We start from the raw sequence: 71,677 nt of genomic DNA, 5'->3' as shown, positions 1-71,677 counted from the left end.
ACATTGGTATATTGTTACATAACAGCCACAGGACAGTATATGGTAAAATCTGGAAAACAGTGGTTGTAGTTGAGGGGTTAGCATTGCCCAATAATTGATAAAGGTATATGTCCTGTACATGTTAGGCATATAGAATTAAAAAAAAGAAACTTCAGACTATGGGAGGGTTTGTAAATCTGTAAGATATTGTATAAAAGAACACGACAGTTCAAAAAATTTACTTGTGTCCCCATGTAGCGTAAATTTAATTTAACTAATTAAAAAAAAACAATGTCTTTCAACCAAACAGATACAAAGGGGGGGTTGTGGTGATTTCCAATAAAGTAAAATTCTACTTCTAGCCAGTAGAGTGGTAAAAGCCACAGCATTTGTCTGGGTGTTGCTATGGACGTGTACGGGCGGAACACCAAACAAAGCTGTAATTGGGCATGGTTCCAGAGTGACTCCAGATTGAATGATAGAAGACCCCGATAAATATGGGAGAAGAGTGACTTCTAGTTGGGTCGGAAATTAAAGAGGTTCTCCCATGGCTGCTTAGAGGGTTTGGTGGGGAAGCCATGAAATGTTTTGAAGGCGCAGTTCCTACATTGTAAGTATCTGAATAAGTGTGTCTTTGGCAATTTATGTGAAGCAGATAGTTCTGTAAAACTACCAAAGACTCTGCATACCGTTTCTCTCCCACAACTGTAATGCAACAGCTTCAAAAGAGGGTGGGAAAAGGTGATTATGGGTTATTGGCATAAGCGCTGAGGAAGAGAATAACTTAAAATTGTACCTGAATTGGTACCAGATTTTCAAAGAGTTACAGACAATTTGGTTGTCTGTGTAACGAGAGGGAGATGTCGGAAGTGATGAGAATAGGAGAGCCGGGAGAGAGGAAGACACACATGACCTCAACTCGAGTTGGTACCACAGGAGTTGGGGGTTAAGTACCCAAAACAGTAATTTACTAATATTTGCTGCCCAGTAATACACAAAATTTGGCAGAGACAGTCCTCCACTAAGTGAACACTGCTGGAGGAGAGACTTCCTGATCCTAGGGGGCTTTCCACTCCATATAAAAGAAATTATGGCTTGATCAATGGATTTAAAGTATGATTTTGGCAAAAACAGAGGAATGCATTGAAAAAGATAGGAATTTTGGTAGAATGTTCATCTTAACTGCATTAATTTTACCAAGCACTGACAGGGGAAGATTACACCATTTCTGAAAGGCAGACCTTATATAGCTGAGTAGAGGGGTAAAATTGGCATTTAATAAAGCAGACAATGTACGAGTAACAGTTATTCCCAGGTATTTGATGCTATAAGTATTCAGTTGGAACGGTAGATCAGACTGAGAGAGCAGAAGAACCTTTGAGTTAATGGGGAGACATTCACTTTTTTGTAGATTAAGTTTGTACCCAGAAAAGGAACTGAAGTTTTGTAATAATGACAGAATGTTAGGTAATTGAGAGAGAGGGTCAGTCATGTACAAAAGCAAATCATCTGCATACAGTGCAAGTCTGTGTTCAACACCTCCGCGAGTTATCCCCAAAAATGAGGGTGAATTCCTAATAGCTACAGCGAGGGGTTCTATAGCAATGGCAAAAAGCACGGGGGAGAGTGGACAACCCTGACGAGTTGTAACAACTCAACCCCGAACGAATCGTTGTTAACACGCACAAGGGGTACTTTATGGGGATGATAGCAAGTTCTTAAATAAGGATGTGTAAGAAATAATACCAAACAAACACCACCTGCTTTACGTGCTCTAGACGCAGTGTATTAGAGAACATAGGAACAACAACAAAAACAAACTTAATAAACAACACGCCCCTTTTCCCAGAATAAAGTTATAATCCCTCAAAATTAATTGTTCAACATCAGTTTACGCATCCACCGCTGCGCGCCCCGCTGTCCACGCTCAGACGCGAGTGATGATCGCGTCACTGGATGGTTCAGTCAGAGGGGGGAAACGAAAACCAAAAAAAACCTTGTAATCCTCAAAAATGGCAAACTGAAAACCCCCTGTCCCGGCCGGGAACACAAGAGTCACTATCAAAAAACAAAAAAGGTTCGGTCTCACCGGAGAGGGAGATGCGCCCGCTGCCTGGTAGGATTCGAACATCCAATGCGTTGACAGCTCCGACGGGACCGTTTCCTCCGTCTCACGTTGTAAGGATCAATTTTCGTTGGGGAATCCAGTTATTTTACCACCTACACAGGTGTCTCTACTCGGGTACTGGACCACTTCCTTCTTTCCTTTTTTTTCCCTCTCCCTCTCACCTGGGAGACTCGCTTATATGGCCTCTGGTTCACGCCTCCCTAGCAGGTGCGACTATTTCCCAGGCCATTAGTCCATCATTGATCATTACAATGGAATCTTTAGTCCGTTATGTGCTGTCTGACATCCTTAGCAAGAAAATATGTATTACACCATACCTTTATCGCACCTTTTACCCCACTTTAATTGTTCCATATATTCAATATCACATTAATGTGACGGTGTCACAGATCCCCCCCCCCAGCCGGAGGCACAGGAGGCTGAACCCCAAAGTAGGGTTTCAGGTTCACCACATTAATAGTGTCTATTTTTTCTTGTGGTCACTCCACTGTATTCGATAATTGATGGGCCCTAATTTCTTCATCACAGTAGCTGGTCCCTACCACTTGGGCGCAAGCTTTGATGAAAAGTGTTCAGTTGCGGTCGAGAGTGGGTGAGCGCAGACCCAGACCAGTTCTCCCGGCAGGAGCTGCGCACCTCTCCTGTGGGTATTATAATACCTGGCTTGTCTGGATTGACACACTTCAACTCTCTTCTTGACATGATTAATCAGTTCGTTTTGCCTCTCTAGTAGGGAATACGGAGGTTCATGGGGTGACGGTGGTGCGATGACCCTTTCCAGTGGTCCTTTCAGAGATCTTCCCAATAGTAACACGGCAGGCGGTTGTCCAGTGGTCTCCTGGTAGGCCGTGTTGATGGCAAAACAGAATTCTCTGATCCATTGATCCCAGTTCCTGTGGTTGTCCCCAACATAGGAGGCAATCATCGTCTTAATGGTCCGGTTTGATCGTTCTGTGAAGTTAGCTTGGGGGTGATAGCTGGTGGTGAACTTTTGGGTCACTCCCCAAGCCCTGCAGAGGTTTTCCATCTCGTTACTCGTGAACTGTGGCCCCCGATCTGAGACCACCTCACGTGGAACACCAAATCGAGTGAAGATCTCATCCTTCAAGATGGTGACAAGGCGATGTGTTTTGCTGTCCTTTAAAGGAAACATCTCCACCCATTTTGTAAAATAATCCACAATCACGAATAAAAAGACTCCTCCTTTCTTGCTTCGGGGAAATGGCCCCATCAAATCCATCCCCAGCTTCTCCCAGGGAGCCTCAACGGGAGTAGCCTGCATGAAACCCGCTGGTCGCTGGTTGTCAGGTTTGTAGGCTTGGCAGATGTTACATTCCTTCACATGCCTCCATACATCTTTACGAACAGACGGCCACCAGGCCACTTCAAGGACTTTCAAAAGGATTTTCAGTCGACCCAGGTGTCCACTTAACGGATGGTCATGGAAGTATTTAAGAAAAGTACTTACAAGATCTTTGGGGACCACAAGTTGGTACTTGTTCCCCCCGTTTGCAGGTGACCGCCGGTATAGCAACCCCTGCAAAACGGTGAATCCCACTCGGTTTGGCCTGGATCCCGAATCGCTGGAAATGGCCTCTTTGGCCCATTCACTGACCTCTGCATCCTTTTCCTGCATATCTCCTATCTCATACAAAGAAATGGGCAGATCGGCAGAACACTGAGACATGTTCAGGGCAACATACACTGCTGTCAAGGAGGTTGGAGGAACACTTCTGGAAAGAGCATCAGGCACGATGTTATGCAAACCTTTGCGATAGTGGACTTTAAAAGAGAATTGCTGAAGTCGGAGTATCCAGCGGGTCAACCGGGAAGATGTCTTAGGACAATTGAATGCCCAGGTTAAAGCTGCGTGGTCAGTATGTACCGAGAATTCACCCCCCTCAAGGTAGTGTCTCCATCTTTCAACTGCCCACACAACTGCAAGACACTCCTTTTCCGAAGTGGAGTAATTACATTCAGCCTTTTTTAAACCCCTGGAGGCATAGGCAATGACCTTCTCTTCTTCATTAGTCCTTTGAATGAGCACAGCTCCTAAACCTAGATCGCTTGCATCGGTGTGGACTTCGAAGGGAACAGCATGATCAGGTTGGGCCAGGACAGGAGCATTAACAAGCGCCGATTTTAGTTGGTCGAAACTCCGCTGACAGACTTCATCCCATATCCATGGTACATCCTTCCTCTTCAGGCGGATTAAAGGGGCTGCCAAATCGGCAAAATGGTCAATGAATTTGTGGTACCACCCAACAAGACCAAGGAACCGCTGCAAAGACTTAACGCTGGTGGGGTCGGATAACCGGTCACAGCCCTGGTCTTCTCAGGGTCTATATGCACCCCTTCCTCCGAGACCACATGACCCAAGAAAGTCAGTTCACGCTGGAAAAAGAGACATTTCTTTAAATTGAGTGTCAAATTTGCGGCATGTAGCTTCTTCATAACAGCATTGAGATCTATAATATGTTGTTGAGCGGTGGCTGAGTACACGATAACATCGTCAATATATACACAACAAATGTGACCCCTTAACTCGCCTAAGACCTTCTCCATTAGTCTTTGAAATGTGGCCCCAGCATTTTTGAGACCAAACGGCATGGTTTTGAATTGGTAAAGGCCCATAGGTGTGATTACCGCTGTCTTGGCCCTACTTTCTGGTGACATGGCCACCTGCCAATAACCCGATTTTAGGTCCAGTGTGCTGAAGAAGGCTGCTCCATGCATGGACTCCAACAGTTCGTGAATAAGGGGCATCGGGTAAGCATCTGAGTGCGTTTTCGTATTCAGGCGACGGTAATCCACACAGAATCTCAAAGACCCATCAGGTTTGGTTACTAGCACGACTGGAGCACCCCAACCCGACTGAGAAGGTTCAATAATGCCATCCTTGAGCATCTGCTCAATATGCTCAGCAATAATTTGCCGTTTGTATGGAGAAACACGGTATGCTTTGCAGCGGACAGGGACTTCGTCCGTGGTGAAGATCTTGTGCTCTTCCACTGTTGTCCTTCCGAGTTTCCCTGAACACACCTTCGGCCAGGACTGCAGCAGTACACCAATCTCAGGAGGATATTCAAAATCTGTAAAAGCAGTTGATTCAGATGGGGGGATAGACACTGAAGGCAGGTTAGCTGGAACAGCTACGTAAAGACTTGCATTGCGGTGCGTTACTTGGTCGTGCTCTAAAGAGGGTGGTAGAAATGGATGGAAATCATAACCACTGGCCCCCTTGACCCCATATGTCTGGTCTCCCATATTGATGATAGTGGAGGTCTTGGCGAGAAAGTCCAAACCCAGGACGATGGAGAAGGCGAGATGGTCTTCAGCCATGATGTAGGTATCCAAGGACCACAAAGTATCATGCCAGCAGAACAATAACTGCACCTTGCCTAAGGCCCTATAAAGTCGTCCATCAGCAAGGGCAAAGTGCTGATTTTCACTCGGCACCAGTTGCTCACCTTCACGTGCCACTTCCAGCCATCTGTCTCGACGCATTAGAGAAAATGTGCACCCGGTGTCAAACACGGCCTGGAACAGCTTCCCTCTGACCTCTATGGGGACGTGCAAAAGAGTTAATGGAGCTTTCTTTACCTGGTGAACCATAGATACCTCGGCATGCTTTTTCTGAACACTTTTCTCACCCGGTTTTCTCATTTTCGCTTTCTGTTGATCCACCTTCCCCCAGTATTCCTTGGAAGAACTGCAATCTTTCTCTACCAAGGTACCAATGTGAACAAGCTGGTCCACATTAGTGACAGTACCTCTAAGGCAGCCAGCTATTCTGGGGTTACAGTTATTCAGTGTTTTGCGCACCAGCTCTGCTTCTGTAATATCAGGTTTCCACCGGAGACAAAGTGCCCGATAATCATATGCAAAATCTCTTAAACTCTGCTCCGGTAGCTGCACCATGTTTCTCAGCTTTTGTTCCACTTCAGAGAGATAATCAGGGGGAAGGAAGGCAGCTTTGAAAGACTCTTTGAACTCTGTCCAGGTACGTACGTTGTTCTTTGCCACAGTCCACCAGCTATGCGCGGGCCCTTTAAGGACACCGGAAAGAGCGCCCATTAGTTCTTTGTCTGGTAATGGATGCACAGCAAGGTAAGTTTCGCAGCGGTCCACAAAGTGGAGAGGGAAAAAAAAGGAAAGAAGGAAGTGGTCCAGTACCCGAGTAGAGACACCTGTGTAGGTGGTAAAATAACTGGATTCCCCAACGAAAATTGATCCTTACAACGTGAGACGGAGGAAACGGTCCCGTCGGAGCTGTCAACGCATTGGATGTTCGAATCCTACCAGGCAGCGGGCGCATCTCCCTCTCCGGTGAGACTGAACCTTTTTTGTTTTTTGTTTTTTTATAGTGACTCTTGTGTCCCCGTACGGGCCACCATCTGTAACAACTCAACCCCGAACGAATCGTTGTTAACACGCACAAGGGGTACTTTATGGGGATGATAGCAAGTTCTTAAATAAGGATGTGTAAGAAATAATACCAAACAAACACCACCTGCTTTACGTGCTCTAGACGCAGTGTATTAGAGAACATAGGAACAACAACAAAAACAAACTTAATAAACAACACGCCCCTTTTCCCAGAATATAGTTATAATCCCTCAAAATTAATTGTTCAACATCAGTTTACGCATCCACCGCTGCGCGCCCCGCTGTCCACGCTCAGACACGAGTGATGATCGCGTCACTGGATGGTTCAGTCAGAGGGGGGAAACGAATACCAAAAAAAACCTTGTAATCCTCAAAAATGGCAAACTGAAAACCCCCTGTCCCGGCCGGGAACACAAGAGTCACTATAAAAAAACAAAAAACAAAAAAGGTTCGGTCTCACCGGAGAGGGAGATGCGCCCGCTGCCTGGTAGGATTCGAACATCCAATGCGTTGACAGCTCCGACGGGACCGTTTCCTCCGTCTCACGTTGTAAGGATCAATTTTCGTTGGGGAATCCAGTTATTTTACCACCTACACAGGTGTCTCTACTCGGGTACTGGACCACTTCCTTCTTTCCTTTTTTTTCCCTCTCCCTCTCACCTGGGAGACTCGCTTATATGGCCTCTGGTTCACGCCTCCCTAGCAGGTGCGACTATTTCCCAGGCCATTAGTCCATCATTGATCATTACAATGGAATCTTAGTCCGTTATGTGCTGTCTGACATCCTTAGCAAGACAATATGTATTACACCATACCTTTATCGCACCTTTTACCCCACTTTAATTGTTCCATATATTCAATATCACATTAATGTGACGGTGTCACAGAGTGCCACGAGATAAACTGAAATATTCAGACTTAATATTGTTGGTGTTGACAGAGGCCAGGGGTGAAGTGTATAGGAGGCGTATCCAAGATATTAATATGTTCCCAAAACCAAACATTTTCAGAACAGTGAAAAGGTATCCCCACTCAACTCTGTCAAAAGCCTTTTCAGCATCCAAGGAGATTATTATTTCAGGGGTTTCAGTCGTGTCTTTGCTGTAGATAGCACTCAACAGTGTTCTGATACTGAAAAAGGAATGTCTGCCTCTTATGAAACCAGTCTGCTCTTGAGATACAATGTAGGGAAGAACCTTTTCGATGCGTGTAGCTAGCAGCTTAGCTAAAATCTTAATGTCAGTATTGACAAGACTGATAGGCCTATAAGAGCTACAAAGATCAGGGTCTTTCCCTTCTTTTAACAGAAGAGACATTGAAGCTTGTCTTAGTGTGTGGGGGAGTGAACCTTGTTTCATTTATTCCTCAAATACAGAAAGAAGCAATGAAGCTAAATGAATATAAAATTTCTTATAAAATTCAGGGGGAAAACCATCTGGACCAGGGGTTTTGCCTGATTGCATTGACATAATAGAGCATACAACCTCATCCAATTTTATAGGTGCTTCAAGTTGGACAGAGAGGATAGGGTCTATATTGGGGATATCCAAGTTATTAAGGAATTGCATCATATTATCAGAGTTGGGTGGGAACTCAGGAATAAACAGAAGAGTAGTACGATTTAAAAATATTGTTTATATCAACAGGATCAGTTGTTAATGTACTGGATGGTCCTTTAATCTGTAGAATAGTGCGCCCTGCTGCAGAAGACAACTGGCTTTGTCACCATATTCATAGTAAGAACCACAAGATTTTAGCAGTAACCTTTCTGCTACCCCTGTTGACATGAGGTCAAACTCTGTCTGAAGGTTAAGACGTTGTTTGTAAAGCTCAGGCGATGGGTTCAGTGCATACTGACGGTCAATATTGAGAATGGCATTGGAAAGGTCTAGCTGTTTAGTTTTCCTGATTTTATTTTGGTAAGAAACATACGATATAATGACTCCTCTGAGGTAAGCTTTGAGGGTGTCCCATAGTATAGAGTAAGATATGTCAGGAGTTTTATTTATTTTGAGAAAAGTATCAATGGATGAAGACAGTAGTTCACAGAAAGGGGATAAAAGTAAAAGTAAGGATAAAAGTAAGGAGTTGAGTCTCCATGGAGGCCGGTCTGCACGATGGGAATTCAAATTAATATCAAGGAACAAGGGTGCATGATCAGAAATTACAATAGGTAGGTAATTTGTGTTTGAAACTTTTCGGAGTAGAGACCCGTCAACAAAGAAATAGTCTATACGAGAAAATGTGTGATGAACGTGGGAAAAAAAGGAATATTCCCTTGCTTGAGGGTTGTTACGTCTCCAAGGATCAATGTATATATGCTGCAACATGAATTCACAAAACGTCTTGGACATAGCTTAGGGAGCTATGGTTCGAGAGCTGGATCGGTCCAGGACAGGGTTGACAACACAGATCAGGTCTCCACCAAATATTAATAAATGAGTGTCCAAGTTTGGAATCTGCATTAAGAGATTCTTAGCAAATTCCACATTATCATAATTAGGGGCATATATATTCACCAAAATAATAGGCATATGGTTAATAGCGCACACCATGATTAAATATCTGCCATTCTTATCAGCTAAAACCTTAATATGAGAAAAGTGTACATGTTTGTTGATTAAGATGGCAACTCCTCTGGCCCTGGAGTCAAAATGAGAATGAAAAGGAAAATTAGCCCAAGAGGGTTTTACTCTAAGTTGGTCCTTAGTAGGTGAGTCTCCTGAAGAAAAGCTACATCTACCTTCAATTGTTTTCAGTGAGAGAACACTCTAGCTCGCTTCACAGGACTATTCATTCCTTTCACATTCCAACTCAGGAATCTCAAGGATAAATCATCTTTAACATAATCACCCATACCATACATCGAGAAGAGTAAAGAAGAACCATTGTAATGATAAACAGAAATACAGCCTGCAGTATATGCTTACATTAAAAACAAAAACAAAAGGGCCACAGCTAACCGTGATAACCTTTGAGCAACCACCATGTAATCAGATAGCTTGAACATTAACCAATTTAAATCAAAACCGATAAATAGGAAAATAAACATTTAAAAAAAGCAAAACAAAATCAAACATTCACATAAATATCCACCCCTCCCTCCGCTTCCCCAGTCCCTAAATCTCCCTCCCCAATCGAGGGAAAGTGCGGGAAAAGTCATTTTCTGAGCTCTGGTGCAAGAAGCAAAAAAGAAAAATCTCATCTGTGGTAAGAGGCTCCCAGATGAACATTACACATGATCCAGTGTTTTTAACTAAGTCTTATCAAACACAACACACTCGCCATAGGTCAGCAATGCGTTAGCCAAACATAAAACTTACACAACAGCGCTCAGTCACCTCTGTAACCCTTGTTCTCATTAAACAAAGTCGTTGGCAGCCAGCAAAATGTCGCAAATGTATTTAAAAAAACACCACAAATGACCAAACCAGGGATCACACACCATGGTTAAGTGAAGAACAAAAATTTTAGTCCCATAGAAAAACAAAAGCAGGAGGTCATTCAGTTCTAGAAACTAGTTTGCAGGCTTTCTCCTTAAGACACCGCCTCACATTGGTGAAAGCAGCCCTCTTCTTGGCAACGCTGGCGTTGAAGTCCAGGAAAATGTGAACCTGAGGGGGCAGAAGGAGCTGACCCAGTAGCATATACAGGTATGTCCAACTTTTTCGTGGATGTTTTTGGGACAGATGTATTCCAGTCGCCACCGCTCCTGGACCTTGGTCATTGTATTGGCCCTAAACCACCGAACCCCAACGCCGAAAGGCTCGAGCCGAGGGTTTTCATCGTTCGGTTCCATTACCATCATGACAAGGAACGAGCCTGGCGCTGGGGGATCGTCAACCAGAAGCAGCTCATTCAAGACGGGCGAAATGTTTACATTTTCTCAGTTTCCTTGTTTTAACAGAGCAGTTTTGTGTTTTCTGTTGACAAATGTCATGATGATGGCTCGTTTGTCGCTGTCATCTCTCCGGGGCAGAGGGTGGCAGGCCTCGATGCTGCTAGGGTCCATTTCTATCCCTTTGGACTGAAAGCAGCCACCTGTTGCTCTACGGAGCTGACCTCCTGCTCACTGGGCTCTCCCCCGCTGTCATCGGTCACCGCCAGGGCGTATGACCAGGGTTTAACCTGGTGCCCAGTCACCATCACATGGTTGATCCTGGTGTACGGCTCCAGCTCCGCCACACGGCTCTCCAGGTGCGCCAGACGCCGGTCCTTTTCAGCGTTCTGGATCCGGAGCGCCTTCACCTCCTCCACCAGGTTCAGAATGGTCTTCTGCTGCTGTAGGACGACAGAAATCTCTTCGGACAGGAAGTCCAGAGACTTCCTAATGTCGTCGCCCTCCTCAGCTGTCAGTGCCTTCTTTGGGCCCCATGTTGCTAGGTGACGAGCTAGCATCTACCTTAGCCGTCCTTTCAGTCTGTTTCCACAAATCAGCGTAGTTAAACCAGGCAGCGGTCGGGCCAGTGTTGTCAACAGATAGTCAATGTCCGTGTAACAGACCCCGGCTTGAGGCCCGTTATCAGATTAAATGTGTTCTGTCAGAAACAAGAAATCACACCACAGGTAACAGTGACTTGTTTAATCCTCTCATCTCCGTGCTGAACTGAAGACATATTTTCATGTAACTTCCATTTTGTTAACAGTTTATAACAACCAGCATAGCAACACAAGTCCACTGGCAGATTAAATAAAATCATACAACACATTTTAAATAACATTATGAAATGAACAAACATAAATAGAGTCCAAGACTAACTGAAATACACTAAATAATGATACATGCTTAGCACACAGGCTTAACAAGCTAGCTGCGTTATGGTAGCATAACTTTCCTATCGAAGGGATTAAACTATTTGACAAATGATGCTCAAAAGAAACAAAATAAACCTCTTGACGGTCAACGCACAATATTTTCTATATGCATCGTTTCCTGACCTAAAACATGACATTTCACTCGTTACTGACCTGTTAGAAACAAGTAATCACACCACAGGTAACGGTGAGTTGTTGAATCCTCTCGTCTCCGTGATGAACTGAAGACGAGAGCTCAACACCTGCACTGTCACCCCTCCCCCTAGTGGCGAACACAGGGACTCATTGTCAATGAATCATACATGAATTCAATTGAAGGGGTTCCCCTCTTACAATACACATATAAAACTGAAACAAGTCAATCACAGAATGTGGTGATATTTTTACAGGTGTCGCATCCGTAATAACCCATCATAATCCAAATACACAGATATAGTCCTGAAACTAAGCAACACAACACCGAAACACGCCATTCCCAAACTGTTTCCCAACAGGAAACTCTCTGTAATGGTGGAAAGTCGTCCCGACTTGCGGCGTATTGTTTCACGCTGGGGTGATTGGAGACGGTGCAGCAGCTGAGCCCCGAGAGTTTAGTCCTGATCGGATGTGCTCTAGTCCAGGTGTTGGTTTTAACATCATAGTACTCAAGACAATCGATGTCACTGGGGGAGCAGCCCCCCATGGCAAACACCTTGTTGTTCATCACTGCAGTGCCAAAGACACTGCGGCCGTTCAACATGGGGGGTATTTCATTCCACTGATCCGTCTCTGGGTCGTAGGCCTCAACACTACTTAAATAGTTGTAGCCATCCCAGCCACCGAGCTGTGAGAACAAAATAAAATAGTCAGGTGTTTGGGTTCAAATCAAATTAACACATTGTGCAGCGTGTTCAACCTTCAGATTGTGAACACAGCATGTGTGACACCAACTGGACACCAACCAGAGGACATTGTCATTCTGTCAGCTCTACTAGATAGAACCAGGTGCTGGCCTCAGTCCAGGTTAGTTCTTCATTTACTCACCGCAAAGATACGGTTATTGTACAAGATGACACCTAATCCACCGCGTCTGGTGCTCATGTCGGTGAAGCGTGTCCACTGGTTGGTCTCTGGACTATAAAATTCACAACTTTGAAGGAAATGAAACCTATCATCTTTATACTGACCACCACAGACGTAAATCTGGACAAACAAGCAGGAACAAAGGAATGCAGTCAACAAATATCACTGTTCTTGGCAGAAGCCCCAGGTAAGGTACTTTTTCTCTTATTTCTCATCTTCTACTCTTTTGTTTTATAACATTGAAGAGTTCTTATTTGTACAAATATTGAATAACCTCCAGCTTATAGTCTAGTCCACAGATATTTAAATGAACAGCTAACAATGTTTCCTGTCAGCGTTAGAACAACTCCAGAACTATTTCCCACTGCTCTGGACCTTCACTCACCTTCTTATTGAACGCTGCACAACCAGCAGCAGTTCTGACATCATTCATGGGTTGAATTAGACTCCATTGGTTCGTCTCAGGTCTGTAGCGCTCTGCAGTGTTCAGTGCTTGTCTTCCATCATGACCACCTAATGCATAAATATATCCATCCAAAATAGCAACACTCACAAGAGAGCGGCGCTGGTTCATGGGTGCTGCTTCAAGGCAAACACGTCTGTTCACATTAAACTTGCGCACGCTCTTGCAACACTCCATCCCGTCATGCCCACCAATGCAGTAGATGAACCCATCATGGTAGACAATGCCATGATAGTAACGAATCTTTTCCAGATTGTCTCTCATGGTCAACCAGCGATTAGCACGGATATCGTAAACCTGGTTGATGCTGGTTGCATGATTGATGCTCCGGCCCCCAAAAGCAAAAAGGATAGCGTTAGGTAAACGAGGACGAGCAGCGAGGTCAGAGAGAAATCTCCTGGGCGGTGTGGCATCGGACATCTGACGTTTGAGGCACAAGACGTCATGTAGAATCTGCAGACACTGAGTGTTGTTGGTCAAATATGGGTCAGACATTAGAGTCTTAATGTCGTCTACACTGCTTAAGGCCAGACGAGCCTGCAGAGGAAACAACAGAATTTAAATGGAACAGATGAAATTGTGATATTACAAATTTATGTTACAGACAGCAACAATAAAAAACAGCAGTTTCAGTTTATATCACTTTTAACTTGAGAAATGTTTTAGTAAAGGTACAAATAATAATATTAATAATAACTAGGACTGTCACTTTAATGCATTAATTAGATTAATTATGCTGCAAATTAATGTGCTATAAAAATTAACGCAATTAATTGTGAGTGGGAAGTCAATCCACAAGCATTTTAAATTTGGCCCATTGAGGGACCCGTAGGCTGCAGTGACGTCACTTCCTACCTGCCCCACTAGTCAAAAGCAGAGTGACGACAACAGAGATGGATGCGACACAGGAGAGCGAGGCAAGACCACTGGGACCTTTGGGAGGAAAGTTTATTTCTAAAAAGAACAAAGACGGACTATCAACAAAAATGCAGTGATTCTGCCCCGTAGACCCTCCATCAGTCTGCCCCAGGGCAGATGTGGCTACACACGTAGTTACCCCACCAGGTATGAAGGAGGAGTGAATAAATAATGGATCCAATGGAAAGAGTCTTTGAGTGTCCAGAAAAGTGTTATAGAAATCTAATCCATTATTATTATTGTTATTATTATTATTATTGTTATTATTATTGTTATTATTATTGTTATTATTATTGTTATTGTTATTGTTATTATTATTATTTGTACCTTTTGTAACAGAGAATCTTCGTATCACTGAAGCAGCTCCAGACTAACCTATCATTTAAATGCAAAACATGTGAAGGACACAAGTTGAACGTTATCTGACCCTTTAGAGGAAAAGCCTGTTGACATCTTACTATTTAGTTTCCTTATTTAGAGACATGTTCTACTATTCATGGTGAATTGCCGTATTGAGTCAGCTTTAGTATTCATTTGATTGAGAATCTGGTGATGTGCCTATTTTAGACTCAGCCTTTTATTTTATCTCTGAATTTTATTTATTTTATTTAACTGTATTTGTATTACAGTTTTCAGAAATGCATCTGGCCTAGTTGGTTTGCTGATGTGCTTGATCTTTTTTCTTTTGAATTTCATTTATAAAGCACACTTAACCAATAAAAATGCGGATTTCAAATCTTCTCTTCTCGGTGTATTCTATTGATTAGTCGTGCACTACAATTTTGTAATGTCCTAGAATTCATATTCTTTATTTGGGGGCCTTTAGCAGGTATGAGATTTAATGTAGCCGCAAGAAGACACAAGCCAGAATCTTATTGTGCCAGTCCCAAGCCCGGATAAATACAGAGGGTTGCGTCAGGAAGAGCATCCGGCGTAAAACTTTTGCCAAATCAAAGATGCGAATCAAACCTATGACTTCCATACCTGATCGGTCGAGGCCCGGGTTAACAACGACTGCCATTGGTGCTGTTGACCTACAGGGCGCCGGTGGAAATTGGATTACTGTTGGTCAAAGAAGGAGAGGAGGAAAGTGCGTTCGCTCGAAGAAAGAGAAGAAGAACACCATGAGTATAGGACTAAAAGTAGGGACGTTGAATGTTGGAACTATGACAGGAAAAGGTAGAGAGTTGGTTGACATGATGCAGAGGAGGAAAGTAGACATACTGTGTGTACAGGAGACCAGGTGGAAAGGTAGTAAGGCTAGATGTTTAGGAGCAGGGTTCAAGTTGTTCTATCATGGTGTAGATAGGAAGAGAAATGGAGGAGGAGTTATCTTGAAGGAGGAGTTTGTTAGGAATGTCCTGGAGGTAAAAAGAGTGTCAGATAGAGTGATGAGTCTGAAGCTAGAAACAGAAGGTGTGATGTTCAATGTTGTTAGTGGGTATGCTCCACAGGTAGGATGTGAGCTGGAGGAGAAGGAGAAATTCTGGTTGGACTTTGATGAAGTGATGCAGAGCATACCTAGAAGTGAGAGAGTTGTCATTGGAGCAGACTTCAATGGACATGTTGGTGCAGGAAACAGAGGTGATGAGGAGGTGATGGGCAGGTTTGGTATCCAGGAGAGGAACGCAGAAGGACAGATGGTAGTTGACTTTGCAAAAAGGATGGAAATGGCTGTAGTGAATACTTTCTTCCAGAAGAGGCAGGAACATAGGGTGACCTATAAGAGTGGAGGTAGGAGCACACAGGTAGACTACATCTGGTGTAGACGGTGTAACCTGAAAGAGATCAGTGACTGTAAAGTAGTGGTAGGTGAGAGTGTAGCCAAACAGCATAGGATGGTGGTGTGTAGGATGACTCTGGTGGTGAGGAAGATGAAGAGGGCAAAGGCAGAGCAGAAGACGAAATGGTGGAAGCTGAAAAAGGAAGAGTGTTGCATGACTTTTAGGAAGGAGTTAAGACAGGCTCTGGGTGGTCAGGAGGTGCTTCCAGATGACTGGACAACTACAGCTAATGTGATCAGGGAGACAGGTAGGAGAGTACTTGGTGTGGATAAGTTGGAAAGTAGATAAGGAGACTTGGTGGTGGAATGAGGAGGTACAGGAGTGTATACAGAGAAAGAGGTTAGCTAAGAAGAAGTGGGACACTGAGAGGACTGAGGAGAGTAGACAGGAGTACAGGGAGATGCAGCGTAAGGTGAAGGTAGAGGTAAGCAAAGGCCAAACAAGAAGCTTATGATGACTTGTATGCTAGGTTGGACAGTAAGGAGGGAGAGACTGATCTATACCGGTTGGCAAGACAGAGAGACAGAGATGGGAAGGACGTGCAGCAGGTTAGGGTGATAAAGGATAGGGATGGAAGTCTATTGACAGGTGCCAGTAGTGTGATGGGAAGATGGAAAGAGTACTTTGAAGAGTTGATGAACGTGGAAAATGAGAGAGAACAAAGACTAGAAGAGGTGACTGTTGTGGACCAGGATGTAGCAAAGATTAGTCAGGATGAGGTGAGGAGGGCACTGAAGAGGATGAAGAGTGGAAAGGCAGTCGGTCCTGATGATATACCTGTAGAGGTATGGAAGTGTCTAGGAGAGGTGGCAGTAGAGTTTCTGACTGGGTTGTTCAACAGGATCTTAGATAGTGAGAAGATGCCTGAGGAATGGAGGAGAATTGTGCTGGTGCCCATTTTTAAGAACAAGGGAGATGTGCAGAGTTGTGGCAACTACAGAGGAATAAAGCTGATGAGACATACAATGAAGTTATGGGAGAGAGTAGTGGAAGCTAGACTAAGGGCAGAAGTGAACATTTGTGAGCAGCAGTATGGTTTCATGCCAAAAAAGAGTACTACAGATGCAGTATTTGCTTTGAGGATGTTGATAGAGGAGTATAGAGAAGGCCAGAGGGAGCTGCATTGTGTTTTTGTAGATCTGGAGAAAGCTGATGACAGGGTGTCCAGAGAGGAACTGTGGTATTGTATGAGGAAGTCTGGAGTGGCAGAGAAGTATGTTAGAGCGGTGCAGGACATGTATGAAGACTGTAAGACAGTGGTGAGGTGTGTGTAGGTGTGACAGAGGAGTTCAAGGTGGAGGTGGGACTGCATCAGGGATCAGCTCTGAGCCCCTTCTTGTTGCTATGGTGATGGACAGGCTGACAGACGAGGTTAGACAGGAATCTCCATGGACTATGATGTTTGCAGATGACATTGTGATCTGCAGTGAGAGCAGGGAACAGGTGGAGGAGAAGCTAGAGAGGTGGAGGTTTGTCCTGGAAAGGAGAGGAATGAAGGTTAGCCGCAGTAAGACAGAGTACATGTGTGTGAATGAGAGGGACCCAAGTGGAAGAGTGAGGTTACAGGGAGAAGAGATCAAGAAGGTGGAGGATTTTAAGTACTTAGGGTCAACAGTCCAGAGCAATGGAGAGTGTGGAAAAGAGGTGAAGAAGCGGGTCCAGGCAGGATGGAACGGGTGGAGGAAAGTGTCAGGTGTGATGTGTGATAGAAGAGTTTCAGCTAAAATGAAAGGAAAGGTGTACAAAACTGGTGAGACCAGCGATGTTGTTTGGTCTAGAGACAGTGTCACTGAGGAAAAGACAGGAGACAGAGCTGGAGGTAGCAGAGATGAAGATGCTGAGGTTCTCTCTGGGAGTGACCAGGATGGATAGGATCAGGAATGAGTACATCAGAGGGACAGCACATGTTAGAGGTTCTGGAGATAAAGTCAGAGAGGCCAGACTGAGATGGTTTGGACATGTCTAGAGGAGAGATAGTGAATATATTGGTAGAAGGATGCTGAGTTCTGAAGGAGGCCTAGAGGAAGACCAAAGAGGAGGTTTATGGATGTAATGAGGGAAGACATGAAGGTAGTTGGTGTGAGAGAAGAGGATTCAAAGGACAAGTCTAGATCGAGGACATTGATTCACTGTGGCGACCCCTGAAGGGAAAAGCCGAAAGGAAAAGAAGAAGAAGAAGCAGGTATGAGATTAAAATGTGATTAATCAGATTAATTAAAGGGACAGTAAAGTTAATTTAAGTGACATGTTATTCATCATTATGAAAAATAGAAGAAAATTTTAGATAGCTTAGCAGCCATTGCGATTGGCTGCTAAGTTCTGTTGGGTGGCAGATAGATAGATAGATAGATAGATAGATAGATAGATAGATAGATAGATAGATAGATAGATAGATAGATAGATAGATAGATAGATAGATAGATAGATAGATAGATAGATAGATAGATAGATAGATAGATAGATAGATAGATAGATAGATAGATAGATAGATAGATAGATAGATAGATAGATAGATAGATAGATAGATACTTTATTAATCCCGGAGGAAATTGCATATATCCACTGCTCAGGCATTACCTAACAAATAATACTGGATAAACACCAGGAGAAAAGGAAACATTGACATCACAGGACATACCACAAGACAGACACTACACTAACAGACAGGCACATGCAGCACTAACAGGACTTATATACTAAACTATAACTAAAATATAAACAGTATAAAATTTAAAAATATTACAGTATTAAAATATAAACAGTATAAAATAAAATTTAAACAGTATAAAATTGAATTAAAATATAAAACAGTATAAAAAATAAATAAATAAATTTTATATATATATATATATATATACACAACAGTATAAAATTAAATTTAAATTAAATTAAATTAAATCCATATTCAACCCCGTGCTGACCTCGCCACCTCCCCCCCGCTCCTCCTGAGAGAGTCATTGTACCCCCTGATGGCACGGGGCACGAAGGAGGACCTCAGCCTCTCTGTGGAGGCGCTGTGTGACAGCAGTCTGCCACTGAAGGTGCTTCTCTGCTGGGAGAAGGTGGTGTGTAGGGGGTGCCTGGTGTTGTTCATGATGGCCTTAATTTTAGACATGGTCCTGCTCTCCAGAAGTGTCTCCACAGAGTCCAGGCTCAGCCCGACCACTGAGCCCGCTCTGCGGATGAGTCTGTTCAGACGGTCCATATCTCTTTTCCTGGCCCCCCCACCCCAACACACAATGGCGTATGACAGCACACTGGAGACTACGGACTGATAGAACATGAGAAGGAGCTTAGGACAGATGTTGAAGGAGGCCAGCCTCCTTAGGAAGTACATCCTGCTCTGCCCCTTCTTGTACACACAGTTGGAGTTGAGTGACCAGTCCAGTCTGCTGTCTAGCTGCAGTCCCAGGTACTTATAGTTTTCTACCACCTCCACCTCACTGCCTTTGATGATCACCGGCTGTGGAGAGGGAGGTGCCCGCCGGAAATCCAGAACCATCTCCTTTGTCTTGGAGACGTTGAGCTGGAGCTGGTTCTGTTGGCACCACTCCACGAAGTCAGCCACCAATGCCCTGTACCCCCCCTCATCACCCTCCCGGATACATGTCACTATCGCGGTGTCATCGGAGTACTTCTGTATGTGGCATGTATCCGAGTTGTGCTTGATGTCTGATGTGTAGAGGGTGAAGAGAATGGGGGATAGAACGGTCCCCTGTGGCGCCCCCGTGCTGCTGGTCACCATAGAAGACAAACAGTCCCCCATACGGACGTACTGGGGTCTGTCCGTTAGGTAGTCCGTGATCCAGCTCACGAGGTAGGGGTCCACAGCCATGGAGGTCAGTTTATCCTGCAGGAGCTGGGGCTGGATGGTGTTGAAGGCACTCGAAAAGTCGAAGAAGAGCACTCTGACGGCACAGCCCCCGGCGTCCAGGTAGGAGAGTGTGCGGTGGAGGAGGTACATGACAGCATCGTCAACCCCAACCTTGGCCTGATAGGCAAACTGGAGAGGGTCCATAGCACCCTGCACCTGTGGACGCATGAGCTCCAGGACCAGTCGCTCTAGGGTCTTCATTACGTGGGAGGTAAGAGCGACCGGTTGGTGGTCGTTGAGCTCAGTAGGGCGTCCTTTCTTGGGTACAGGGACAATGCAGGAGGTCTTCCACAGTGACGGGACCCTCCCCAGCCGCAGACTAAGGTTGAACAATTGTTGCAGGGGGTCCCCTAGTTCCGAAGCACAGGCTCGGAGGAGTCTTGGGGAGACCTTATCTGGTCCAGCCGCCTTGTAGGGACGGAGCCTCCTCAGCGTTGTCGTCACCAGGTCTGCAGTGATGATGGTCTCGGTCGTGGTGGGAGCAGGAGGTTGTGGCGAGGTTGGAAGTCCAGTGGTTGAGGTGGGGCCGTTGAGCTTCGCAGTTCTTGGAGTGGGCTCAGGAGAAGTGGCAGGGGTGGAAGGAGAGGAAGCCCAGGAGGAGGGAGCATCAGTGGAGCGGTCTGTAGGGCCAGGAGAGGCCTGTAGGCCAGGAGAGGTCTGTAGGCCAGGAGAGGCCTGGGACGAGGAGCCGGGAGTGGTGGGGGAGCTGAACCGATTGAAAAAGCTGTTAAGTTCATTCGCTCATTCAATATTCCCCTCCACAGTGCTGCGCCCTTTCCCGTGTCCGGTGATGGTTCTCATCCCATTCCAGACCTCCCGCACTTGGTTGCGCCCCAGCTGCTTCTCCAGCTTCCTCCTATACGCCTCCTTGACTTCCCTCAGGCAGAGTCTCACTTCCTTCTGGGCCTTCCTCATCTCCTCCTCGTTCTTGCTCCTGAACGCCCGCTTCTTCCTGTTCAGGACAGCCTTGACTTCCTTGGTTACCCATGGTTTGTTGTTGGGGTAACACCTGATTGTCCTGACAGGGGCCACGGTGTCCACACAGAAGTTCATGTAGTCTGTAAAACACTGAGCTGCCCCCTCAATGTCTTCCCCATGTCAGCCCACAATAACATCCCAGTCGGTGGTCTGGAAGCAGTTCCTCAGCATCTCCTCTGCTTCCGGGGACCACCTCCTGACCTGTCGTGTTGTTGCTGGCAGCCGTTTCACCAGCGGGATGTAGGTGGGCTGTAGGTACACTAGGTTATGGTCTGATTTACCTAGTGGGGGGAGGGGGGTGGCGGTGTATGCCTCCTTAGCATTAGTGTAGAACAGATCGATGGTTCTGTTCTTCCGTGTGGGACAGTCTACACACTGGACCATTGTGGGGAGAGATGAGTCCAAGGTGACGTGGTTAAAGTCACCTGTGATGATGACGAGCGACTCCGGGTGCCGGGTCTGAAGAGCAGAGGTGGTCCCACAGATGGTCTCTCGTGCAGTCTCTGGGTCCGCCCGTGGAGGGATGTAGACGGTGAGGACAATGACGTGTGAGAATTCACGCGCCAGGTAGTAGGGTCTGATGCTAACAGCTGTTAGCTCCAGATCGCGGTTACACAGTGTTGATTTCACCGTCACATGTCCCGGATGGCACCATCTATCGTTGGTATAGATGATTAATCCACCTCCTTTCTTTTTACCGGCGGTGTTCGTGTCCCGGTCCGCTCGTACGGAGGAGAAGCCGGTTAGTCGGACGTTAGCTTCCGGCACGTCGCCAGTTAGCCACGTCTCAGAGAACACCAACAAGCTGGTCTCCCGGTAGCGCTGTTCAGTCCTGCACAGCGCCGTCAGTTCGTCCAACTTGTTGGGTAGAGAGTTCACGTTCCCCATGATGACGGAGGGGACGGAGGGCTTGACTCTCCTCTGGTTAGCGGCTCTAGCCGTTAGTCTAGTCCTTTCAACTCGACCCGCTCGGCATCCGCGATATCTCCGTCGGAGCTCAGCGGGGATGAGATCGCGTGTTGCGGGGTCTCCTTTGACCCTCATGGATATCAACTCCTCTCTGGAGTACACTAGCATATCACTATACATTATCTAAATTTACGCTAGAAAAATACACGCAGAAACATAGAAAAAAAACGCAAATTTATGCAAACAAACTCGCTCTGAGCAGAGGAAACTGCAGCCTGCTCGCGCATGCGCAGAAGATACATCAGTGACGTAAGACGCCCACTGAATGCGGAAGCTGCTGCGGCGCGGATTTTAAGCTTTCTTGACCAAATGGATGACGCGACACACATAAAATTTATTTTTTCTTCTATTTTTCATGATGATGAATAACATATATGTCACTTAAAATTAACTTTACTGTCCCTTTAATTACAAATCCTGTAATGAATTATTCATTCTTTAAATCACCTGACAGCACTAATAATAATAATAATAATAATAATAATAATAATAATAATAATAATAATAATAATAATAATAATAATGGATTAGATTTATATGGCGCTTTCTCAAAGACGCGTAACATCAGATCCATTATTCATCCACTCCTCCTTCATACTTGGTGGTGGTAACTACGTGTGTAGCCACAGCTGCCCTGGGGCAGACTGATGGAGGGTCTACGGGGCAGAATCACTGTGTTTTTGTTAATAGTCCGTCTTTGTTCTTTTTAGAAATAAACTTTCCTCCCAAAGGTCCAGTGGTCTTGTGTCGCTCTCCTGTGTCGCGTCCATCTCTGTTGTCAGTCACTCTGCTTTTGACTAGTGGGGCAGGTAGGAAGTGACGTCACTGCAGTCTACGGGTCCCTCAATGGGCCAAATTTAAAATGCTTGTGGATTGACTCCCCACTCACAATTAATTGCGTTAATTTTTATAGCGCGTTAATTTGCAGCATAATTAATTTAATGCTTTAAACTGACATCCAACAATTCCTTAAAGTTACGCCTTACAATCCTAATATGATTAATATTCATATTAATATTGGTTAAAAACATGATCGCTGAAAAAAAGCCGGCAGTCTGGCTGGCAGTAATGCCGTAATACGCCACCAGGGGGCACCCTCACAAGGCACTCGGGCCTATGCCCCCTAATAACGGTAGTCAAGGGGCGTCACCCAAGTGCCGCTCTCACTGAGCTGCTGTCTGACGTCAGAACAGCCTGCTGAGAGCCCCGGTGACCGGCTACGTTAACGTAGAAAAACAAAGAACTTTCAACAACTCTGTTAATCAAGTTTTACTGACTGACTGATCTCATTATTTCACAACCACTGTGGCGCCGGAAATAACCCACTTTAAAGTTAATTGGTCTAAAAAAATTCTATTGTCGAGTGTCAGTGCTGTAATCTGGACTCTAGTGACGGTCCAATCTGTTAATCTGTGCAAACCAGGACTTTGAACCAGAACCTTTTGCCAAACGGTTCGTTCCGAACAGAAACGGAATTATAATGTTTCCGGTTTTGTGTTTCACCCATAAACTGACGTTCCTGAACCGGTTAGAACAAAAACATAAACTTCCTGAACCGGTTAATAACGTCCCTTGTAAATATAAATATGTAGGTTCCGTATTTTGCACACCACTAGACGCGATTGAAAGCCTTAAAATTTCTCAAAAATCCACGCTGCTCCTTCTAACATGAAGCGTCTTCTGTGTTCACTGAGTTCAGAAATGTGCAGAAATGTTTTTGTGTGACGTCAGTCAGCGATCTTCCAGATCGACCATTGTCCACCGACATAGGACGGATTACGTCACTACGTACGCCGGCAGCGATGGACCAATCAGAGAACATGACGCGAGGCTCCGTCCGGCACTCCTCCAGTAGGTACCGGTATAGGGGAGATACCGGGACTGGACCTCAGGTATGCTGGTAACCACATCTGATTGGCTGAAGACCCCCGATGATGACGTCAGCGAAGAGACACGCTTACGACACAAAATGAAACTCCAGGCTATCAGTTCCGGTTGTTCCGGTTCACGTAAGGAGACTCTTGATCTGTTACGCCATGCTCCAATATTTAATTAATAAACAAAGATGACGTCAGAGCTTAAATATCTGCTTCGAACTTGAAATCAGGAAATAAACCGCTCTGTTGGTACTGAGTGGTCCACTGTAATGAGTTTAACCAGTTTTAATGTCAGGTTTTTAATATGGCGTATTTTGCCAGACAGAGAGGTAAATACACCACTTTGTCTGGCTCTTACCTCCGTGAACCTCACCACACGTCACTGACAGCTGTAGAAACAAAATCAAATTCGACTGTTTATAGATAATTTTATACTGCAGTATTTTGTAGTACTTTCATCAGTAAATCTCAGCAGCAAAGGAAAACACCCAAACGTGTTGACTTCTTTCTAAGATGGCAAAGTGATCAAGTGATCAGGTTTCCTTGATGAGGCTCAGAATGGCTTATTGAAATAACAATAGGGTCCTTCACAGCTGATTGAAGGTACTCAGTCATGAATGCTCCATCTAGCGGACGGATAGCGTAACTACAGCCACTAGTTTTTTAAATCTATTTCAATTGTATTTATTATATACGCCTTATAATCCGGTGCGCCTTATACAGGACATAAATTATAAAGTAAACAATTCCTTAAAGGTGCGCCTTATAATCCAGTGCGCCTTATAGTGCAGAAAATACTGTAAATTAAACATCGTGACAGAACGTGGTCTTACCTTTAACAAGAGTGCAGGTAAATGTGAGGTTCTTTGCTCAGGTTCATGGTTGATCCACCTAACGGCGGCCTCGTACACGGTTTTCTCCTCGTCCACATTGAGCTCATCACTATCAAGGATGTCAGAGAGTTCCTGCAAACTGAGCTCCAGGAACTTCTGGCTGGAAACAACCTCCTCAAACCTGTTCATTAACAGGAAGTGAGCCTGGTGCTGCACTTGAGGACCTGAGAAGGTGAGCTGACGAACACCAATGCAGTTCTCTGGAGTGAGGTTCTCTAACAGGAAGTTGTTGCTTGACTCTACAATGTCATCTATAAGCAAATAGTCAGCTGCTACAAGCAGATCTTGAACGTTGTCCTCTGTCACAGAGACAGAACCAGAGTATGTAAAGTCAATGATGACCTCCATCAACTCTGTAGACACGTCTGGGATGGTGAAATGTGTTCTATCACCTGCGTGTCGGAGGAAAAGGGCCCTGTGAGTAAAGAAAAGTCATGAACCCTAATTACACTATGAACACACCCCCGCGTTCAGATCACATGATGTCTGTAAATCTTTCGTAACAAAGAAAGTCTGTCACGTGGATAGCTGTGTGCATGTTTACGTGACAGTGTAGATGTGTCTTCCAGTTTTTATTTGGAGATTGACCCTGGAAAAGCAGAGATATGATTGTTTATATTTGATCTAAGACAAGCAGTTCAAACGGCTTCTCTTATTGGTCAAATCAGATGCAGGCGCCGTGTTTCTGTCCACGTAGTCGCCATCGTACATGCAGGGATCCATATATTCACGTGATGCAAACATCTTGGATTTGTGTATTTCACGCGGCCCCGTGTCTGATTTAACAAAAAACTCCTTTGAAGAGTGGCACCTAAGTGACACAAACTGTATAAAGTTCTGTTAGAAGCCTGTGGAAAACTTTTTTGAGTTCAAAATTGATTCGATGAACATGTTTTTGGTTTTCATGTGCAATGAAATATAATTTTTCCATTTCGAAATTTGACTGTGTCTATTTTGCCTCAATATGTCACTATAGTAAGTTATAGGGAAATAATAACTATCTCTTCATGTAGCTGAAGTTGTGCTGAAGATTAACATACCCAGCATGGGTATGTTAAATCATTTTTAATGTGGCGTAGAGAGACAAATATCAAAGGTACCAAGAAACGGCCAAGATAGGTCAGGGGTCTAGAAGTTGAGTAACTGTAATACCACATCATGTGACTAAACTGTAAACAAACAAACAAACAAAGCTAAATCATGTGGCGTCATGTGGGCAATGACATCATAACCTGGAGGACTGTGATTGGCAGGAACAGCCTGATCAGAACCCAATGTTCAGATGTTGGACTTCTGTGCTGGCCACAGCTTGTCCATAACCAACACCGTGTTTGAGCATCAGGGTCTCTAGAACTCTTGGTACCAGTGAACCCTGGGTCACAGGTAAATGAATCACCTGGTAGTCGTGTCAACTGATCTACAGCCAGATGTTCTTGACAGGAGCTCAGCTCAGCTCCTGTCAAGATGCTGAGCTGAGGAGGACCAGAGCTGTCAGCTGATCTCCACCTGGTGGTGAGTGTGATCAGGGTGTGTGAGAAGATCAACTAGAACTATCAGTTTACATTGATAATCAATAAGTTACTCACTCAAAGTATGGACAGCAGTTAACCATGATGTTCCTGTGAACACTGAAACCAATACCCCCAGCACAGATGACTGCGTCACATGAAGGGTCCTCAGCTCGTCTCAAACTTGACATTTTTGAATTTGTTTCCTTCACAATACCAACAGCTGCCTGTTTAAACTGTCAATGGGTTTATGTAGAGAGATTAGAGATCACAGAGGAGATTTTAGACATTAGAGATTTAAAACATTAGAGAGATTAGAGACATTAGAGAGATTAAAGACATTAGAAAGATTAAAGACATTGTGGTAGAATGATCAGATTTGAACGTTAACGTTTTAATGTTTAAAATTAAATGATATGTCTTCTCCTTCTCCTTTGGGCTTTTCCCTTCAGGGGTCTCCACAACCAATCAGTGTCCTCCATCTAACCCTGTCTTCTTCATCCTCTTCTCTCACACCAACTACCTTCATGTCCTCTTTCACTACATCCATAAACCTCCTCTTTGGTCTTCCTCTAGGCCTCCTGCCTGGCAGTTCAACACTCAGCATCCTTCTACCAATATATTCACTATCTCTCCTCTGGACATGTCCAAACCATCTCAGTCTGGCCTCTCTGACTTTATCTCCAGAACCTCTAACATGTGCTGTCCCTCTGATGTACTCATTCCTGATCCTATCCATCCTGGTCACTCCCAGAGAGAACCTCAGCATCTTCATCTCTGCTACCTCCAGCTCTGTCTCCTGTCTTTTCCTCAGGGACACTGTCTCTAGACCAAACAACATCGCTGGTCTCACCAGTTTTGTACACCTTTCCTTTCATTTTAGCTGAAACTCTTCTATCACACATCACACCTGACACTTTCCTCCACCCGTTCCATCCTGCCTGGACCCGCTTCTTCACCTCTTTTCCACACTCTCCATTGCTCTGGACTGTTGACCCTAAGTACTTAAAATCCTCCACCTTCTTGATCTCTTCTCCCTGTAACCTCACTCTTCCACTTGGGTCCCTCTCATTCACACACATGTACTCTGTCTTACTGCGGCTAACCTTCATTCCTCTCCTTTCCAGGACAAACCTCCACCTCTCTAGCTTCTCCTCCACCTGTTCCCTGCTCTCACTGCAGATCACAATGTCATCTGCAAACATCATAGTCCATGGAGATTCCTGTCTAACCTCGTCTGTCAGCCTGTCCATCACCATAGCAACAAGAAGAGGCTCAGAGCTGATCCCTGATGCAGTCCCACCTCCACCTTGAACTCCTCTGTCACACCTACACACCCCTCACCTCTGTCTTACAGTCCTCATACATGTCCTGCACCGCTCTAACATACTTCTCTGCCACTCCAGACTTCCTCATACAATACCACAGTTCCTCTCTGGACACCCTGTCATCAGCTTTCTCCAGATCTACAAAAACACAATGCAGCTCCCTCTGGCCTTCTCTGTACTTCTCTATGAGCATCCTCAAAGCAAATACTGCATCTGTAGTACTCTTTTTTGGCATGAAACCATACTGCTGCTCACAAATGTTCACTTCTGCCCTTAGTCTAGCTTCCACTACTCCCATAACGTCATCGTATGGCTCATCAGCTTTATTCCTCTGTAGTTGCCACAACTCTGCACATCTCCCTTGTTCTCAAAAATGGGCACCAGCACACTTCTCCTCCATTCCTCAGCCATCTCACTATCTAAGATCCTGTTGAACAACCCAGTCAGAAACTCTACTGCCACCTCTCCTAGACACTTCCAAACTTCTACAGGTATATCATCAGGACCAACTGCCTTTCCACTCTTCATCCTCTTCAGTTCCCTCCTCACTTCATCCTGACTAATCTTTGCTACATCCTGGTCCACAACAGTCACCTCTTCTAGTCTTTGTTCTCTGTCATTTTCCACGTTCATCAACTCTTCAAAGTACTCTTTCCATCTTCCCATCACACTACTGGCACCTGTCAATAGACTTCCATCTCTATCCTTAATCACCCTAACCTGCTGCACGTCCTTCCACCTCTGTCTCTCTGTCTTGCCAACCGGTATAGATCAGTCTCTCCCTCCTTACTGTCCAACCTAGCATACAAGTCATCATAAGCTTCTTGTTTGGCCTTTGCTACCTCTACCTTCACCTTACGCTGCATCTCCCTGTACTCCTGTCTACTCTCCTCAGTCCTCTCAGTGTCCCACTTCCTCTTAGCTAACCTCTTTCTCTGTATGCACTCCTGTACCTCCTCATTCCACCACCAAGTCTCCTTATCTACTTTCCTTCCAGATGACACACCAAGTACTCTCCTACCTGTCTCCCTGATCACATTAGCTGTAGTTGTCCAGTCATCTGGAAGCACCTCCTGACCACCCAGAGCCTGTCGTAACTCCCTCCTAAAAGTCATGCAACACTCTTCCTTTGTCAGCTTCCACCATTTTGTCTTCTGCTCTGCCTTTGCCCTCTTCATCTTCCTCACCACCAGAGTCATCCTACACACCACCATCCTATGCTGTTTGGCTACACTCTCAGCTACCACTACTTTACAGTCACTGATCTCCTTCAGGTTACACCGTCTACACCAGATGTAGTCTACCTGTGTGCTCCTACCGCCACTTTTATAGGTCACCCTAAGTTCCTGCCTCTTCTGGAAGAAAGTATTCACTACAGCCATTTCCATCCTTTTTGCAAAGTCAACTACCATCTGTCCTTCTGCGTTCCTCTCCTGGATACCAAACCTGCCCATCACCTCCTCATCACCTCTGTTTCCTGCACCAACATGTCCATTGAAGTCTGCTCCAATGACAACTCTCTCACTTCTAGGTATGCTCTGCATCACTTCATCAAAGTCCAGCCAGAATTTATCCTTCTCCCCCAGCTCACATCCTACCTGTGGAGCATACCCACTAACAACATTGAACATCACACCTTCTATTTCTAGCTTCAGACTCATCACTCTATCTGACACTCTTTTTACCTCCAGGACATTCCTAACAAACTCCTCCTTCAAGATAACTCCTACTCCATTTCTCTTCCCATCTATACCATGATAGAACAACTCCTAAACTTCTAGCCTTGCTACCTTTCCACCTGGTCTCCTGGACACACAGTATGTCTACCTTCCTCCTCTGCATCATGTCAACCAACTCTCTACCTTTTCCTGTCATAGTTCCAACATTCAACGTCCCTACTCTCAGTCCTATACTCTTGGTGTTCCTCTTCTCTCTTCCTACGAACACACTTTCCTCCTCTCCTTCTTCGACTGGTCTTGCTAAATACAGTTAAGTAATAGAGGTGCAAGTTAAATTTGCATTTACATAGTTAAGACAGTGTAATGAAATATTGTTTTATGTAAGAAAAGCAGAAGAAACATTATTTGACTTCCAATAACAGATTTCTAGAACTGCCTTTTCCCATCTCTGCAATATTGCTAAATCGGGCATATTTTGATACAGAAAAGTTAATCCATGCTTTTATCACATCTAGCATCTGAACTAGACTATTGCAACTCACTTTTTGCCCAAAAAAGCGTTTGAAGAACCTTCATAGCAGAACGCTGACCAGGACCAGTACCAGACATCGTATTTCTCCTGTGTTGGCTTCTCTGCACTGGCTCTCTTGCCTCACAGCAAGAAGGCTCTGGGTTGATTTCTTTATGTGTGGAGTTCGCAAATTCTCCCCATGTCTGCAAGGGTTCTCTCCAGGTTCTCAGGCTTCTCCCACCTCTGAAGAACATCTGAAATACACATCCCAAATTGTCTGTAGGTGTGAATATGAGCACAAGTGGGTGGATGATTGTGCGTCCCTGCTATGAAGTGGCATCTAATCCACCGATAGTCAACTGTCCCAGGCTCCAGCAGACCAATGACCCTTAGGTGAAATAAGTTGCTTGAAGGTGAGAGGATTGCAATTGTCATATTCAAGAAGATGAATGAATAATACGGATGTGTGAATCCCACTGTGTGGCAACATGGGTGTCTGTGTTCAACAAGGCTAAAACAGATGTGATGCAAGGACCTCAGATCACTATTATCTTCACACGACAGTCTTCTCCTGTGTTTCTCTAGATAGCAGCAATAAATATACCAGTGCTCACTAGGAATCAATTACATTCATTTTCCAGCCTGACCAGCACCATGATCATGATTAAATATTCCACAAAACCAAAATAATTAACATATAATTGTCTTTATTGTACTCAAATGACCTGTCCTTAGACCCCATCCTGTTCATGCACATGTATACATCAGCATTTATTGCACATAAAGCTTCAAAAGGCAAAGAGGACATCACTTATTTCCATTTAACAATTAATTTTTTACACTGATAAAGGTGTTTGTTCTGCAGCAAAATTAATATACAGTAATATACCTCTACTTACGAATGTTTCTACTAACGAAATGTTCTACTTACGAAATTTCTCAGCAGGAAAATATTACCTCTAGTTCCGAAAGAAATTTCGACTTACGTAAAGTAAAAATACAGTATCGGCTGATACTTGCAGCTCCCACAGGTTCCTGAATGCACTATTCTCATAGCTGCTCTGCCATTGGCTATTACCTAGTATCTTCCTAGCATCCCATTGGCTAAGAGGGACCTCTGTGTGGAGTTAGATCAGTGTTTATGCAGGGTCCTCGTCATTTGGCTCTCGACCCGTGAAGTGTTCTGATAGCTTTGCGCAAATATACTGTTAACTTTTAGAGTATTCACTATGGACAGCAAGAAAGTGACGGAGAAAAGAGGAAAAGAAAAGAAGAAAAGAGTTTTTTTGTCCGTACAAACAAATCAAGAGATGATAGAAAAGCCTGAAAAAGGGATGCGTTTGGTTGATCTCTCCAAAGAATATGGCCGTAATGCATCTACAATCACCATGTTATTAAAACAAGAGGAAGTTTAAGGAGTTTAAGGCATCGCGTGGGTGGTTGGAGAAGTTCAGAAGGAGGACTGGAATTCACTCTGTTGTTCATGGGGGGGCAAGAGGGCATGAACCAAAGAGGGCAAAAAACAATGAGGACAGCAGTTAAAAGGTAAATGACCATCATTTTTATTCTTTATTCTATTCTTTGTTTTTTACGTTATACACAACTCTCATTTATTGTGTAACAAACTAATTGTAACATATTTGTTACATGTTTTGATGCATTTTTATGCTTTATAAAACATTTATGTCAGAAATTTTGGGGGTTTGGAATGGATTAGGCACATAATCCATTCCAAACCGGAACGGATTTGGAACGATTTGGAACGTTCCAAATCACAGACGTCTCTACTCGTCTGTGGTTACCTCCAACCACAGACGCGTAGAGGCGCATTTTCATGGAAAACTCGCCTCTAATTACGAAATTTTCTACTTATGTAATTTCTTCCGGAACCAATTAATTTCGTTAAGTAGAGGTACCCCTGTACATGTTTCACAACCTTCAGGAAACAGCTGTGAACCTCAAAAATAATACAAACACTCGCACTCACACACACACACACACACACACACACACACACACACACACACACACACACACACACACACACACACACACACACACACACACACACACACACACACACACACACACACACACCTGATATGGTGTATCATACATAATGAGTCCACAATAATTCTGATTCTCAATAAACTAAATCTGATAAAGTAAAATCACAGATAACATGTAGAAATTTCCCTCTAGAACTACCACCTTATCGTGGTGGTGGAGTTTGAGTGCCCAAATGATCCCAGCAGCTATGTTGTCAGGGGCTTTATGCTCCTGGTAGGGTCTGCCTTGGCAAATATAACCTGGGTGATGGGCCAGGACAGTCTCAAAACCATACGAGTACGAAATATCAGGGATCGTGAAGTCGCCCAGTATGGCGCAACCGTTGCCACACCCTGGAGCCAAGCCCGAGGTTGGGGCTGGTGGCCGGGCTCCATGACCCAATCCCCAGACAAGGAGTCTAGCTCTTGGGACATGGAATGTCATCTTGCTGGGGGGAAAGGAGCCATAGCATGTGAGGGAGCTACCGACTAGATATTCAGTAATCAGGCTTACCTCCAACCACAGACCAGGCTCTGGAAGCCAAACCCTTGAGTGGGGCTTGACGCTCCACTTTTGAGGTGCTGCCCTAGGTAACAATACCCAGCCTTCTTGGGGTGCCTGGCAGGGGTACTAAATGGTGCTCCGACTGGGGACTCCATTGTTCTCCTGGGGACTTCAATGCTCACCAGGGCAATGACAGTGAGACCTGCAAAGGGGTATTTGGGATGAACGGCCTCCCCAATCTGAACACGAGTGGTGTTCTGTTATTGGACTTCTGTGCTAGTCAAAGTTTGTCCACGACAAACACCTTGTTCAACCACAGGGATGTCCATAAGTGCACATGGCATCAGGACACCCTAGGCCGGAGGTCGATGATCTACTTTGTTGCTGTGTCATCATACCTCCAACCATGTGTGTTGGACACTCGGCTGAAGAGCAGGGGAGAGCTGTCAACCGATCACCACCTGGTGGTGAGCTGGATCCGCTGGCAGAGCAGGACTCGGCAGGCTCAAATGTGTTTTGAGAGTCTGTTGCGAATGTTTGGTGGATCCCTCTGTTGGTGAGGTCTTCAACACCCACCTCAGGGAGAGCTTCTTCCAGATCCCACCGGAGGCTGGGGATATTGAGTTAGAGAGGCCCATGTTCTCCACCTACATAGTTGGAGGCTGCTCGGAGCCGTGGTTGCAAGATTTCTGGTGCATGTCGCAGTGGTATCCCGAAGCCAGTGGTGGACACCGTATTTAAGGGATGCCGTCAAGCTAAAAGAGTCTTACTGAATCTTGTTGAATCGTGGGACTCCGGAGGCAGCTGGCAGGTACAGGTAGGCCAGGCGTACTGCAGCCCGAGGAGTCGCGGAGGAAAAAACTCGAGAAAGTGTTGCTGGTGCACTGGCAACACTGTTTACAGGAGAGCTGCTGACCTCGACTGAGGATATTGTCGGGCAGTTGAAAAAATACTTTGAGGATCTCCTCAATCCCGCTGCCATGTCTTACACAGAGGAAGCAGAGGCTGAAGTCTCAGAGATGAATTAATTCGTCACCTAACTGAAGTCATTGAGGTGGTTGCCAAATTCCTTGGTGGCAATGCAATGGGGGTGGATGAGAATTGCCCTGAGTATCTCAAGTCTCTTGGAAGTATGGCCATCGGGGCCCTTGGCTGAGGTCCTTCCGGTCCCTGTAGCAAAATTGGAGCATGGTTCACAGAATTTCTCAGTGCAGCCAGGATCCGGAGGGAATCCGGTTTGGGAACCCAAGGATTTCATCTCTGCTTTTTGCAGAAGATGTTGTCCTGTTGGCCTCATCAAACCTGGACCTCCAGGTCCTGTGCAGTTTGATCTTAATGATAAAATTTGCAAGAAATTTTCTTTAACTTATATTTGAAGCAAATTATGCTGATCTGATGGAGAAATTATTTCGAGTCAAGTGAAATTTTAACACTTTGATAAAAGTTAATTAGCATGAGTCTTGTGATCATTGGGTCATTTTATGATGGCGTGACAACAGTTGTGTGGTTGCAACTGACCAACCAATACATTTTGTTTTTTATGTATATTTATTGTGATTAAGTTATGCCCAGAAAAAATTGATAAACTTCAATTTTAAAATATAATTAACGGATAAAATAGTAACCATGTTTGACTGATGCAGTGTTCTTTTGTGTATGTATTTTGTGCGTGTCAGTATGTGTCCACCTAAGGTTATTGGGGCCCTGTTTGTTCCTACATTCCTACATCAGTCCGATAAAAAACATGTACACTAATTATTCGTGAATTAGATCTGACATCCAAGCCTGCAGAACAAGCCATCTGAACTGATTTATTTACTCTTGTTTTTGGGACTCACACCTGCATGAACGTGGTGTCTCATGCTTTTGTAGGATCGTTGCTTTAATATTATTTGTATGAACATGGAGTGTGCATAAGATCATTTGACGCATAGAAGAACAGGACGTTCAGCAACATTAGATTCTGCCCGTTTGTTACATATTTAAACAAAAAATTGAGTTTAGAAGATCTAGATAGGGTGGCACAGACTGTAGAGACGTGGTTTGTTTTATGTTACAGGGGGACATTTTTGCAGGTGACACTATTAATATTTCTCGTCAATTATTTTTATTTTCACTCACCTTCATTCCATCAAATATTTTTATACCATATCCAATAGATAACATGTTAAAATTAATTTATCAGTGCAGTATTATACCCATCCATACCCTTATTACTTTCATTGTTTATTTTTTTATTGTATTTATTTTATTCTCTATATCACGGACACCCTATTTCTCTCTCTCAAGGCAGATGACTGCCCACTATTAGTCTTTGGTTCTGGTTGAAGTTTCTACCTATTAGAGGGAAGTTTTTCCTTACCTCTATCTCCAAAGTGCTTGTCCATGTGGAACAAGTTGGACTAGATATTTCCCTGTAGGTTTTTCCCTGCTGTAGCTGGAACCTTGAGATAATATTTTGTTATGATCTGGTGCCATATAAATAACACTGAACTCAATTGTCACAAGGAAATACTTACATTATTATATACAGTAGACAAATGGATTTGAATGATTGAATTTAATATGTAGACTCGATGTTTCAACCTTGTCATTACCATGTATGACATGGGGGGGTGTCTGTTGTCTTTTTCAGTGTTGCTAGCTGGGACCTGGATTCAAACTCACATGCAATTCACAGGAAACATTGCACTGGTTGTAACACAGAACAATAGCCAGTGCATGCCTCCTTTAAGTAAAGACAGAAAAACATTTGATCCTGAATGCAGCATCACAATCTCTGAAGATGTACAACTGCATTAATACTCTTATTTGCTAATGCCAGCAGTACAGGAATACTGTTGTTCTCAACCTATCTGCCGCTCAGCGACACATTTGTTATTTTAGCGATGTTCTCACAGATGCTGCACAGACATTTCATTCTATTTCAGCAAATATATACTGTACATAATGTATGAACTGCAGCAGCATCCTTCAGTGGCCGTGTTGTTACTAGACAACTGACAGTGCAGCAAAACATGTTTCACTGTAAAAATAAATAGTCCATGGTAGGCTCAGATACATATAAACGTGTTCACATTTAAGTTGTCATCTCCTCTTCGTACTCTTTGACTCACTGCTGATACCCACAGTCAAGAAACCAGGCAATTCAGGTTGAACCAGTCAAATCTTCATGCCTAGTTTGGCTTTCTGTGGAAAGGACACAACACACAGCCTGAGTGCAGAACACTTCTTCAGGATATTGGTGTTAAAAGTGACATGAAGAATAGAGAACTTAAAAGACAGTTTTACATGATGTCTCACAATCATCACAGACGCCAGTGCATATAACCTTCACCAGTTTTGTTTTGTTTTTCTGACTGCATGACAGAAGTTCATTACTTTAGTATTACTGCTGAGGAAATAAGTTAAAAGTAGAGGAGTAAAGGTCTATTAGTGAGCTCTTTTGGAGTTTGTGTGACTTGTCTGTGTGCTGTCATGCTTTCACTTATCATGCCTGTCAAAGCTCATGAAAGGTCTCTTGTATCTACAGATGTACGAAGAATGGACCGACTCAAATTTAATTTGAAATGATTAAAAAAAAAAAAAAAACTTTAGATAAAAAAAATTGACTTAAGTCTTGCTTTCTTGAGTCTGTTATGACATGTATTTATGCAATGTTCTACTCTCTTTTCTATTACATGACATGTGTCAAACTCACGGCCCGGGGGCCAAATGTGACCCACCATATCATTTATTCTGGCCCGCAAAGGCATAAAAGGTCAGTGTCTAAAAATAAATAGATCAAAAGTGTGATTTGACCAAAACTACATTTCCCACAATTCAGTAGTTCAGCACTTTTTAACTCTGACTAAACATGAACAAAGTTAATGTCCTAACTTGTGTCTGATGTTATTTTTCTTTATTGATTGATAGTTTGATCCTTGATTGATGGAGTTCTGTGGGTTTAATAACCTGACAAATGAAAAGGATTTATGTTAGAACAGAGAAACAAACAAACATGTTTTTTCTGTCTAACTGTAATGTTTGGAACTAGAATCAGTCAGAAATTCAGTTATTTAACATTAAGGAGTAGTTACATTTAGTTACATTACACTGAGTTACATTTAGTTACATTTATTAGTTACATTAAGGAGTAGTTACATTTAGTTACATTACACTGAGTTACATTTAGTTACATTTATTAGTTACATTAAGGAGTAGTTACATTTAGTTACATTACACTGAGTTACATTTAGTTACATTTATTAGTTACATTAAGGAGTAGTTACATTTAGTTACATTACACTGAGTTACATTTAGTTACATTTATTAGTTACATTAAGGAGTAGTTACATTTAGTTACATTACACTGAGTTACATTTAGTTACATTTATTAGTTACATTAAGGAGTAGTTACATTTAGTTACATTTATTAGTTACATCTGGCCCTTTGATTACAGCCATTATGCTGAGGTGGCCCTCAGTGAAAATGAGTTTGACAATCCTGGATTACATCAATCAGTGACAGCTGGTTTATCATCAGCAGTTCATAAAGTTGAATAAAACAAAAGCACAATCTTGTGTTCAGTTTCCCTCCAAAAACCCCCTAAAGCCAGCAGCTGGAGCTGAACTCTCTTTATTTCTGTCCTACTTTATGCAGGAATGAATGTGAGATTCAACCATTGAAAACTTTCATTCACTCTGTGAAGATACAGTCAGACTAAATATTACTCAGTGTTTACTGGTAGTTTACTGAGACTAGAAGACATTTGAACTCTGACCCCCACCAACACCATTGGTATGACATAGTTTAGTTTAGTTTTTTTAATTTAATAACATGATTTTTCATTTCAATCTAAAAAGGCATATAAAACATCAAGTGAGGTGAAAACACATTTACATCATCGCTGGTTATTCCTGCTGGTCAGAGGGAACAAAAGTCTAAGACTACAAACAAGTATTGATAATATCTGTCATTGACCTTCTGATCGGTCTGTCACCACTCCCCCCCCCCCCCCGCCCTCTCAGCATTCACCATTTGTTTATTAATGAGGACTTTAACACAAACTCTACTAGAAAACACTGGATTCTTCATTTCTTTCGATCGATCGTCCTCACCCCCCTCACAGACCAATTCAGCTTGTAAAAATAGAATATTTTTGTTTTTCATTGGACGAGAGGAGGTCATGACCCGAGTGCATATTTAATGATCGGGAGCGTTCGGGTCACTTCAGCTATTTCCGTCGGCTTTTTCTCTCGCTAGCGAGAGATAGAGTTTGTTATCGCTCGGTGATTTTCGCGAGTCCAAAAAAGTTGTAAGTTACTTCGTACTTATTGTAAATTGTTAATCCAGGGATTCACCAGAAACTGTTAGAGATATCTTAACACTTCGTCAGTTGCATGTAACCAAGTAATTTACTTAAATATATTCTTTTAAGTTTCTTAATCAACAAAAACAAACATGAGGTCAACTTACGATGCCAGAAGCATGTTTGGGTTTGATGCTGTATGCAGCCTTTTCTTTGGCCTGTCGGAAACATTCCTCCGCTGCCTTTAACCTGCAGTTATAAGAGTAAATTACATGTTTTCTTTTGTTTTGAAACACATTTATTCACAAAAATTAAATTCACAAATGAATCACGCTCATACAAAAATAAAAGAAAAAGAAATTTGCACAACAAACTTCACGTTCAAAACTAAATAAAAATAGAGAAATAATATACAAACTAAACAAATACAATACAGAACATGACATCTTTGACACACCAGAAGTTCTTTAAGTTCGTGATTCTTTTTCCACATTTGTTTTAAAATTACCTGCGTACCTGCAGAACCTTTGACCTTTTTTTTCTGCTTAAATAAATTTCCATTTTTGCTTGGCCCAGAAGGAAACTTAACATCTGCCACTCCATTTTTTAAAATACACTTTTTCTGCATTTAAAACCAATTATGTAGACCTGTTTGTTAAAAAGAGAACAAACAATGGAAAGACTCTACCTTAATTTACAATTAAAATTCCTAAAGCTACCTACTACATTTTTTTGTTCTAACTGGTTCAGGAACGTTAATTCAAGATTGAAACGTAAAATGGAAACTTTATAACACTGTTCTGTTCGGAACAAACCGATTGGCAAAAAATTCTGGTTCAAAGTTCCAATTTTCACGGACCGCCGTTCTTTTGCTCGATAATTGTTAATGATGCCAGGACAGCTGTAGTCTGACAGTTATCATCCGCAGTGGTCTGATGTCAAACGCAGACATCAACAGACAAACAACTTAATTCATAAATTAATAATCATCAACTCTGTAAACAAAGTTTCATATTTTAGAACAGAAATTATTTTTAAAAAGAAATATTATTATTTATTAAAATAAAAAAACTTCAAATGACTACGCAGATGAGGTTTATTTTGAAATATAGCGACTCACAATCAGTGCATTCAAAGGAGACATCTTGATCATTTCTATTTATAAGGGTGAACAAGTCAATCAAATAATAATAATAATGAGAATTAGCAGGAGCTTTTTTCTCTGCAACGAATCGGTCCCATCTTGGGTTAAAGGGAGACAATGACACCTGAAGTGTGTTCAGACGTCCGCTCTACTCCAGTTGGGTTTTCTTTAGTCACTGCAGAAAATCCCACTTCAGAGACAGGAGGTTGGAAATGGAAGCAGGGATTAAGATACATTTAGGGCGATCTCAGGATAATCTGCCTTGACTTTAATCCAGAACACCGGAACAGTTTAATTTTTGGGGTAATGGCTGGTAACCTGTCACGTGACACCCTTACAATCATTCCACTCCATTCACCTGCTTTCTCCCCCACTCACCTGCAGCCACACCCCTAATCAGACTCCACCCTTCATGTTCTGAGCTCAGCGATTGGTTCTCGGCCAGATTGTTCAGTGTTCGCCCTGACCTCTGACCCTGTTTTTTGATTTCTGGACTCTGCCTTTTGCCTGCCCCTTGTTGGATCTGCCTGCCTGGTTTGGTTCCTCCTGTGCCTGACTCTGCCTGATTCTTGTACCCTACCTGTTTGCCTGTCTTTCCTCTGATTTGTCTGCCTGTTGGAGTGATTTATCCGGTTCCTGTACCCTGCCTATCAAATTAAACGTTTTGAGACTCGTGATCCGCCTCCTTGTCTGTCGTGCTTTTGGGTTCCCCACGCCAGTCTTGTTTGATTTGTGACAGAAAAAAATAAGCAAAAAAATCGAATGAAAATAGCAAAAAGGATGCCACACTCTCCTCAAATCTCCTCACACAGCCTTCCAGCATGCACCAAGAAAGGAAGAAAGAAGGAAAGAAAGAGTGTACCTCTCCTTGAGAATGGCTTTGTTCTCTTTCTTCCATTGCTCCTTGAAATCTGAGGAGAACTCGTGCCAAACGCAGAACAGGGTGTTGGGTGATACCTCCTTCTCTCCTGCCTTTGGCTTCACTGCGTAGAACAGTGTGAGTTCAAGGAACCTGACAAAACACAAACATTTATTCATGAATCCTTCCTTGTCACCCAAACATGAGTACTACAGAGACAAAACTGCATACTTAAGTTAAATCTGAAGGTCAGAATGCCTGCTTGTGTTACTGCCACACTACTGGTTATATTAGCATGTGTAAAACCTTTGTCACACATGTTCAAGTCTCCAACCGTCATCATCTGTATGATCAGGCTTGAGTCATCTATGAGTAATAATGTCACCAAAGAGGAGACAGGAGCATCATACGTTAAAAACAACAACACCCCCGTCTGTCCCATCCTCTGGTACTGATGGTGCTGACAGTGATGTAGTATAATGGAGAACATTCTTACAGTTGGTGTGTGCTGCTGAGTTGAAGTTCCAGGCTCTCCAGTTCACTTTTAGCTGAGGATGAAATGAGAACACAATACATGTCCATCAGAAGAAGAACCATGATATCATTGGCTTTGCTGTCAGTTACTGCTGATGACCTTTGATTTGATGCCAAACACATACACAGGACTTTAGTTCTATGGCTTGAGTGTTTGTCACTTACAGGCTGGGACATTATGTAAAATGTCATTAAATGGGCATGAGGAATCACTAAGGCTGAACACACCGAGTGACAAGACATTGATAGGTGACACGGGGCAGAGTAGACAACTGGGGCCAGATGGAAACCAATCTGGCTCTCACAGAGGAGGGACAATCCAGAGGAAAATTCAAACACCACAAGGAAAGGAAAGGCACAGCACAAGTCATGACAGGAAACAACCACATTCAAATTGGTAACTTTACTTTTTACTCTTAATATTTAAACATTTTAATACCTGGGACAAATGACCAACATCATTTTCCCTGTATTTAATATATAGGACAAGCATTTTGTATACTCATATGTCTGTGCTCTCATCTTCTATCAGGGTATGCCAAGGTGTATTTTTAACACCACATAGTCTCACTGAGTGAGTTCACAAATTCAAAGGCATAGTTCTTGCTTCCCCAGCTTTCTGGTACACTCACACACTTGTTGAACTGACAGCATTGATGCAGTCATTTTGATGTCAAGTAAAATATTGTCAGTGAGTACTTAAAGGGACAGTAAAGTTCATTTTAAGTGACATATACTGTATGTTATGTAAACGCGCTAGCCCGTCAATGGGATTTTCCATATCATGTTAGCATTGAGCTAACCCCAATTTGTTACTGTTGGACTGTGTGGAATTAATAACAACTCTAAAGAACCACAGGTCCTTGTCTTCCTGTCTTCTTGATGTTCTGTTGACACAACCGTCCACCTCACAGGTAACCATGATACTGTTGGTGTTAATCGCGTCTAGAATTTCATTGTTTCTTATGGCTGCCAAGCCATGTTGGTCCTCAGTGACGTGACCACTGAATGCGGAAGCTGCTGCGGCGCAGATTTTAAGCTTTTTTGACCAAACGGATGATGCTACACATATAAAATTTATTTTTTCTTCTATTTGTCAAAATGATGAACAACACATATGTCACTTAACATTAACTTTACTGTCCCTTTAAACTTGCTCGGGGTCAGATTTTGTTTTGTGTGACAGCTCGTTTCTCTTCTGTCGATGTTTTTGGTCGGTCTCTCCCGTAATAATGTACCAATCCCCTGTCCCGCTTTGCATCTTCATAAAATTCCAACAGTTTCCAAAAGACTTTTCTGCTGAATGTGAGATAGTCCAACTTTCATTCAGTCCACATTTTTCCCTCCAAAAACTCTCTTGCTACTTTGGCTTCACTGCATGTTTTGCGGAGTAGACCTTTCTCACTCGAAGAAATGTCACCCAGTTTCACCACTTCTTGTTCTATCAGCATACATTCCGACAGCCATTCCAACTTAAAAGAAAAGCAGTTCTTTTTTGCGTTGGACTGTTGAGTGGATGTGTCGCTGCCCATTCATTTAGCCAAGGTAGGGGTTAGCATTTGCATTTCTTAAGCCCGTCTCACTGTTGTTAGCTAGCTAACCTGCACCGCGCCTATAGAGAGGGCTGGTTGACCCCTGTTTAGGTTTTTGACACAGCATTGACAGTGTGCATGCAAGCAATGTCAATGCTATGACTGGCTGAGTAGCATAAGTGACCCTGATCGTATCATTGGTTGGACACCTGTCAGTGACAGACTTACTGAGTTATAATGCACAATGGTGCAGAAAACAATATTTTTGGTTTAATTATATTATGTCTAATATTAGATATTATTTAATATGTTTATATAGAATTTTATTTTATGCGCTGCATAGATTTTCTTGTGCGCTGAGATTTTGCGAACAGTACGCAATTGCACATGCGAGCAGCTTACAGGGAGGATTGCTTTTAAGTCCCTCCCTCTCCTCCCACACAGCAAATCAGATCACATTTCAGCTCTGTTGCTGCTTCTTACAGGCTGACACTGAAACATGACAGTCAGGTGTCTCGGACAATTCAGCTGTGATTCGGCTGGTGAGACTTGGCTCTGAACGACTGCTTTGGGTCTAGGACTTGATGTGTGTTGCACAACAATGACATAAACACAAAAATGGACATGATAATTTTTGGGTGGGTCATTTAAAAGGACCAACACATGAAAGGCACATGGCTTTGCATGAGTTTGTAAGGTGAATGAGGTCAGCTGGTAGATGTCTTCACACACATTCAACAAATGACTGGTCCAGTCTGAAGTCCCTACATGCTTCCAAATTCAATCAAGTTTTATTCATATAGCGCGTAATCATGGCAACAAACGTTTCAAAGCGCTTTAACAGAACATAAGCGACAGTGGCGGGGAAAAACTCATTGAGGAAGAAACTCCAGGCAGGACCCAGACTCTAGAGGGTGGTCATCCGCCTTGAACGGTTGGGTCGAAAATAAAAGGATGATAAGGACAGGGTAAGAAAAACAGAGAGAGTGGCAGATAAGCCAGATAGTCAGTGTCTCTAGGGTTATAGTTAGACGAGTGTCTTTAGGGTTGTAGTTAGACGAGTGTCTTTAGGGTTGTAGTTAGACGAGTGTCTTTAGGGTTATAGTTAGACGAGTGTCTTTAGGGTTATAGTTAGACGAGTGTCTCTAGGGTTATAGTTAGACGAGTGTCTTTAGGGTTATAGTTAGACGAGTGTCTCTAGGGTTATAGTTAGACGAGTGTCTCTAGGGTTATAGTTAGACGAGTGTCTTTAGGGTTGTAGTTAGACGAGTGTCTTTAGGGTTATAGTTAGACGAGTGTCTTTAGGGTTATAGTTAGACGAGTGTCTTTAGGGTTATAGTTAGACGAGTGTCTTTATGGTTACAGTTAGATGAGTGTCTCTAGGGTTATAGTTAGACGAGTGTCTCTAGGGTTATAGTTAGACGAGTGTCTCTAGGGTTATAGTTAGACGAGTGTCTCTAGGGTTATAGTTAGACGAGTGTCTCTAGGGTTATAGTTAGACAAGTGTCTCTAGGGTTATAGTTAGACGAGTGTCTCTAGGGTTATAGTTAGACGAGTGTCTCTAGGGTTATAGTTAGACGAGTGTCTCTAGGGTTATAGTTAGACGAGTGTCTTTAGGGTTGTAGTTAGACGAGTGTCTCTAGGGTTATAGTTAGACGAGTGTCTTTAGGGTTATAGTTAGACGAGTGTCTCTAGGGTTATAGTTAGACGAGTGTCTCTAGGGTTATAGTTAGACGAGTGTCTTTAGGGTTGTAGTTAGACGAGTGTCTCTAGGGTTATAGTTAGACGAGTGTCTTTAGGGTTATAGTTAGACGAGTGTCTCTAGGGTTATAGTTAGATGAGTGTCTCTAGGGTTATAGTTAGACGAGTGTCTTTAGGGTTGTAGTTAGACGAGTGTCTTTAGGGTTATAGTTAGACGAGTGTCTTTAGGGTTATAGTTAGACGAGTGTCTTTAGGGTTATAGTTAGACGAGTGTCTTTATGGTTACAGTTAGATGAGTGTCTCTAGGGTTACAGTTAGACGAGTGTCTCTAGGGTCATAGTTAGACGAGTGTCTCTAGGGTTATAGTTAGACGAGTGTCTCTAGGGTAACAGTTAGACGAGTGTCTTTAGGGTCATAGTTAGACGAGTGTCTTTAGGGTCATAGTTAGACGACTGTCTTTAGGGTTATAGTTAGACGAGTGTCTTTAGGGTTGTAGTTAGACGAGTGTCTCTAGGGTTATAGTTAGACGAGTGTCTTTAGGGTTGTAGTTAGACGAGTGTCTCTAGGGTTATAGTTAGACGAGTGTCTCTAGGGTTATAGTTAGATGAGTGTCTCTAGGGTTATAGTTAGACGAGTGTCTCTAGGGTTACAGTTAGACGAGTGTCTTTAGGGTTGTAGTTAGACGAGTGTCTTTAGGGTTATAGTTAGACGAGTGTCTTTAGGGTTATAGTTAGACGAGTGTCTCTAGGGTTATAGTTAGACGAGTGTCTTTAGGGTTATAGTTAGACGAGTGTCTGTAGGGTTATAGTTAGATGAGTGTCTCTAGGGTTATAGTTAGACGAGTGTCTTTAGGGTTACAGTTAGACGAGTGTCTTTAGGGTTATAGTTAGACGAGTGTCTCTAGGGTTATAGTTAGACGAGTGTCTTTAGGGTTATAGTTAGACGAGTGTCTCTAGGGTTATAGTTAGATGAGTGTCTCTAGGGTTATAGTTAGACGAGTGTCTCTAGGGTTACAGTTAGACGAGTGTCTTTAGGGTTGTAGTTAGACGAGTGTCTTTAGGGTTATAGTTAGACGAGTGTCTTTAGGGTTATAGTTAGACGAGTGTCTCTAGGGTTATAGTTAGACGAGTGTCTTTAGGGTTATAGTTAGACGAGTGTCTGTAGGGTTATAGTTAGATGAGTGTCTCTAGGGTTATAGTTAGACGAGTGTCTTTAGGGTTACAGTTAGACGAGTGTCTTTAGGGTTATAGTTAGACGAGTGTCTCTAGGGTTATAGTTAGACGAGTGTCTTTAGGGTTATAGTTAGACGAGTGTCTCTAGGGTTATAGTTAGACGAGTGTCTTTAGGGTTATAGTTAGACGAGTGTCTTTAGGGTTATAGTTAGACGAGTGTCTTTATGGTTATAGTTAGACGAGTGTCTCTAGGGTTATAGTTAGACGAGTGTCTCTAGGGTTATAGTTAGACGAGTGTCTTTAGGGTTATAGTTAGACGAGTGTCTTTATGGTTATAGTTAGACGAGTGTCTTTAGGGTTATAGTTAGACGAGTGTCTTTAGGGTTATAGTTAGACGAGTGTCTCTAGGGTTACAGTTAGACGAGTGTCTTTAGGGTTATAGTTAGACGAGTGTCTCTAGGGTTATAGTTAGACGAGTGTCTCTAGGGTTATAGTTAGACGAGTGTCTTTAGGGTTACAGTTAGACGAGTGTCTTTAGGGTTACAGTTAGACGAGTGTCTTTAGGGTTACAGTTAGATGGTTATAGTTAGATTCCACATGGTGCTGCCCTCCATGGATGTCATCTACACACTCCCCCCACTTCTCATGGGGTGATGGTCAGTGTTTTGTTACCTTCTGCTAGAAAGGTGTCCATCTTGTCTTTAAAAGGCTGTAGGTGTTCCTCGTCTGAAACCTTGCACACCTTTTCCACTTCTGACGTACATGCTGATTAAATAAGACATAAATTATAATCAAGAACATTTTGAATAAATAAAAACATTATTATTACAGTACAGTACAGTATTATTACAGACCTGGATGACTGAGAGTCTCTACGGATAAGTATCACAGCATGGATAACATATTCATCAATAGTGGATGGATAAGTTTATTCTCCTTGAGTTTGGTGTAAATAATAGATTTTATTTACAATATTGTAAAAATATTACAGCTTAAAGCCAGTTGAATCTTGATTCCCGGAGTTTGAAATCAGTCAGTCAATCAATCAAATTTTATTTGTATAGCCCAAATTCATCCATCTGTTTAGGGGATGATGCAGGTTTTTGGGGGGAAGCAACGCTTAAAGCTTAAAAAAAGACTCACCAGAAGCCACAAACTGACATTTCTGGCTGTGACATAAACTGTTGTCATGTTTGCATGCACCTTCTATCTGTAACACGCATGTGTTACCTCTCAGGTCCTTCCGGAGTCGAGTCAGATCTTTCTGAAAGTCTTCAAACTTCATCTGTGACGCCTGGAACAGGTCGTGAGGCTCAGGGAGGGGGTAGGCACACGTTTCTCTACCAGCATCCTGGTGACGGACAGACATACACACTCATTATGACAAACACAAAACATTCAGGCATGTCTGTTAGTGTTTCATGACCCCTGCAATCATTGCTGATAAAATAAAAGATTAAAGGATAATAAGTAAAAAGCCTACCTCATCAAAGTGTCTCAGATAATAAGCCACAATATAAGACAACAGACTTTTTATGGTGTCCTGCAAATGGAAAAAAAAACAATCATTACACTTTAAACTGATTCCTGTTTCCAGTATTAGTGTTTGTTTACTAGTTCAGTCCAGAGAATTCAGCCACAGCTTCATGGAAAACGTAAATTATTATCATTTTTAATTGGTCGTAACAAAGGCGGCACAGCGGTGCAGCGGGTAGCGCTGACGCCGCACAGCAAGGTGGTTCCTGGTTCAAGTCCCGCTCTGTGTGGAGTTAGCATGTTCTCCCCGTGTCTGGGGGGTTCTCTCCAGGTTCTCCGGCTTCCTCCCACCTCCAGAAACATGAACTTCAAGTGAATCAGTCAGCCCCAAACTGTCCATAAATGTGAATGTGTGTGTGTCTGTTTGTCTGTCTATATTTGCTCCGAGGGGCACTGGTGTTATGCCCGGAGTGTATCCTGTCTCATGCCCCCAGTCGGCTGGGATAGGCTCCGGCAGCCTGTGACCCAAAAAAGCTATTACTCTGAATGAGGAGCTCCAGCATTCTATTGAATGAATTATAGCTGAAAACATGCATTTTTTTACTCTAGGCATGTTACTGCTCTTTAAGGTTAAGAAGCGTTACTGTCATCATACATGGTTCAATGAAAGTGCAAGGTTAGAATGGAGGGTTGGTCCTGGTGATGGGGGAGACCAGAGTATCTGGATGAAACCCATTGAGACACGGAGAGAACACGCAAACTCTAAAAACAGAAAGGCCATGTTGGTGCCTGTAAGTGTTTCAATTTATATCTAGTGAAAAAAAGAATTTCCCCACAGAGGGAATAATAATGAAATTTTTCTTTATTTCTAAAACTCTCATCCCAATTTTGATGATTGTACATAAATATAGCATCAAATATAACTGCAAACTACAAATATGATTGTTGTTTCTCAGATACATGAAGTCTTGTCATCTTAAGAAACCAGAGCAGATGTCATTTTAATCTGTTTCAGCATCTATGTGTCTTTACTCACACTGCTCTTCACATCCTTCAGTTTGGGGAGGATGTCCAGAGTAAAGCCGTCAGCTTGACCCCGGGTTCGATTCCCACCATTCATGAAGTTACCAAAGGCCAGAATCAGTCCCAGAATCCGCTTCACTGTCTCGCTGTCCTGCAAGGTCTGCAGAGGAGAGAAGGAGAGGAGTGTGTAAATGTGTGTGAATCAGATGTGTGTGAATCAGATGTGTGTGAATCAGATGTGTGTGAATCAGATGTGTGTGAATCAGATGTGTGTGAATCAGATGTGTGTGAATCACATGTGTGAATCAGATGTGTGTGAATCAGATGTGTGTGAATCAGATGTGTGTGAATCAGATGTGTGTGAATCAGATGTGTGTGAATCAGATGTGTGTGAATCAGATGTGTGTGAATCAGATGTGTGTGAATCAGATGTGTGTGAATCACATGTGTGTGAATCACATGTGTGTGAATCACATGTGTGAATCAGATGTGTGTGAATCAGATGTGTGTGAATCACATGTGTGTGAATCAGATGTGTGTGAATCAGATGTGTGTGAATCAGATGTGTGTGAATCAGATGTGTGTGAATCAGGGACACAAGCTGCTGCTGAGGGAAACAGAACAGAATTGCTCTTTTTGAGAGAAGTCAGTTGAACCTGATGAAGCCTCGTGATGGGGGGTGATTGTTCCTGCTGCCAGTGTGAAAACATTGTTTTGATGGTTCAGTTATAGATCACACAGCATGCTAAGGCAGCCAAAGAAATAAAAATAGAATCACTGTAGCATGAAGGAAAAAGAGTCAATCAAGTTTTTAGAAATTCTTGAAATTCTCTGAAACTCTTCTTCTTCTTAGGGCTCTTACAATGTTTACCCCTGCTGTCATTTACAGCCCCAACTTCACTGCACAGCTGGTGTGATTCAGTGCTTTATACATAAAGTTGATTTGATTTGACTGTTGTTCTGGATGTTCTTAGAAACTGATCAAGAGTCACTGATCAAGTGTCGTATTCTTCTCGTCAGGGGATCAAATTACGAGAAGAAAATATTTACCGTAAACTAATCCGAATTCAAAGCAACTGTGTGAATTACGAGTGACAATAAACTATACGTACGTGTTCTAATGTGATTATATGTTTTTATTTGTATTTATTGTACAGTAACATGATATTATTATCTAGAGTAGCAATGATATTTAAATGTTGATCATAGATTTAATAAATAACTTCCAAACACTTCAGCTTACGAACAACCTCTCGGAACCCATTATGTTTGTATGTTGAGGACTACCTATATGAACCTGTATATTTGTATGAGAGTGGGAATTTTGCAGCGATATCATTTAAAATGCTACAGATCTTGCCATAGTTCACTTTGTGTTTATTGATTAAGCCTTTTTCAGCAATCAGAAATCAGTCTTACATTTTTCAATCGTTTTACTTGCCATGTACTTTGCAGGAGTTACCGGTAATTGTAAAGAATAGCGAAAGGAAGACAGAGACATTGGCCAACTCTCAAAATATTGGCTTCACTTAGTAAACCTTGATTGGGCCTTGTTCCGGACTCATATAATCCACCTGACACCTCGTCATTTCACAACAACAAAGACAAACCCTACAATCTCCACAGGCCTCTAGACAAAGAGCTTGATCTGTAGTTTTTCTGTAACGTGTGACTGACCTTGCAGAGCCTCTGCAGTGTGTCCAGTTTCCTGGTTATGGACGACATGCACTCACAGAAGCTGGACTGGAACAGGATGCAGAACACTCTGCCAGAGAAGTTTGGGATCAAGGAGAGCTGGTAGAGAAATCTGCAAAGCAAGAACCAGAAGCTGTCGTGTCTGTGTCTGGTTCAGTCTCTGCATCAGGGACTGGGTAATGTGTGTGACAGAGGGACAACTCACTGCTCAGGTTTGTCAAGGGGTTTGGGGTTCTCCTTGTCTTTTGAAGACTTCACATGCTTTTCTATCTTGTCCAGCTCCTCCTGCTGCGCCCTCTGGGGGGAGAGACAGAGGTGAGTGACTCCACCTGTTTTCATTCATTACAATAGTACAATAGTTCACATAATAGTACAATAGTACACATAGTAGTACAATAGTTCACATAATAGTACAATAGTACACATAGTAGTACAATAGTTCACAGCAAAGGCAGTCAAGCTTCACACTGATTTAGCAAGCAAGTCCCAATCCTTAGTTCTTCAGGAGAACGCTGACTGTTTCATGGACAAAGATACTTCAAACATAATTTCCTCTTTATGAGCATGAAGGAGCAAATAATTACTAACTTTTGGCATAAAGTTATACTCTAATATTTCTTTTAATCACTGCTGCAGTTACAAATGCTGATTACGTTCATTACCAGGTCAAATCACAGCAAACCTCCTTCCTAGAAACAAAACACACCACTTTACAATTTGTATGTAGAAGTTACACATTTTTCTATAATATGCTGTGTAAAACACAGTGACACTGCGGTTATTATGAAGCTTTTGAAGTGAAAGGTGAAAGGTGAAAGGTGAAACATCTCACAGTGTGTCCACAACGTTAGCACCATTGGTACTCTGAGACAATACAGTCTTGCGTCAACTGTGAGACCAAATCCACTTTTAGGCGTAGTGCTGAAGCTGATTTTACTGATACTGAAAAGAATCTCATCCTAAACAAACTAAATGTTTCTTTAGTTTGGTTTTCCTGGAGTCTGTTCCTGTAGTTCTGTTTTGTTCTGCCTGAGTGTCGTGATTAAATTATGGATAAAAGATTTACCTACGGTGTCCTGCATTTGGGTCCATACCCCAACCAGCGTGACAAAACCAACCAACCAAATACACACGCACACGCACACACTCACACACACACACACACACACACACACACAAAAACAGTGTTGCTCACATTTTCATACAGAGCCTGCAGCGTCTCCAGGTCAACGATTGTATTGTCCAGGTTCAGGATGGCTTAAAGATCAGAAGAGATCACAGGTCACAGCAGAAAACTCTCTAATCAACAAGAAGGTTCTTTAATCTTATTGATTAGGGAAAAGCAGAAGGTAGAAGAAGAGGATGAAAAACAAGAAGTACATCGGTCAGTAGAAAACCGGCATGAAATGGTTCTTTAAAGTCACAGCTCAGTCTGGTCATGGGTGATCACATCCTTCACACAGGGAAGACATTTAAATAGATTGATTCTTTTCCACAATGTTGAGAAACATGCAATAAAAAGAAAAACAACAACAGGAAACACATGATGGTTCCATCTCCCTCTCAATGTTCCTACAGAATAATTTGTTGGTAACTAGAATCCATTTAGTGGATTTTGGTATCAATCTTTTTCAGTACAGTATTAGTAATAATCTACTTTAATCATAGTTAAATCTAAATGTAATGTAGGTGACCAAACTGTGTGCGTCAGTGACTGATTGTCGTTCTTGTGGTTCTGTGAAGCGCTGGCGCAGCATCTGGAGCGTCCCCCCCCCTCAGACCCATAAGCCCACTGGGATAGCAACCCCTGTGACCCGCGTAAGAGGACAAAGCGGTTCAGACAATGAGTGAATAATTCAACTCATTTACAGCGTCTCAGCGTCACTAGTGAGTCATCGTAAACAGAGATTCTTTTGACTTGAATTTAAATTCAACGTTGAATTTGTCCAATCACCAGCTGAGCCGACTTGAGATGCCTGGTCATGATTATAAACCAGTGATCTGATGAACGTCGGGCTTAAAACAAGCAAATAGCATTTCTTCATAGTTTATGTTGAAGACATTGTGTGGTAAATTCTTTGCACCTTCATCACTACTCCTCCTCTCTTGTGTACCAAAGACATGAGCATGACTGTAACACTCTGTGTAAGCCATCAATAATATTTAGTGAACAGTATTCTCACCGTGGTTGATGTCCTTCATGTCCAGGTGTAGGGATGACATGAGTATTCCTACTGCTTGAGAACGCTTGTTGTTTAAAAGCTTCACAACCTACAAAACACACAAACGAGACGTCAGAAAAACTGGGCATGAAAATCACATCAGTGTTGGTCAGAGGACATCAGTGCTGTGGGGGGTAGAGGCACGAATGTCAGGACTAACAACCCTTTGCTTTGTCACTGAAGGCTGTTGTGTTGTTTTAATTGGTTTAACTGCACTGAAAAATTGTGTTTAGGCTCCCAGAATAACTTGTTTACGACAATAACAGCACAAGATTTAAAGTTTAAGATTTAAGAAAGGAGAAAAACACTGGATCAGAAATTTAAGTCTGGTTACTGCTGTCCTCACAGTTGTGACAATAGTGATAAATAAACAGGTTTACCTGTTTGGTCTTGGACTTGGTGATGGTGTCAGACAGCGGCTGCTTTTTTTCCTTCACAGCAGACTTGGAGAACAAATCTACAAACTCCTCAAAATCTATATCAGGTTCCTCAATGTTCTCCCAAACCGACGAAGAAGGAAGCTCCCTGACAATCACAAAAACACAGTCAAGTATCAGGATTTAAAAATGGTCATATTTTACTGTCATCAAAATATGAAAGTTTAAAACATTCAACACCGAGTCAACATGACAGAAAGAGGTACGAGGTTTGACTCTCATGTCTCCTGTGATACAAGCAAACAGTTTAACGCATGTGAACGTAAAGACATCACCTGAAAAAAAGAAGTACTCGTACTCCTTTTTCTATCACATTCAGCTTTCACTCTGTACAAAAATAATTCATTTGTTTTCTCATAGCTGGATATTTATAAGTTCTGATGCATTTCCCTCTCTGATCAGGCTGTTCCATTATAGACAAGAATACAATATTTCTCTAATTTATGTTTTAATATAAAGAATTAATCCCACAGCCCTTTATGTTTACACCCTATCCTATCTATTAAAGACAAAACGCCCCAAAAATCACTTAAAAAGGTGCTAACACAATAATAATAGCACTTCAGTCTGCTCACATGTGGAAGACTGTTAGAAATCAGAAGGCCAACAACCCCCCAGGCTGCACGTGAACATGAACACGGTTGGGTGAATGTTACTGGACCTAAACCGGTGCTGTGGATCACGTGTCTCACTGCTACACAGCAGCTACTGATCAACAACATAGGACATCATTTGTTTCCTGGATGAAATGATTTCAGGAGTTTGGGCTCCTTTGACCTCGACCCCTGTGGGGTTGACCCCCAGGCAGCACACGTATGAAGCACACTACATACATGACCCGCTACAGGTTCAGTCACCACTCATGGTGTGTATTTGTCTCAACAGTTGCTTATTGATCAGGGAGTTGATCGATATATTTTAACTCCTCGGTGCCCATGATCCTGTTACATAAACAAAGGGGGCTGGAGGCAGGGTACACTCTGGGCACAACGCCAGTGCTCTTTTAACCCCCCCCCCCCACATGTAAACAGAACATGTAAGTGAAACAAAGCGGGTCCGGTTACTTTTTGGTGTGCAGCTGGATCCTGGTCCAGTAGAGGGGCTTCATGGGTCTTGGGGGCTCCACCACAGCCTTCCTGGGGGGTTTCTCTTGGGTCAGACTGAGAGCATAGAACCCCAGTGGTAGAGGGGGGGGCAGGGAGCCAAGGGGCCCCGGAGGAGCCGGGGGAACACACACTGCTCCTGGTGGAGGAGGAGCTCCACCTGGTGGTGGGAGTGGTGGGGGAGGAGGTGGAGCAATAGTGCCAGGGGGGGCAGGAGGAGGGGGTGGGGGTGGAGCGAGAACGCTGGTCAGTGGAGGTGGGGGAGGGGGAGGAGGAGCGATGCCACCGGGGAGTGGAGGGGGAGGAGGAGGAGGAGGAGGAGGAGGAGGAGGAGGAGCTGATGAACCAAGGGCTAATGGAGGTGGAGGTGGGGGGGCCGGCACTGAGCTTCCAGGTAATGGTGGTGGAGGGGGGGGTGCTCCAGTCTGTTCCTGTGAGGTATGACCAGGAACTGGGGGGGGTGGAGGTGGGGGTGGGGGCGTGGGGGGCTGCAGCTGACAGGAGCACTGCCTCGGGGGGGGCTGCAGGAAGCCGTTCACCTGGGGGGGCTCACCACAAGGCACTCTGAAGAGGAAGCTGTCCTCCATGGGGGAGGTCTGCACAGACTTGGCCTCCAGAGGTGGAGGTGTTTCTGTGGGGGGGTGGGCATCATGCACCTCCTCCAGCAGGTCCTCCTGGCCCCCACAGTCTCTGTCAGGGGGGTCCCTGTCCAGCAGGGGGGGCTGTCGCTCCAGCTCAGCGATCTTAGTTCTGAGGTCCTCTATGGTTTGTTCCAGCTGCTGGATGACATTCACGTGTTTCTCCTTCAGTTTGGTGGGGGGACACACAGACTCCACCTGCAGGGGGGGTGAGATTTAAGGCTTTTCTAGACTCACAGTGGTTTCATCATTCATTTACACCCACAGCTGTCCTGAAACAGACTGATGGAAACGTGACAGCCAATCAGCACCAACGGCCTGTGATCAGCGATCAATCCCACAGCAGTGTGACGCGTCGTGGACACAAAGACGTCTGGAGGAGCGGGATTCCAACCAACAACCATCCAGTCTTTGCACAACCTTCTCCACAGCCTCAGTCCCTGCTGTCCTCAAGAAGAAACTTCACATTTGAATGAGAAGCGTCAGACATATTGTTTTGTGTATTCTGCTATATTTCTGAAATCTATTTGTGTTTTCTTGTGAAAGAAAATTCATTTTATCTGAGAATTCATTATATTTGAAGAAAAGTACAAATTTCATAAAGTATTGTCTAATTAGATTAATTAACTATGTATTATCTTATAGTGGTTTGTCTTTCCAAATAGTTCACATTTGTTGCAAATTACCAACTAGTATAAAGTTATTATCCTCATGTTGTACTTGATATGATAAGCATACATTTTAAATGAATGCTGGGATCAAAGTGAGAGCCCCGGCGTAGCGGGGGGGTCCTTCCCCCTACATTCCAGTCTAAAATGTAGATTCTTCCACATTTGTGCTCAGTGTATTTCATAGTATTGTAAAATGTACTGCGTTACATTTTCACTGTAAAGAACTGAAGTGTCGTGGACCAGACCAAGAAATGTTCACTGACTAACGTCAAACGTGGGCGGCGCTTGTTTTTGACTGGTCCAATCTGGATAGTGAGGGAACAGACCATGATATATTACTGCTAGAACATACAAGAGTCATTTCAGCTGAGAACCAGGAAAGAATTGTTATTAATGTTTGAAAGCATCTCATCCGAGTTCGACCCGACAACAACAGCCTGGATCATCCTGATGGACTGTGTGTGTGTGTGTGTGTGTGTGTGTGTGTGTGTGTGTGTGTGTGTGTGTGTGTGTGTGTGTGTGTGTGTGTGTGTGTGTGTGTGTGTGTGTGTGTGTGTGTGTGTGTGTGTGTGTGTGTAACCTGCTCCTGCAGACACTTTGGCTCACGGTTCGCGGTGGAAACGACTGACCTGCTGGTTCTCCCTCTGCTGTTGCTTCACACCCAGGACGGCTGCGTGTTCTGGACAGACAGGAGCAGGTTAGCGTGTGTTGTGTGTGACACACACACCTCACATGTTTCACAGTATCCTGTAGCATCTTGCTTTATCTTGTTCAAAATACATTAGACTCTGTTATTGTGATGTTTTCTGGAACAGGCCTGCAGTGAAACATCACTCCACCCCCCATGTAGGCTGACAAACTCACCTGGGGCCACACCTGTCACCTGCTCCCAGTCAACACAAATATACAGGCCAAATTTCACAGAAATTATTACTCACCAGGATCCTCTTCAGTTCCAAATCATGAAGATGAAGAAAGTCCATTCAGACAAAGACAGAAAAAGGACAGTTAGCAGCGCTGCTGTCCTTACAGTGGATGGAGAGAAGTTCTGAGCTATAAAGTAACAACTAAAGTGTTCTCTTCTGTTAGTCAAAGCTTTTAACCTTCACTTAGTTTAACTTTTTTGTAAGTTTAATAAATGTTTTAGCTGAAGTTATTTTCTTTGTGTCACAGTATCTGTTTGTCCCAGGAAAGAACGTGATTATCCACAAAGAACAGTTACTGAGCTGCGTGTCCTTTCCCTCCTGTCATCTATACCAGTAGAGGGAGTGTGGTTCCTACCTGCCTCTGTGGATTTGAGTCCATTATTATTGTCTGTGTCGAGCCGGGCTGGGGGCCAGGGGCCCTTCAGCTGTCCTGGTAGTTTCCCATCCAGAGGATCCAGGCAGTGAGTCGGCTGACTGACCGCTGCCCAGGTATAAAGCTGGTCGTGCTGGGAAAATAAATTACACTCATTTCAGAAGTCTGTAAGGCAAACTGTAGGACGTATGTGCATCTTTGTGCAGGTACAGAACAAAACCTGGATTACCAACAACTTTGAAACTATGTAAAGTCAACAAATATCTCATTGCATGATAAAGTGGACTAAGTTGTATTTGTACTGCCATGTTTCTAGAGGCTTGTCCTGGAGAGATAATTTAAACATTTTAATTTACTTATTAAAAACTTACAAAGCCACAACCACAGATGCTGGTTTACCTATTTGCAGATGTGCAAAAAAATTTTGACAGACTTCATGAATAGTAAACAAAAAATTGTGAATTTACTTTAAAAATATATACAAATAATATGTAAGGAACAAATGTTTATGTGAATTTGACTACATACATCAGACTACATACATCAGACTACATACATCAGACTACATACATCAAACTACATACATCAGACTACATACATCAGACTACATACACCAGACTACATACATCAGACTACATACATCAGACTACATACATCAGACTACATACATCAGACTACATACATCAGACTACATACATCAGACTACATACATCAGACTACATACATCAAACTTAGCAGACGCTGTGGAGGGGATCTGGCCGGTGCTGCCCCCTAGCGGCTCCCTGAAGCAGTCCGTGAAAGGCAGCAGGAGGCCCATGGCCAGGATCCTGGAGCAGAGCCTCTCAGCCTCCTCTGGCTCCTCATGCTGCTGCTGCAGGAACAACTTCTCCAGGAGGGTCCGACCTGGACAGACAGAGATGGAAACAACACGTGCACCACGTGAGAAGGGGAGTCCTCAGGAACCACGAGGACTTCATGAATGTAAAACCGATTTACGCTGACGATGGTCAGCATCAGTAACTAACAACAGATTTAAGATCTGCCCTCACAGAGAATCTGGTTTCTGAACTGAACTGGTTTTGATTTGCACTCTCCACCCGCCCACTCAGAGCACAACCTGTATAAATGTTCTAGTTAAAAAACCCAGTCACCTGAACAACACCTGTCCATACGGTGATATTTTTAACTGATCAATCCATCAATCCTTTGAAAAGCTCACGAACGATAATAAGAATAAAATGTGATGGTGAGCTGCATTAAAACAAGCTCAATCCACCAAAGTAAAACTACATTCATTTAGTGTGAATAAAGCAATTTAAGACTAATTATCAATTAATTAACTTAATTAACAGTTAATTAATAATTAAGATGGAAATCAGGAAAATAAAAGTCTTTTCTGCCAACCTGTGAAGACGTCCTGGAAGCCACAGGAGGAGACCTGTCCACAGGAGGACCTCCTGGTGGCACAGAGGGGCTGGCTGCCCCCCCTGTACCCCATCAGGTAATCTCCAGAACCTCCTGATCCTCCATCCTCTCTGGTCCTCATCCTCCTCTCCAGCTCCTCTGTCCAGTCGGCTGAACGGCTCAGCGGTCCAGCGAGGCTTCGTGAGCGCGGCCTTCGGCCGTGGTCCTCCACCAGCATCCTGTCAGCACACACCATGATCAGAGCTTCATTCTAAGGAGAACGCTCAAACAAATTAAAGTTCTGAAGGACCACTGCATGGATGAGGACCTGGTCAGAATGCTTTACCCAGGATATATACGAACAAAAACATCATGAATGAAAAAATATAATCTCCTGCAGGATCAATAAAGTGCATTTCTTCTTATTTTTCTTCAGGTTGTCATAGCTTTACCCTCATTCTCATATCAATACTCAGAGTTCATCTCCAGGCATCAAACACACATGAAGACATGAAGCGGTTCTGATTGTTAGCCGACCAAAGCAGAGAGGCTGTTTCGAACACCTGACTCACTTGACTTACTGGTGATACCGTCTCTGGTGGAAACTACCAGAAGGAGTAGAAACACATACAAAAGTAGTTTACAACCTGTTCTTGAGCCAGAAAAGAGCCAGAAGAACGATCCACACTGCTCATCACAGAGCTCACACAGATCAATTATTCATTAAATCTAAACGACTGAAAATACATGACATCATCAGCTATAAAACTGCTCAACTTATGTATAAAGCAGCCAATACTTGTTTACCACAAAATATATGAGCACAAATTCAGATTGATGAATCCAGCTACCAGCTGAGAGGAAGAAGCAGGAACTAGACTGAAAACATCTTCATGATCTTTTACTGGTGTCAAACTCTGGAACAAACTGGACAACGGAGGTAGGAGTCTGGGAACTCTACCTGCATTGAAACAAGATTTTAGTGGGGTTCCAGTTGTGACATAAATGATGGTTCATATCTCAGATTGTTATTAGCGCTTATTAAACGACATGTGAAACACATCTCAGGGAAACGTGACGTTTAATGTATGAAGTCTTCTACCGTCAGCCCTTCATTTTTACGTTCAACAACACGTCTGGAAAGAAATGAGCTGAATGACATGTTTAAATCTGAGTCACGTTGTGTCAACTTTTCCGTCAAAAAAAACGAGAACATGATCATCACCATGACAACCATTCACGATGGAGGAGCGTTACGAGTCAAACCCGACCGACATCTGCCTACAAAGAACACTCAGCTTGTGGAACATGGAACACGACCACACCACAGATACCTGTGGGGGTGACACTGGGCTCGGCGCCGGGAGCGGGGGCTGTGGGAGGGGGACAGGGCCGGGGACTGTCCCGGGGAGCTGAGCTGTCTGGTGGTCGTCTTGATGTAGGAGGGGAAGATGGGGGGGTAGGGTTTCACCACGGGGCTCGAAGGTGAGTGGGTGGGCCTGAGGAGGCGTCTGGTGGTGGGGCTGTCCTGGGGGGGCAGAGGGGTGAAACACACGCTGCTCCTCCTGCAGGGGTCACTGAAGGGACAGACGCCGGTGCCGACGGGGGCTGATCCAGCGCTCAGGTCGTCCTCCAGGGACTCTGCACTGGTACCCAAACGCCCCCGACACAAACCCCCTTCAGACCCAGTACCTGAGAGCTGCGCGGGGGGGTCGGGTCTGGTTCTGCAGCTTTGATCATTTGGATCGATCAGATCCACGTCGGCCTCTCTCTCGACCCCCCCTTCGCTCCCGTCCTGCGAGGTTTCCCCGGTACTTTCAAACGTGAGCTCAGGGAGGCTGTTGCCACTGGTTGCCACGGTGACCGGGCTTACCGCTGCCCCCCCAGTAGTAGCCATGGTGATGGCGATGTGAGGGGGCCGCTGCAGCAGAGCATGCTGGTCCATTGTGCCCGTGGCAACACAAAGAGTGGTTTCTCTGTCCGTCTCCCTCTGCCCCCCCATCCCTTCTGATTCAGGATCCTCCTCCACCCCCCCCTTCTCGTCCTTCTCCATCCCGTCTGTGCTGAAGGGGATGTTTAGCGTCGCCGGGTGGGACACGTGTCTGACGGGGGCACAGAGACTTCCTGTCTCCAGGAAGGACAGGGCGTCAGACCCCAGCTCCAGCTCCGGGGTCAGGTCCAGCACCTCAGGGGGGGTCAACTTAACACCTCCGTTACTCTGTTTGGTCCTCTCTCCTGACCCCCAGCTCAAATGGTCCCCTCCCCCTGTCTGAGGTTCCACCACGGAGCTGACCCCCCCGTGTTGGTGCTGCAGCCTGATGGCCAGCTGGATGTCTGCGAGCAGATCCTCGTGGTCTGCAGCGGAGTGGAAGCTGTAGATGTCCGTGTCCGAGCCGGAGCTGCCCCCCTTCTGCCCCCCGTCCTCCGTGGGGGGTGTCGCCGCTGTCAGCGTCTTCTCCTGCGTCTGTCCCCCCCGGTTCCCATCCCGTGTCTCCTTTCCCTTCTCGGGGAAAGCCGCCTCGGTGTCTGACTGTCCCACCTCATCTGCAGACCTGTCCGGTGTTTTGGCGCCGTCCTGCTGGTCCTGAGACAGAACGTCCTCCCTGGAGCCGCTGACGGAGGAGCACGCGTCTCCTCTCTCCTTCAGGTTACACTTTCTCTTCCGGATGGAGAAAACAGAAGACTTGGCTTCACATTTGTTTTTCTTCTTCCCTAAGCCGGTGCCATGCACCCCCCCCCCTCCGCCTCCACCGCTGTTTGCCCCTTTACCTCCATGTTTACCAAGTTTCCTGGCTCCTTTTTTAGCCGCGTCCCCCCCTGCCTCCTTCCATCCTTCGTCCAGTGAGGGGTAGCTTCCATTCCCCGACGCTGCAGCCTTCTTCTGCTTCGCCTCCTGGTTTCCCATGTCTGGAGAGAATCCGATGGCTTCCTGCCTCTCAGATCATGTCTGGAGCGTTCCTCCTGCCTCGGGGGGCTTTCAGATGCCTCTATCTGAGGGGGGGAGGATCGCTGTGGAATTATCTGTGGATGAACGTCTGCTGGAGAAGAAGAAAAGGTGTCTGCAGAGCTATTTTTTGATTTCAGTTCCAGTGTGCGATCGTCTTCCTCGTTGTTTTCCGGTGACGAAGGCTGTCGTAGAAGGGATGCTGATGCTCAGGCATGGGAGGAGGGATACAGCTCTCTGCCCCCTCCCCTTTTGCTCATACCCTCCCCCCTCCTCAGCCTCTTCTCCATCTGCTGAAAGGCGTGACGCAAGCGCTGATTCTCAGTGGAGACCTGACTGGGAGAACTGGGATGTAACTGGGATGGAGAGACAAAGCCGGGGTTGTTGGCAGAAGTCATGAGAAGCCCAGAAGGGAATAAAGATACTGGGCCAGAAATACAATGATGTACTGACTACATTACCCATAATGCTCAGTGTGGGCTTGGTTTCAATGAATGGATTTCTTTGTCAGGGGTGGATACTGTTCCTCCACAGCTCAAGCTGGTCTTCAGTATCAGTTAAAATGTGAGTTAGTGTAAATCTTCATCCTGTTAACTGTCTGAGGTGTGAAGGCACATTTGATTTTAACGTCTTCATTTCACATAATATTATTATCCTGCAAGAACTACATATCAAGATGAATGATTTGCCCCAAATCCCTCCTGAGAACACAACATTATTCACGCTGGTTGATTATTTTACTTCCCCAAATAGGTTTACTGAAGCATTACGGTGACAGGAGAAAGGGAATACTTGAATAAAATAGTAAAAGTCTAAACTGACATTAATATTGTTTTTTTACTAGGATTTTTGTCAATTTACCTTCACACAATGCTGGAAATATGCATTTGCATGATGATATCAAATGTCATGATTTGTGTACACGCCTACATGTCAGGAGGGTTTAGCCTTATGCTAACGGTGTGTGAACCAAAACATTAACCCTCCATAGATTCACATTTCAGGTGCCATGGTAACATGCAGAGTTCATTTCACCACCAGAAAGTAGTGCATCCCTGGGATGCGCTTCAAAAAAAAAAGTGTATATCCCATCATGACGGTTATGCATCACAAAAGTAATAACAAAGTAAAACGATATATTCGTTTTATCAAAATGTTGAAGCCTGGTAGTCATTCTTAACGTTTCAGAAATTTTTAAAAGATGTAATAGTTTTTTTCACTTTTGCTTTTCACTCAATAGTTTTCTTTGCCTTTAATTCATATATTCTGCTGTGGACACTGAACCCAGCTGACAGAACCTTCTCCACACACACTTTTTGAAATTTGTGTGTGGAGAAATTTTTGACTATTTTCATATTTCATTATTTTTCTTTGGTGCTGACATTTAGCCGTGCCTCACCCATGGAAACAATCTTGTCCATTGCGGTACAAATGATTGGAATTTTGCTGGTTTTCGCCTGGCTTCTTGTGTCTTTATCCGTACTGTCCACAGTAATATCTGTTTCATTAACTTTTTATTGCTTTTTATTCAAGAAAGCACTCATTGTCACTTTTTAAATTTCAACTTATAGTGCACAAGTGAATCATCTATGACATGAAGCCAAAGCTCGTGATTTTTTTGCTCACATTAATGTTGGATCTGTGAGACACAGCTAACTGCCCACACTGTAAATTAAACCCATCAACTCATGAGGGCCAGTCTAGATATTGATTTATTGTCATATGTCAATGAGAGAAAGGAAAAGTTAGTCAATAAAGGGGTAGAAGTTTTTTGTATGAGTTTGCTTCCGTCTCGGTCATTTTTGTTATATTGTTTAATGCAGTGTTTTTCAACCTTTTTTGAACCGAGGCACATTCCTTTCACTGAAAAAATCCCGCGGCACACCACCAGCTGAAAATGTGAAAAAGCTTATAAAATAAGCTTTTTTTTATAAGCCTTATATTATAACGTCTTGAATAGGAATCAAATAAACACAAAGAAAAAAAGTATTTCATGATCTTTCATATTTATACTCACTCAGTGTGAAACCTGGGCCTGTTTGGATGAACTCAGCTGGTGTCCTGGCAGGAATCGATAAGACACACACCGAGCTCTTCCTCCACAGCTCAGGCTGTCTGTTTTTACTTTTTACAGCAGTCAGGCTTGAAAAGCTCACCTCACACAGGTATGTTGTGGAAAATGGGGGCAATGTCAAAATAACTTTGTCGGCCTGCATGGGGAACTCCTTGGCAGCTGCCAACCAGAAACTGTCTGCAGACATCCCATCAATACGTCTGGAAACTGTTATCTGAGAGACTTTGGCTCTTTCTTTCGCCGCTTCAGGTCCCAGCATCTCATTTACAATGGCTTTGCAGGTGGAAAGTGTTACCAGCAAACCTTGGTTTTCGAACGCTTTGGACATCGAACAAATCGGAATTCGACCAAAAAAATTGGAATTTTTTTTGTCTCAGAAGTCAAACAAAATTTGGAACTCGAACACGAAACAAACGCAGAAACATCCATCCTCCTCCTCCTCCTCTCCAACGTTCACGAAGGCCAACTGTTCACCCACAAAGGTAAAAACTCTTATCTTTATTGTTCCTATGCTTTAACTGTAATGTGCTTTTTATTTTAGTTCACTGTAGTCAATAATGTTTCACTTAATCTGCGTTCCATTGCCTACGGTACGAGTTACGGTACCGGAAACTTCTGTCCATAACTCGACGGTAACTCGTTCCGGAATCTGTGTGGTGAATGATCAGCGGAACGGAGTGAGTTGTTCTCTTCTTTACTGAACCTGAGCTACGCTCACCTGAACACATGATTGAACACAGGTACATCACGCATGTCGCACTCAAAAGAACAATAAAATTATATTTACATGGAACCACTTCCGGGTACAACAGGAAGTCCCAAAATAAGAGCGTCACAGAATCGTACTTAACTTTCTTTCTCGTGTTTACTTCTTTCTTTTACATTTCTCTGATGTTTCATTATTATACAACTTGATATATAACTGACATTGTGAAATAACACATAGTACGCGCATACAGCGGCAGAAAATGGATGGACATCATGTTGTAAAAAGATTTTCTAGCATCTTGGAACGGATTAAGACCATTTACATTATTTGTAAAGGGAAAAATGTTCAGTATTTGGAATTCGAACAAATCGCTATTCGAACAGCCTCCTGGTCGGAAACCGAGGTTTGTCTGTAACTGCTCTGCCAGTGTGGGACTTCTGATTTAGCCACAGGGGCAGTGACGTGCTAGCTACTAGCTACTTTAAGGGCTCTCTCGTTGACCTTTGAGGTTTTTCTCATGACAGTTGCTTGTTTCTCCACGCAGGCCAACAAAACACTCCACGTTGTTTTGAAGTGAACTGTTTGGTTTGGAGATGGAGTTTAAGCTTTGCTGGACGTCTTAGCAGAAACTTTGCTGGATGTCTTTTCTTTCTTTTGACCTCCACTCATACCAGAGTCTTAATCTGGGTCCGGGTTTTGTCCAGGGTCCAGCTCAGAGTCAGAATTTTCCTCTTCAAAAACTCATCCATCACACCACCGTCGTCCTGCTGTCCACCTGTCGCTGCATCCATGCAGCACTAATTCGCTTGTCTCCAAGCGCAAAGCAATTATCTACCTGCTGCTGCCGCCTACTGGTGTGGAAGAGTACTGCATGATGACTCTGCCAGGCGCTGGACCGCACAGGCACACAAATTGGATAATTTCCCACGACACACCTGACAATAGTGTGTCGCGGCAGTGGTTGAAAAACACTGGTTTAATAGAATGCCTAAAACCTGACATGCCTCAGACATTATGGATGTATGGTATGTGGCAAGATCCTTCACCTGTTTGAACTGCATAGCAGCATTAAATACATACATATTAAATAAGCTCAACCCACAGCTGTTAGACGGTTTAATCACCACTTGGTGGTACTATTGCAATATTATTGCAGACATTGATTCAGTATTGCAGGAGTCGAGTGTTATGGAAGATATTTCTTTTAAAAATCACGTATAATAAAAAGCATACTCATTTAATATCTACAACAATAGAGTAGAAACTGTTTTTCATCAAGTATTTTTTATTTAATTCTCATATGTGTAAGATCACCTTACATGAAATTGTTCACCCCACTTTGCCTCTGGGTCTGAGTTCCTAGTCTCCAGTCAAGCATGCAGACACCATTCCTCAAGACTTTACACACAAACGAACAGTTCTCTTTGTTTCCTTTGGCAGACATTGGGTCTATATGGTATGTACTGTATATCAGGGGAAGTCTTATTGACTTTAACCAGTTCCTGAGACTTCCTGAGGCTCCTGGTTTCCCGTCTGGCACACATGCAGGGTTACAATCACAGATAAGCCACCACTGTCCCTCTGAAGGATAAGTAACATGTTGTGTGGGTGAGTATTCCATGGGTACAGGCTGTACTGCCATGTAAAATACACAAGTTTGTTAATACCTGTTAATCAAGTCATTTTAATGCGTCGGTCCATGAGGCTTAAATTCACTGGGAGAAATGGTGCTCTGCTGGTGTCTTGGAAGTGTTTTTCTGCACTTCATTTACTACTAATTCTGTAAGAATCATTCTTTGTTACATTTGGAGTTAACAGTCCAACTAGTTCAAGTAGATCACCATCAGTCATACCATCAGACAATAGTCTATTCTAAAGAGTTCAGTTGTGCTTTCTTCAGAAAGGAAACTCGACGCAGCAGATGACAACCACCACAAAATGTTTATCAGTTAATGACATGGAAACAGCAAAATATATCATGTATAGAATATCAAAATATAACTACAGGTACGTGTAATATGTGTGTACCAAGTGTTTTTAAACCACATTGTTTGGTTTGTGACACGCTCCAGACTAAGTATTAGCACATGGACAAATTGATAACATACTCTGACATTTTATGGTCGGTGGAACTTTTATGTTTTTGTAGGGCATTTTTTATATTTTTAGTGGACGTAGGATGTATTCACCTGGAGGATTTGAAGAGCAAACACACAATAACATCCATAACTGTCATGTAAGTTGAGCATTTAACTGGTGTGGTCACATCGGTACCAAATCCAAACAATAACTGGGTACAATTATGTGACTCAATTGTTATTGGATATTACAATTAGACCATAGTCTATTCTATTATTTTATGTCATAAATGTTTGCTTCTGAAAGCCACTACGTAAGGCAGTGTTAATTCATAATTCACTATATCATATGTTGGAACATAACTCAAACAGAATGTTTTACTTGTGTAGATTTATCAGATTATGGGGTACAAACATTGAGGCAGCCAATAACCTGACTAACTCATGAATAAATGTAAATAGTTTGTCATCTGGAAGAAATAATCTATTATGAATTCAATTTGTTTTGCATTACGATATTAATAATTGTACATTGCAGCACAAAAGCAGTGACATTTCTTTAAGGGATAATATGACCACGAACTCTCACTGACCAAAATTGCACTGTAAAAAAAAAAAAAGACGGGGGGGTCAGCAATCCATTGACAAAGCGACTCAGTAATGATAGCGTGATAGCGGCGTTAAAAGTGCACTCACTGGTGTCTACGGGGTTATTTAGAACACTGAGACTTCAAGTCATTACACTTTGCCATTACACATTCACCTTTGGTTTTGTCCTCTTTTGTGGTGTCTTGCTTGAATTACATCTTGCTGTAAATGTTTTGTGGTGTTACACGAGTTTTTTTGTCTCCTAGAATGGAAGCATTCTAAAAACATAACCAAAAATGCATGAAATGAACACAAACTACATATAGATGACATCGTCCATTTCAAACCCGTCTCTAACAGAGTATAGGCCTGTCAGAATGGATTGGTTTGTATACTACAATCCAACTTGGAAAATAGAGCCATTGAATACTTTCTTGCTATTTTGACACTATTTCTTGAATGCCACAGCTTTTCTCTGATAAAAATTAGGCTTTGTCTTACGTTGATTCCACTGGCACATCAAAATATCCCTGAAAGTTGTCCTGAAGGTCTTGTTACACAAGGCGTAACACATGGGGTTCACTGTGCTGTTAACGTAACACAGCCAGTAGCCCAGGGCCCACAGCGTTTCTGGGATACAGTCTTGACAGAAAGTATTGACCAACACCATGATGTTGTACGGCAGCCACGTGGTGATGAAGGCAAACAAGATGGCGCTCAGAGTTCGTGCTGCTTTCTTCTCGTTGGCCTTCTTTTCGTTCTTGCGCCTGTTGATCTCTGTTTTGGCTTTAGAGGCAAAGCGTTTGGCCATCGCTGCGTCCTTCATGGTGATGGCTGCTGATGACTGGGACACTTTTGATGAGCCGGCAGCATTTGATTGGGACACGTTTTCACTTTTGTTGGATGGACATGGTTGTTTATCCTTGGTTTTCTTCATCCGTACAGGTTTCTTAGCATCTAGATAGACAGACAGATATTTATTCACTGCATTTTCATTCATATATTATGCAAACAAGATCCCATAGTGGATTTAAGGCTCACCTTTTGGAGGTTTTGATGGACCTGCAGTGTCCTCCTCTGAACCTGATTGGTCCACACAGCCACCACCATCATTGTTGTTGAAGCTATCACAGCTGCTGTGCTCTGCCCCCCCCACCATGGTAGTTGTTGTGTTGACAGACCTTCTGGATGCCTGACAGCCTGTCCACATCAATGGAAACTGGCAGCAGAATAAGAACGTCCCACACTTCCTTCTGCTTTGCGTCCCTCCTGATAGGCTGATGCTGTCTTTGCTCTGGTCCAGAGTTTGGTTTAGTTCATAGCTGCTGCAGCTCTGAGCGCTCATCTGACGTACCACAGTGGAGGATTCCCTCTGGCTGTTCGTCACACCTTCATCACCAGCTCTCCCACTACCTCCTCCCTTATTCTGAGCCTGATTGGGGCTGTTGCTTGAACCTGATCCCTTCAGACCCTGCACATCTTTGGCTCGCTTCTCTGTCTGCTGATAGATCTTCCAGAACAAGATGGTCATTATAGTCACTGGCAAATAAAAGGCTGCAATAGCAGTGCAGAACGTAATGATTGGCTCAGACAGGAACTGGATGTAGCACTCGTTAGGCTGGACAGTCCGCTCACCCACGATGTATTGCCAGAACAAGATGGCTGGTGCCCAGAGAATGAAAGAGATGGACCAGGCTAAAATAATCATGGTCATTGCTCGCTTGGTGGTACGCTTGGCTCGATACGTCAAGGGTCTGGTCACAGAGAAATACCTGGGAAGCACATAGAGAAAATAGGTAGCTGTACAGAGTAACTGTAACTGGATCTTTTTTTACAGACTATGTCGTTCCATCTCGCTTCAAAGCGGTGATGTCTTGTAATTGTCAGTGTTTGTGTGTTCGTCCGTTAGTCCACCAAATATCTCCACAACCGTTCAGATAGAGAGATGAGACAAAAAGCACATGACTCAGGCAGGAGAGGGGATGAAGATGAGATGATGACCTTGACCCTGAGAAAACTAGGTCAAGGTCAAATTTAAACGTTTGTACACTCAGGAACCGGATAAGATTGAAAGACGAGGGAGAAGCCCAGTGTGAGTAAGACCATAGATCAAAGCTAGTGCTTTGATCTATCTATGCTAGTGCATAGCTTTGACCTACCCTGAAAGGTCAAATGCACTTGTCAGGTACTACCTTCAGGGTACCCTGACCTACCCTTCGTGGGATGTCGTAGTCTCTGACTGCCTTGTTTTAATTGTGAATTGTAAATGTGAATTTCCTACTTTGGGATCAATAAAGTCTGTCTGTCTATCATTAAAGATCCTTTATAAGACATAAATGTGATGTTTCCCGTGGCTTTCATTCATCACAACACAGAAACACAGTTTTTATCATTGAGAAGCTCTTTGCCATTCAGTGTACAAACCAAACTAAACCATAGCTGTAACTACCAATGCTACAAGTACAAGTACTACTCAACAAAACAAATGATCAGTGACATTATTGCTACCTGTCAAAGCTGATGACGAGCAGGTTCATGACTGAAGCATTGCTGGCCACGTAGTCTATTGCAAGCCACAAGTCACAGACCACTGGTCCCAGAGCCCACTGGTCCATGATGATGTAGATGGTGTACAGGTTCATCGACAGAGTCCCAATGATCAGGTCAGCAAAGGCCAGGCTGAGCAGGTAGTAGTTGTTCACCGTCTTCAGCGCCTTGTTGATCTTGAAGGACACCAACACTAGGATGTTTCCAACAACAGTAAGAACAGAGAGCGATCCACTGAGGAGCACGATGATGATGACCTGAAGAGGACATGGCAAGAAAACAGGAAAAGAGAACAGGAAAAATGTATTTGAGTGCATTTCAATGCACAATATATTCTTACTGATCTCTAGAAAATCTACAGCGGTGACCAGTCTGTTGTGTTGTGACCAGCAAACAGGCATTGGAATTATGAATTATCCTTATTGACAGTAGTGTTTACACTAACTGTATAATAGAACACTTTAAGTTATGATGTGAGTTTTTCATGTGTAGTGAACCTTGTCAGTGGAGTGTGCACAAATTCTATCAAGGCCAAATTCAAGCACTCCCAAGGGTCAATTGAAACCATTTCCAGCACCTTCATTCTTAGGTACATTACACAATTATTATAAGAGATACTGTACATACTTCTGTTTCTAATGATCACAATAAAAACACTGTGTTATGGTTTAAACAACTAATATCATGTTTTATAATAGCTGAACATCAAGGCGTTGACGGAGAATACAAATGTTTTAATGTGTCACCTGTTTCTAGGTAGACTCTGGTTGCCATCTACCCTGGAAAAGTTGGTATAGTGTAAATTTGAATTAGACCATATGTGAGCTCAGTGAGTCTTTCACACAGTACTGTGCAAATCAAAAGAAAACAAGATGCTCTGAAAGAGTTGTGTAATATACGTAAACCACAAATTCCAACATTCAGCATCTGTGTGCCTGTTTGTCTTACAGTGTTCTGTCACACCAGTGAGAAGAGTTTCCAGCTTTACATTTATCCTGCAGTGTGACGGCCCATGAAAAACAATGTCTGAAGATATATGTACTGTATATCCACAGGATAACTACAGTTATTTATCAAAAATTAAAAATAACAAAGAAAACAGCTGGAGACGTAGAAGCTGCTGGGTTTCCAGTGATGGTTACCTGCCAGATGGTGTGTCCTCCTAATAGGTCAACGTTCTCTGCTGGCAACCTTAATGTTGTATTTTCTGGTGAATGAGTGAAGTTTCCTCCTTGACTTGTGACATGAGTGACATCACGCTGGTTCCACCCACCAACATTGTCAGATAGTATGATCTGATCCTGAAAGGAGCCGCCTGATGCTGTGGACACATCAGTACTTTTTCTTTACCTTTAAAGCCACAATTTTTTCAACAAAACATTTGCGAATGTACAATACACATAAAATCAACAATCCACAAGCAAGGTTATAATTAAGTGTTTTTACCTAAATGCTGAGTACTGTACCTGATGTGGCAGGGTCAGCTACGGTCGTAACAGATTGGTCCCTCATTCCAGGAAAACTGTTGCTAAAGAAGATGATAGACTCGGAGCTAGATGTCAGATTCATGATAGCCAATGGACAGCTGGAGAAAAGAGGAAAAATACGTTTTTTTCTATTAAAATTTTAACAGATTGATGTTATTTCTTTAGTGCTTTTACCAATTTTTAGAATACTAAACTGTGCCTAGAAATTAATTCCAGTTAACTGTTTGAGATGCTGAAACAATAGATACCATATGATAAATACTGATCACTTGTCACTATGGATTTTGATGTGATGATCTGTTATTTACAGCACCATCTAATTGTCTATTGTCGTCATCTTGTCTTGGAATGTCTTCATGCAGACTCAGTGCTTTTGTTTCTGATGAGCGTCAATGAGATTTTGCTCAATGTTTATTCAAGGGTTTTACAGGTTATTTTGTCACACACAATGGTTTTTAAAAAACCAGCAGCTTCAATACACAATTTAACAACAGCATTGGTCGTGCATCTGCAACCAGTCCCTAACTCTGATCCCCATCAACAACCTACTGACACTGACATCTCAATCGCGTTAACCACGCTAATAATAATATAATAATAAATTAGTTTTTCAGTTGCACTCCCGTGTCAGCTCCTCCAACCAAACCAGGTGACTTTGTGATGGTAAGAATTTCAAATGGAAGAGTTGGAAACAGAAATATTCCAGATAGTTCTGACAACACACGGCTTAAGTGACACAAGAGTCGACACGGATCCATGAAACACGTTGTACTGTCACTGCCAGCTGAACTCAGGTGACCCCTGAGCCGTAGTGAGGACACACGGGTGGCGTAACCCAACAGTGCTAATGCTAACTGACTCAGTGAATCACGTCATTACGTGTCACACAGTTCAAGATGATGCTGATGTTGAAACGGTGAGAAGAACTACAGCGAACGTTTAATGTTAAGATTTGTGTGTCTCACAAAAGATTACCAGGAATAATAGTGATTAGCAGACAACTGGGTGATTAAATGAGGAAGATTAGGATTAGGATTAGGATTAAGATTGATGATATTATATAAACTCCTTACGTAGATCACACACACAGGACATTAACACACAGGTCAATTACAGTTGGTCTCACTTTTAGCTAGTCTTGCTCTCATTTAGTCCAAACCAGAGCATGATGGATGGCGTTTGGTCTGAATTTTTTTTTTTTGTATTTCCTACACATTTTAATATTCTCCTAAAACGGAGTAATTCAGATTTAGAACAGACATTCTATATAAATACCCCTTTCTCCTATCATTTCATTCATTCCAGCAGCCAGCAGAGCCTTATGTGGTCGGTTGGAGGACTAACATCCACAGAGCAAACAGAGAAACGAGACAAAACCTTTTTTGTACATTCAGGACAAGCTGCTGTGGTACTGGACTGTATCTAACGGAGTTATAAGTACAGAGGGTCGTTGCTATGGAAACAATACATCATCTCATGACGGAACCCTTCATGTTGTCTTTCATGATGATACAAACACATTTAATGTTCTCATCCTGAACATGATGTCTGACCCCCCAGACCCATCCAGGAACAGAGATTCACTGGAATCCTCCACTCTCAGCGCCTTGCTGATTCTGGCATAGATTAGCATAGCCTGTAAAGAATAGATGACATTACTAATACAGGCTGTACTAATTAAAGCCAGAACCATCATTAGTCCTCAGGAAATGGATCATCCATGCTGTTAGTGTTGATGTTGAAAAAGAAGATTAAAAAGATGGAAAGTTGAAGCACCACAAGAAACACTAACACAGAATAATAAAATATAGAATTCTATGAGACAAATAGAAAATATTCATTCATGTAATTTACAAAACAGTTGATCAACTAAAAAAATCAACTTTCTTATAAAAAGAACATTTCGCCAGTTGTCGTATTAACTGCAGATTGATACAATTTCACAAAACAGCGATCAAAGTATACAAAAAAATTTAAAAATTTAAAAAGAAAAAAAAATAAAAACCATAAAGGTGTTACTAAAATTCGATCAGCAAATTATAATGAAAGGTTTTTTATTCACTGTTATTTTTCTCTCGTCTGCAGAGAACTAAACCAACTCTGATGTCTGATGTGGATGGAAATCTGAAGCCGTTCTTCAGCTGAAGGTTTTGTTAAAGCTAAAGTAAAACTTCTGCAGTGTGGCTTCAAATATTGGTTATAATCTCGTTGGCTGTTTTCCACCTTGCAGGTCATTGGGTGTTACTGTAGCTTTTCTCAGCTGGCTACAGGTGAGAGGCAGGGTACACCCTGGATGAGACACCAGCCATAGGGCCACACAAAAGGCAAACATCCATTCATGCTTACACTGATACCTATGGGACATTAGGTAAGTTGGACACACCTAATACCTAAATGTTAGGTGGACTAACCTAAGCTTCATGTTTCTGGAGGTGGGAGGAACGGAGAACCTGGAGAGAACCGCGTGCACGGGGAGAACATAACAGTGCTACCCGTCGCACCACCGCTCTGACATTACTGTTTTTATTTGATACTTTAATCATAATTAGTCTGAACTAAACCTTTTTTACTTGGAAGTTGGGAAACTTTGAAAAAAGGGGGCAGAAGGAATAATGCAGCCGGTGAATCCTTCCAGCGTATTTGGGCATGTTAATCATTTTTAACCCTAATTTTTTGAAGTGTTATAACAAACCCCTCAATGACCTTTTACAACTTCCAGTTTGATGAATTTTTATGCATAAATCTACAAACGTGAGAAAAAGAATGGATTGTTTGCATTGCCATGGAAACTGAACACCTTCAGCATAAAAACAGTACCTGAACAACAGAAAGTTTGCACACCACACAAGCATCACACATATGTAGAAAGGCAGCGCTGAGACGACTAATTCTGCTTGTATGAACAAATGTTCCCGGAACAATTTACTGCATGACAGTAAGCTTAAACTAAATGGTTAATTTTTGTTGTTTTTTTGTATTTTAATAATGAGTTGTTCTTACCAGTCCACTCCTGTTCCAGCTCCAGGATAATACACTGAACACCCCTCTGGAGGCTCAGCTCTGCCCTGGCAGCATGCTTCCCTCTGCTGGGGCTCAGACTGGTCTGGTCAGACCGGTCAGCTGGTGTGACTGGAACCTCCAGCTCCGCCTTCAGCAGGGGAACCTCTGACATGTGGTCTGTCACACAATAAGGACACACAGTGGGGTGTAACCTGATTAAAACCACTGCTACCTAATGTATTCATTATTACTGTTTATTCATCATTTCTTCATTGTTATTACTACAATCCTGATGAACTTCATTCACATCATGAACACTGGAGTCAAACAGAAAACAAAAA

General features: G+C 43.2%; 3 protein-coding genes across 3 annotated transcripts; all 3 read right to left on the bottom strand.

Moving 5' to 3' along the window:
* Nucleotides 1-11,481: 11,481 nt before the first annotated feature.
* LOC137588817 (kelch-like protein 10) lies at nucleotides 11,482-24,840 on the bottom strand. The gene is made up of 5 exons (XM_068306108.1): nucleotides 24,774-24,840; nucleotides 24,070-24,521; nucleotides 12,759-13,373; nucleotides 11,840-12,134; nucleotides 11,482-11,573 (listed from the first exon to the last, which is right to left on the bottom strand). The coding sequence occupies exons 1-5, from the start codon at nucleotides 24,838-24,840 to the stop codon at nucleotides 11,482-11,484; spliced, it is 1,521 nt and encodes a 506-aa protein (XP_068162209.1).
* A 9,442-nt stretch (nucleotides 24,841-34,282) lies between these two features.
* Nucleotides 34,283-59,009, bottom strand: fmn2b (formin 2b). Its single transcript, XM_068306107.1, has 19 exons — nucleotides 57,244-59,009; nucleotides 55,910-56,148; nucleotides 55,230-55,408; nucleotides 54,488-54,638; nucleotides 53,836-53,885; nucleotides 51,859-52,733; nucleotides 50,738-50,882; nucleotides 50,319-50,406; nucleotides 49,331-49,392; nucleotides 48,341-48,432; nucleotides 48,118-48,247; nucleotides 46,454-46,600; nucleotides 45,425-45,484; nucleotides 45,172-45,292; nucleotides 44,614-44,706; nucleotides 39,499-39,550; nucleotides 39,006-39,155; nucleotides 37,167-37,248; nucleotides 34,283-34,897 (listed from the first exon to the last, which is right to left on the bottom strand). Exons 1-19 carry the CDS (start codon nucleotides 58,812-58,814, stop codon nucleotides 34,871-34,873), a joined length of 4,314 nt encoding a protein of 1,437 aa, XP_068162208.1. The 5' UTR covers nucleotides 58,815-59,009; the 3' UTR covers nucleotides 34,283-34,870.
* A 3,930-nt stretch (nucleotides 59,010-62,939) lies between these two features.
* Nucleotides 62,940-71,438, bottom strand: chrm3b (cholinergic receptor, muscarinic 3b). Its single transcript, XM_068306217.1, has 6 exons — nucleotides 71,337-71,438; nucleotides 68,316-68,434; nucleotides 67,992-68,170; nucleotides 66,811-67,106; nucleotides 65,344-66,074; nucleotides 62,940-65,259 (listed from the first exon to the last, which is right to left on the bottom strand). Exons 2-6 carry the CDS (start codon nucleotides 68,416-68,418, stop codon nucleotides 64,751-64,753), a joined length of 1,818 nt encoding a protein of 605 aa, XP_068162318.1. The 5' UTR covers nucleotides 68,419-68,434; nucleotides 71,337-71,438; the 3' UTR covers nucleotides 62,940-64,750.
* Nucleotides 71,439-71,677: the final 239 nt, after the last annotated feature.

This window comes from Antennarius striatus, chromosome 21 (assembly GCF_040054535.1).
Source record: "Antennarius striatus isolate MH-2024 chromosome 21, ASM4005453v1, whole genome shotgun sequence".
Classification (NCBI taxonomy): Eukaryota; Metazoa; Chordata; class Actinopteri; order Lophiiformes; family Antennariidae; genus Antennarius; species Antennarius striatus.
Note: the sequence above shows the minus strand (reverse complement) of the source record. Positions and strands in the feature narration are given on the sequence as shown.

Coding starts and splice junctions, on each gene's coding strand:
- LOC137588817 (XM_068306108.1), bottom strand. CDS start 24,840: ATGTACGATGGCGACTACGTGGACAGAAACACGGCGCCTGCATCTGAT. Junction 12,135..12,758: donor GTGCAGCGTTCAATAAGAAG/GTGAGTGAAGGT, acceptor TTGTTCTCACAG/CTCGGTGGCTGGGATGGCTA. Junction 11,574..11,839: donor CGTGAAACAATACGCCGCAA/GTCGGGACGACT, acceptor GTTCGCCACTAG/GGGGAGGGGTGACAGTGCAG.
- fmn2b (XM_068306107.1), bottom strand. CDS start 58,814: ATGGGAAACCAGGAGGCGAAGCAGAAGAAGGCTGCAGCGTCGGGGAAT. Junction 56,149..57,243: donor GCCCAGTGTCACCCCCACAG/GTATCTGTGGTG, acceptor GTGTGCTGACAG/GATGCTGGTGGAGGACCACG. Junction 50,883..51,858: donor ATCCAGCTGCACACCAAAAA/GTAACCGGACCC, acceptor TGTGATTGTCAG/GGAGCTTCCTTCTTCGTCGG.
- chrm3b (XM_068306217.1), bottom strand. CDS start 68,418: ATGAATCTGACATCTAGCTCCGAGTCTATCATCTTCTTTAGCAACAGT. Junction 68,171..68,315: donor AGCTGACCCTGCCACATCAG/GTACAGTACTCA, acceptor ATGTGTCCACAG/CATCAGGCGGCTCCTTTCAG. Junction 65,260..65,343: donor TCCATCAAAACCTCCAAAAG/GTGAGCCTTAAA, acceptor CTGTCTATCTAG/ATGCTAAGAAACCTGTACGG.